Below are 72,089 nucleotides of genomic sequence, written 5' to 3' on the forward strand. Positions count from 1 at the left end.
ATCCTCTAGAATAGCACTGCTGGCCAACCCCTGCCTCTCCGACTCCTCCCAGGGGGCACAGAATAAGTGAGTGTAATGGTGACATAGGGAGAAGGACCAGTGAGTTAGGGAGAAGGACTAGGCAGGGATAGCTTAGCCCTTCTGGGCTCTACTTTCAAGACCTGCCAGCCTGCAGATCTCTTGGCCGTGAAGTTAGAGGCATGTCTTGGAGGGGTCTGCATGGGTGGGTTTGATTAACTTGGAGATAAATTATTAGCAAGCCCTCTTGGCCACAGATCTAAAACCTCATGGTCAATAACATTGGCAATATTTTGAATTCTATCTATAAGGACGCTGGTGTATCTCTCTCATTTGGTTTTAATCTCCAGGTGATGAAGAAAGAGGTGTTATTTGTTAGCTCTTTAAAACACCATCAACTCTGTTCATTTGGCTGTGTAAATTTCTGTTGCCTTTATGAGCTCCTTTTCGTTATAGTTGCGCCTGACATAGTAGAAAGTTAGGAACCGCAAGAGAGGAAGTCTTCCTTGGCCCTGTTTATTTTATTAACTTAAAAAATTTCTTCAAGGAAGATGGAAAGAGAGGGAACTGCCCATTTCCTGCTTATGGAAGGGATGGTGAGCGACTCTACTTGCTCTCTACAAAAGAGGGCAATTTTTTTCAGGATAGGTTATTTTTGGAATTGATGGAAATGAACAATTTTTGCTGCGATTCTTATTTCCTCCTAGAGTATTAGCTCCTTCAGTGCACGACTGTGCTATTCAATGTGATCACACCTTCTTTGGCTACTGGATATATTGCTATTTCTCTTTGCCTCCTCCTGAGCCTTGGGCGTGGTTGTTGGAGAACGTTAAGTGGACGTATTCTGGAGAAAGGCCAAAGGATCTTCACCCCTGAGGACCAGTGTCATAGCTGAACTCTAGAAAGATGCTCTTTTTTTCCTGGTCTCCTTAGGCCCTTCTGACCCAAGAGAAGGGAGGACTTAGCTCATCTGTCCTAGGGGGCAAGGAGAACAGGAGCCTCACCCGGGGCAGATGTAGACCTTCCCCTGCTGGGGTGTGTGTGTGTGTGTGTGTGTGTGTGTGTGTGTGTGTGTGTGGCATCCATGCACATCAGGCTCTACTAGCATCTGCAGTTCTGACTGGACACTCTGAAGCTGGGCCTCCAGGCTTTCAGCAGGCGCCACATTGGAGGAAAGTCTCACCAGTTCTCCTACAGAGTCCCTGAGGCTTCCCCCGTGTTTATCTTGGTGCCTCCAGGCTCCAGTAGCTCTTTTGCCCAGGAAATAGAGATAAGTTGGAGATGGAATTGCGGGGGTGGGGTGGGGTGGGGATGGGGACATTGTATGGTCAAACCACCATCTTTCCAGAATCCTCTTGACTCCATTCTTGTCTGTCCCCAAGAAGCAAATACCATCATGGTTTATAGCAATCATCTTGGAATTCCCAGGCACTTGAGAGCTTGTTTGTCCCCACTTGAAAAACATATACCAGGCCCTCCAGCAAGGGCTAATTTGATTGATGTGCAATATAATCTGACCCGTTCCTAGCCTGGGCCTGGTAACTTAGCCAGGCTTCCCTCTTGTCTTGGTGGTTGTGGGAATCCCTTCATACATAGTCCAATCTAATTTCCCTTTGGGATTTCTCCACCCAGTTCTGAACTTCTGGTTTCCTTGCCTCTCGTCCCTGCGGTCTCTGAACTTGGGTTTGAATCTCATCTTTTCTGGGGCTTTGTCTTGGTTGCCCCTCTAGATCTTGTCTCTAGTAGGATGTGCCCTCAGCAGAACCCAATACCAGCCCTGGACACTTGGCTGGGGACCTGGCTGGGGCTAGCTGTGGCCTCTCTGGGTGGTGGAAATGAAATAGGTTCCTGATGTCAAATGTGACAGAACTTGGGGGCTGACTTGGGGGAGTTTTGCTTTGAATAATACGTGGCCCCTTCTTATTAGCAGGCCTGGAATCGCGTGGTCACATCCTATGACATTTCCAGAAGGGGTTTGGCAATAATGGTTTTTGGATACCGCAAAGCATCTCCAGTGGTTTTATAGCTTTCATGAAGTTCACATATACTTCTCAAAACAAAGTTGCTTTAACTTTTATTTTATTGAGAACAGATAAATAACCCAGAAACCAGGATGAGTAGAAAAAGAAGTGGGATTGTCAAACAAATCAGAGACAACTTCTCTAAGATTCCTTTCTGTCCTACTGTCGTTGTAGCTGTGCATGTGAAAATTAGGCCAAAAGAGACTTAAGTAGGGAAAAAGGATTTTAATAGTAGAGATGTTTTATTTTCTCCCTCCTCAAATACCGAAACCAGACCCGTAAGTCTGGGTGTTTAATTTCTGTTTCTAGGACACAGAGGGAATCTAGAGTTTTTAGAGCTGTAAGAAACTGAGAAGTAATTTGATTCAAACCTCTTGTTCTACACATGAGGTAACTAAGGACCAAACTAGTGAACTGAGCCAGCGGAGGCTGTGCAGCCAGTTGGTGGCAGGTGTGGAACGCGACACCAGCCTCCTGACTGCCCAGCTAGTTCTCTATCTACTTATTTCCCTTCACGACCAGAGGAGGGAAAGGAGGTCAGAGACGTGGGAGAAATGGGGTCCCAGCATCCCTGCTCTCAGTGGACACCAAGGATGCTGAGTGGAAGCTGAGAGAGAGGGGCGCACGGGAATCTGTTAAAGTATGGCGTGGTGCTTTTAAATGTCAAGCTTAGGTCAGCTGGTTGAGAAAAATGCAGAACTCATACCTAGGTGTTCACTCGATTTCTCTAAATTTTGCAATAGAAGGTATGTAAGTCAGGTGTTTAAAACAGTATCCCAAAACCTCACAGAAGCAGTTATGAAATATTTTGTTTTACTGGCAATGGGACAAAAAATAATTGGGCATTAAATCAAGGAAATGGGGAAAAGAGAACTGCAAATCAAGGGAAATGGTGGAAAATTAGGTCTTAGTGGAGAGAAATGTGTACATATGAACTGCCGGATGTTTCAGGGAAAGAAAGATGATCCTGAAAATCTCCCCTTGAACCCTTTCAACTTGAGGACTGAGTTGTGCTTGCCTATCAGGGTCTGGGGAGCCACCCGCTCTTTGGGTGTGGGTGGGAATTGGCTTCTCCCTGGCCCATATTGTCAGAAATCGGGTGTGATGATTTCGACAGGGCTCTTGTCTTTAACAGGAGTTTGAGTTCCAAGCTGTGATCAAATTCCTGGGACTATCACAACCTTTGCATTTCTCTTCCCTCTGACGGGGCGGAGGGTGACCTCAGTCTGTTGGCAGCTTGGAGCCAGGGAGATGAGCTTCCAAAGGAAGTCTTTCGCTGGAGGGCACTAGGGCCCTGACGACATGCCACTTGGTTTCGTTAAATCCAGCTGAAGGCGTGCCTTGTTATCTGTCTCCTATATACATAATTTCTATAAATTATAAATTAAAAAATAAATAATAAACACCTTTTAATTGCATCTCCCCCCTTTTCTTTCTCTTGTCATTAAAGCAAACTTGCAAAGCTGCTTAACACAAAAAAAACTACACAGCCAGCAACTCTTGTTAGATGTGGTACAAGCCGTTACACTGATTTTCCCATAGCTGTGAGGATTAATCACAGACAATCATCACAAAAGGATCACACCTATATAAATAATATAAAAATAGCAAAATGCCCAAAGTGGAACCACTGACAAAAGAAGAAAATCATTTAAACATAGATAGCTCTGACTTACCACTTAGGGGACGAATGAGAGGAAATGGAGAAGAATTAATGATTGCTTTTTAAATTAATGCATTAATTGATTAATTTGGTTGTGCTGGGTATTAGTTGTGGCTTGCGGGCTCCTTAGTTGTAGCATGCATGTGGGATTAGTTCCCTGACCAGGGATCAAACCCAGGCCCCCTGCTTTGGGAGCGTGGAGTCTTAACCACTGCACCACCAGGGAAGTCCCCACACTTGCTTTGGAAAGAACCCAGATCTGCTCTGTTTGATGAGGGATGTGGGACCAGGAAAGTGGCCAAGTGACTGGCCCTGGGATGGAGGTAGCCTTAGGTTTCTGTCCTTGATGGTACTTACTTGTCAGAGAGCAGCCTTTAACGCATGTTGGCTAAATGTGAATGAGGTCATTGAATCTTAGCAGAGGCAGAAAATGTGCACAGCTGGGAGAAATGACTCAAAGCTTCAACAGAGTTCAGGTTAGAGATGAGGGAGAACTTTTTTAGAGAAGGCCAATGCTGACCTGCTGACTGAGGAAAGAATGAGGCTCTCTGACTAGAAATTGTTAAGTTCTCTCAGATGATTTAGGCTAGGTCTGGGGTGGTCGGATAGACATGATGGCATCCGGAACGGCCCCTCATCCTGGGTTCTGTTATGTCTTGTGTTGTTCCAGGGATGTGGTGGCACTTAAACCAAGACCACAACCAAGGTCATTAAAGAAATAACTGTGAAATCCTGTCCTTGACCTGTGTTCTGTGGGTGGGATGTGGCAGGTGGAAACCCACCTGACAGTTTCAGTGAGCGGAGGGTCAGCATGATGGGCTTGCAGGAGGGAGAGGAGGCAGGGTCAGGACAGAGCCTGCTTAGTGCTCACAGTAGGTGTCAACACGTGACCTGGGTAGACAGTCTCCAGGGTGACAATCTCTAACACACGTGACCAGGGGAGCCAGCAGGAAACCAGAGAGGTTGGGCCCATATCCTACCCTGCGGAAATGCTAGGGAAGGGCTTCATTTACCCACATCCTTGGGCTGCGACCCCCCTCTTGTTGCAGTTGCCTGCAAGCCTCGGACAGTGATCTCATTACATGCTCCACTTTACGGTTACCTGGCCTGGGCAGATGGAGACTCAATTTGCATCCCAGACCAGATTCTCTTTTTGGTTCCTTTTTGAGTGGATCACATGAGGAATGAGGGTGTGTGGCACAGTGTTAGGTAAGAAGAGGTATTCATCTTTTGACTATGACTTCAAGGTTTCATGAAGGGATAGCGATTTGAAGCCAATTTCAAAGCAAGAAAAGCACTTGGTCTGGGGAAAGGGCCTGGGACCAGAGGGACCCCCGTATATGGAGAATGAAGCTATTGCCATCATTGTGCCATCTTAGAACCAAGTGTTGGTAATGGGACAGGCAGGCTAAAGCTCATGGGTGCTGGTTTGAATCTCGCTCTATCAGTGTTTGAGGTTATCATTTGTACTTTCCTTGTGTGGAGTAAAATGAAATGGTGCTTGGGTGACATCTCAGCTGGTTAAATATACTGAGATCTGAAATGTGTCTCTTCAGATCATGGATGAGAATTGGGCTTCTATTCTGACTGAATTGGCTCAGCAGTTGAATTTACAGGGCTTGTCCAATCAGCATCTTTCATCGACACTTGAAAGCTAAAATTTGAAAAGGAGAAGGCTTGGCTTCCATCCTGCCTGGTTGGTCTTCCAGCACCTGGATGAAGAGCTTCACTTGCAGCCTGTGTTGGAATTCACAGCTGTGCTGATGGAGACTGAGCCCCAGGCCACATCTCAGGGTCCCCTGTGATCACCTGGTCCTCCAGGAAGCTGAGTTGGGGCATCGCGATCTGCGTGTTGCTTTCCAGCGTAGCCTTCAGGTGGTTCTTCCCTTCCTCCCTCTAATCTCCTGCTTTGCTTTGCTTTGGAATCATGTGGCTGTCAGTCCTGAAGATGGCAAGACGAGGCATCTGCGGGCTAATGAACAGCTGCGGGAAGATTATAATTAATGCTCTCTGACCTGCCTCACAGCCTTTACCACCTTGCCACAGCACAGCCTGCAACATCTGTGCTTCCCAGCAGCTGAGCTGTAAAACACCCTTCCCTGCTCTTCAGGAAACAACCGTCAGACGGGCCAGCACCCACAGTAAGGGCAAAACTTACAAAATGCTGCGAACGGTGAGCTGTGTTGTTCCCAAGACACAGATGTTGAGTCTCTCCGTGAGAGAGGAGTGGTGAGAACTTTGGGACGTATCTGGTCCTGGTGTGGATAGGGGAGGAAGGTGGAGGTGGGGACAAGAGGGCCAGTGATGGAAAGGATCCCAGTCCTTTCTTTCAGGGAAGGTTGCCGAAACCGGAGGCTTTTGAGCCTGTCCAGAACTGCTTTGTCAGTCACCAGGAGAGAGGGCAGGGTCATCTGAGACTTAGTGGTCTCCTCCAGGAGCAGAATTCAATGAGTAGAACAGTGCAGGCACCACCACGCAGAGGCGACATTTGTCGTAAGCACTTGGTACAGCTGTTCTGGTGTGTGCTTCCTGCATATCAGACCCAGTCTCCTGTTCCATGATCTCTCTTCAGTCTCAAACATGACAACATTTACTGAGTACTTATTTTATGCCAGAAATGGTTCTAGGAGCTTTTGATCATTTTGCACACGATGAAAATGCCTTAACAATAATGTCAATTTTTTTTTCCTGGCTTACGTATGCTAATTTACGTGTCTATAACTTGAGCCTTACCTGCGTTTGTAAGATCTCAGCCTCTTTGCAGTCTCGCCCACCCAAACCCCCCGTCCAGGTACCCCTGGGCTTTCCCAGGGGGTGTCTCATTAGCGATCAAGGATGGGCCTCTCATGTTCTCCTGGTCCAGGCTTCTGGTGGTGTCTTTTACCCACAAGGCACTTGAGGGAGGGTATCCTGAGGCTGGTACCTTCCTGACGCAGGTGCTACCTTTTGATGCCCTCACCTGCAAACTCTCCTGGCTTTACTAATAGTTAATGAAGTGCATTGGTGTCGTACTTTGCGCTCTGTGCCCTAGGGTGGCACTTCTGTGTCTGGAGTATCACAAATGTTCTTGTGAAAACAGCTCCTTCACTTCTGCTTGTGACCGCTGCCTGTACTAGGCAAAGCCCAACTGGAAATCTTGCACACGGGATCCCTCTGTTTCCTTCCTTCCCTTATCTCTCCGTGGATGGAGACCCAACCTTCTCTCCTGGTAGGCCACTTCCTCCCCTTGCAAATAAGTATCTGGCCTGTGTAGTGGGGGTGTCAACAGGCCCCATACAGGCCCTTTTTGGCCTTAGTCCAGCATCAAATGATTCAACTCATATCAAGTCTCAAACTGCCTGCCCAGGGTACTTTTACTGTTGTTATGTAGGACATGACGTGGCACCATGCAAATGTGGTCTGAATAATTTTGAATCAAAGCAGGAAGAGGCTTTCTACCAAACAGACTTGGAAACCACCCTTGTTCAGATGAATACGGAGCCTTCCCAGAGACTCTGCTGGTCAGAGAGACCACAGTGACAGAGCTCAAGATGGGGATTTGGTGCTGGAGGGTTAAAGAGGTATAGCTAGCATTTTGCAGAGCTGAGAAGAGCATCACCTTCCTAGAAATGAACTGAAATTTGTGCTTAAAACATTATTCTCTGGCCAAGTGCTTAAGACAAGACTCAAACTGCATTTCAGCCCCAAGCAAGTCATAAAGGCAGAACCATGTGGGGCCTGCAGGAGAGGGCCCAGGCAGGCCCAGGGCTGCTCCCTACCTACAGTTCATCACTGATTCTTCAGAGACAATGCACAGGAGAGGGACATTAAGATCCACTGCCTCTCTCTACAAATTCTCAATAAATCCTTAAAAAAATGCTTCATAAATCCCCAAGTTAAAAAACTCTTTAGATGTTGTTAAAATAGAGACACCCATCCAGAGAGGATACAAGTTGACTGATAGAGTTGAGTCTCCGGTGCCTGGACTTTGCAAAACCATCATCTATTAGAGAGGCCGAATTCTTTCTGAACCTACCAAATAGTCACTCTTCATCATCTGACTTAACTTTCTTCCTTGATCTATGGATTCCATTCAATTTGAGCTTGGCATAAGAGCTCTTCATGATAACTGCCCTGGGGGAAAACAGAATGAAAGGCAAACCCTGGTCCTCAAGCTGCTCATAGTCTAGAGGGAAAAATGGACAAATGCATGGCATAGGGTGTGAGAGCTGGTATACAGGCATGTATAGAGGCAGTCAGAACACACAGAGGAGATGCCAACCTCACATTTGGTGAGGGTGGCTGAGGGATGGGATTAAGGAAGCTTCAGAGTGGGGGTAACTCCAGAGTTGTCTTAACAAGTGAAAGGGATTCTCAGAATGAACAACTGTTACAAAAATATGAAGCCTTGGGGAGCCTGATGTGTCTGAAGAACTGTCATTAATTCACTACAGTTCAAAAATTTGATGTGAGTGTATCAGGGCTGAGTTATGAGATTTGGAGAGAAACCAGATCATAGAGGGCCTTGTAAGTGTGAAGGATGTCATACTAAGGAGACCATAGTTTGTCCAAAAAGCAATGGGAAACCACAGACTGATTTAAGCATGGGATTGACATGGTTAGAGTTGCCTTTTAGAGTGTTCACTGCCCACTGGAGCTCCAAGTTTAACAACAGCTGCACCATTCAGTGTTAGAGCTGAGCTGGAACCCAGTCTTGAAGGCAGTGATGGAGACTTGAGAGTATCTGTGATTCTCTTTTTTTTCATAGTTTTCCAAAAAACACGGAAGAGAAGCACTGTCCTCTTGGTTAGAGCCGTGAGTGGATAGTAAGAAGCCTTCAGGATTGGTATCTGAGAGGCTTTGGTGGACTGTTCTCAGTTTATGTGTTTAGAGCTGCTCCAGGCTGGAGAGCTTTGGATGTGCCCATTTGGACAAAGTGAGTGATTGGAGAAGAATGTCAAGGAGCTTTGACCCTCTGTCCTTGGGCAGCTATCTTGGTCTTTATAGAGGACAGTATGTTGACGTGGACTGCAGTCACCCCTGTGAATGAGAAGATGAGGGGGCTGCTAGTTTGGCTTAAGGCAGCTTTGCTGGCTGCTCAGTGAATACTGTTCTCAGCTTTACATATTTCAAGAGTTTTTATTATCCAGCACACCATTATTTGGACAGAAATAATACTTTTTTTTTTTTTCACATTGTGTTATTTCGGAGAATTTGATGTATTCCTCCACGGCTCTACCTGCCTGGAAGATGTTTTTCTAAAGTCAGGCAGAAGAAAACCTACACCACCGGCTGCTGAAAAGTGAATGCCCGTCTTCACACGCAGTTACCATGACAAGCATTTCTAATTGCCACTTCCCTTCCGCCAAGCCCCCCTTTTCTTCAGACATTGCGAATTTCTGGTAATCTTGGGTTATTATCACGCTGAGCTGCTAACCTGAGTCATGACACTCCTCCCGGAGACCCGTGTCAGAAATAATTACAGCTGAAGGGAGGTGATTCTTCCTTCGTTACTGGCAGTTGCTGGTGTTGGTATCTGACATTGATTAGCAATTTGGAACAACGCATTCCTTGGGCTCCGACACACGTTTTGTTTCTTCTTCCGTGCCTTGGAGGACAGTGCACGTTGTTCTTCATTCCTTTGCCTCTCTTTGCCCTTGTGTCTGTGTTTTGAGAAGGTTCCTTTCATGCTCCAGTGATTTATTTCCTTCTAATGCTATTTTCTCCCCTCTTGTTTTTCAAACCATTTGCTGGGGCTGTTGGTGAAGTAGAGACTTCACCTCTTGGAATTGGATGCTTGGATGTGGTTGTTGGGAGTTCTGGGAGCTGAGAGAGGGCCTGTTAGCACCCCGTAACCCAGGTCTTCAGCAGCACCAGTAGGAGAGGACAGGGAGAGGTGAGGCTGGTTTGAACAAGAAGGTGGGAAAGTAGGGGTTGCTGCTTGCACAGATGCCTGCTGCCAGGAAGCCTGCTTCTTTCCTTTTAGATAACCCTTCCCTTGTTCATTAGCTGGGATTGCTGTGGGGTGGGAGTGGGCAGTGAAATTTATAACCAAAGCCCTGGAAGGGGCCTGCTCTCTCTGCTTTGGATGGTGTGTGAAGGCACATACCCTGGCCAATTAAATATCATCCCCATTCTGAAGAGGCTGTCTTGTGTGTGGTTGCATCAAAATAACTTCAGGCAGGTGGCATGAACATCAGGAAATTCCTCATCAGAATTCTAATTCTTCTTCCTTCTTTCCTCCCTCCCCCTCTTTCTTTCTTTCTTTCTTGGATTAACAGAGCAGAAAGATTAAAGTTAAATACAGATATTTTATTTCCTGGTCTGTTTATTCCTCTTAAGATTTATTAAAGCCAGAATCTCAGTCCCCAAGTACAGTTGACCCTTGAACAACATGGGTTTAGGGGCGCTGATGCTTTGCAGTGGAAAACCTGCATGTAGCTTATAGTCAGCTCTTCGTATCCGTGGTTCCTCTGCATATGTGGATTCAACCAACCCTGGATAGTGTAACACTGTAGTATTTATCATTGAAAAAAATTCGAGTATAAGTGGACCTGTGAGTTCAAACTCCTGTTGTTCAAGGGTCAACTGTATATTATAGGTGTTTGTGCTATAATGTGGTTGCTGTGCCTTGTGGAGACACTTCCATACTTCTGTCCTTGGATAGACGCAGCTTCTTTGACTCTGAGTCCTAGCTGTTTGAAAAGGCAACTGCCCTAAAGTTCTCCCAGTAATTGGATTTTCTATAGCATGGGATTGGGTGGCCACTGGAAGTCCAGGATCTCAGTGTAACAGCCTCATGTGACATACAGCTTATCTGTTCATGTATTTTTCCATTCAGTAAGCATATATTAAAACACTTCATCATACTGGGTGATAATGTAAGCATTATTGATATTAATTGATAATCAATTATGCTTCAGGAACTTGCACACCTATTATTGGAGTGTTACACAGAGGTTACTAATATAGACGTTGAACTTGAAGTCCCAGTTCCATCTATTGGTGCATGTGTGACTTTAGTCATGTCCACTAACTTTTCCAAGCCTCGACATACTTATCTGTGAAATGGGGATCATATTAGTTCCTGTCTGGCAGGGTTGTTGATAGAAATGACTTAATGCATAGTAAGTGCTTATGTTACCTGGCACACCATATATTTACATGATCTGTTCTCATTTTCTCATTTAATCCTCACAAGACCCTGAAAAATAGGTATGATTATATTGCCATTCTATTTAGAGAACCCAATATTACAGACTTTGGAGAATTTATATCCCAACTTTTAGAACTTTAAGTCACTATGTTAACACTGTCTCACAGTTGAAGCAACTGAGGGGCAGAGAGGACCCCCACCCCGGGTCCCCTGACTCCCAGGCCAGGTCTCCTCTGTGACTTACCATCCGCCCTCACTTGCATTACAATCTTCATGCCGTCTAGAAGGAAACTCTTTGAACTGTCTGCAAATGTCTACCGCTTAGTAATGTTAGAATCAGCCCTCCCCTATTTGAACGTTGACTGCACAGTTCGTACTTTGCAGACCATTTTCATCTCCTCTCTCTGTGCACTGTGGGCCTTCCCGTCCTCATTAACACCCTCTACCAGAAAGGAAATGTAAAGGGAAATAAAACTTAAGCCACTCAGTTTTGCTCCTCATTAGCAGCTCTTTTTAAAAGATCTGGTGGATGGGGAAGCTGGCTTTCAGCTACAGCGGGTTTTTTTGATTATAGTCACGGATTTAAATTAGTTGGGCTACCTTTCCTGCCGTTACTGTGGATAAATGAGAGTCAATTGTCTGAGCCCAGTGGGCCTGTGGCCCCAGAGACCCCCCGTCTGCCCAGCCAGCAGCTCTGGCCCCTCTGGCTCTCTGCCGTGTCTGCTTGTGCCCCCTTTACAGACCCTTCACTGGCGCTTCTCATTCTGCATTGGAGACAGAGAGCATTCTCTTCAAAGTCACAAGTTTTTTAGGGTCACCACATTGCATAGGTGAAAGGAGGCCTGGGTTTGTGCAAGGTGGTGGCCCTGGACTGACTTGAATTGGAAAAACACAAAGCTGGAAATCAAAACATGTCAGACATTTCCTTTCATTCTTTTCATGTTTTAAAACCTAGTTGCGAAAAGATGCTCAATATCACTAATCATTAGGGAAATGCAAGTTAAAGTCACAATGAGGTATCACCTCACACCGGTCAGAATGGCCATCATATAAAAACAGATGATTGAACCTGGTGTACCCCCCCCCCAAAAAAAAAAAAAAAAAGAAAAAAAAATCTAGACACAATAAATGCTGGAGAGGGTGTGGAGAAAAAGAAATCCTCCTGCACTGTTGGTGGGAATGTAAACTGATGCAGTCACTATGGAAAACAGTATGAGGTTCCTTAAAAAAACTAAAAATAGAACTACCATATGACCCAGTAATCCCACTACTGGGCATATACCCTGAGAAAACCATAATCCAAAAAGGTACATGTACCACAATGTTCATTGCAACACCATTTACAATAGCCAGGACACGAAAGCAACCTAAATGCCCATCAACAGATGAATGGATAAAGAAGATGTGGCACATATATACAATGGAATATTACTCAGCTATAAAAAGGAATGAAATTGAGTTATTTGTAGTGAGGTGGATGGACCTAGAGTCTGTCATACAGATTGAAGTAAGCCAGAAAGAAAAAAACCAATACTGTATGCTAACCCATATACATGGAATCTAAAAAAATGGTACTGATGAACCCAGTGGCAGGGCAAGAATAAAGATGCAGATCTAGAGAACCGACTTGAGGACACAGGGTTGGGGTGGAGTGTGTGAAGGGGAAGCTGGGACAAGGTGAGAGAGTAGCATTGATATATATACACTACCAAATGTAAAATAGCTAGCTAGTGGGAAGCTGCTGTGTAACACAGGGAGATCAACTTGATGATTGGTGATAACTTAGAGGGGTGGGATAGGGAGGATGGGAGGGAGGCTCAGGAGGGAGGGGATATGGGGATATATGTATAAATACAACTGATTCACTTTGCTGTACAGCAGAAACTGGCACAACAGTATAAAGCAATTATACTCCAATAAAGAGCTAAAAAAAAAAACCCCAAAAAACAAAAAACCTCACAAAAACCCTAGTTCCCTTTCTAGCTATACCACATTCTCCTTGGAGAGTAAAACTTTCCTTGGGGCCTCCGTGCTGCTTGTTATGTGGACTGCATTCAGCCAGGGCCTGGAAGGGTGGCTTGGCAGTCAAGCCTCCATTAACCCTGTGGAGTGGACCTCCTTCTGCTGGTTTTTGATTTTGGGAGCGTCAGCAGAATCCAGTCCCCAAATCATGATGCTCTTTTGGCCTGCCCCAGTTCTTAATTCCTTCTGCCCCATTTATCATAGACCTTTGACACATCCTTTTGTCTTTTATTACCCAAAAGCTTTCTCCTGCCACCTGACTTCCAGCAACCAAGTGTGGGTTGAATTTTCATGGTGGGTCTGATGCAGCCACTTGGGAAGTGGGGATGGCAGCTTTGCTGAGCAGCCTCGGTTTTCTCATCTGCAAAAGCAAGGGGCTGTTCTAAATGACACACGTAGTCCTGGTTGGCACTAACTTTCTATGATTCTGTCAATAGTTGTTTTAGGAGGTTCCTCTTGAGAGTCATAGAACCGAACTGCTGTGTATAAGTAGGAGATCAGGCAACTTACGTATAGTCTAATATTTTTATTAATCACATGACTTCAAATTCTGTATCTCCTTTTTTCCTTCATAGAATCTTCTGTTCAAAGTCTTAGCAATATTGTGAGAAGAAATGGGATACTGTGAGTTGAAACTCTGAGAAAGCTGTTATTATAAACCTAAGGGGTTATTACTAGCATTTTAAGACTGCTCTGATGTAACAAAAAAAGCAGCTTGTTCGGTTTTAAAGACTCCAGGTGACGCTCCTTCAGAATTTAGGGACACTCTTTTCATGCTGTCTGCTTGGAGTTAGAAATAATTGTTTCGTAATTAAAGATTCTTTGATAAGATATTTGGAAATTTTTGGTAAAATTGATTTTTTTTTTTTTTTTTGTAAGTAAGGAGATCAAACTCAGGAAGTGTGATGTGCTAGAGGAGAAAATGTCAGAGGTCATGGGTTCAAGTCCCATAACTGCACTATAAGCCCTTTGAGGGCAGGGCTCTCTCTCCCCACCACCCAGAGTAGCACCAGGACTGAGTCCCTGGGGCTTGAGGTGCTTCATAAGTATAATGCATATTTAGTAATAAGTAGAATAAAGAGTAATAAATAAAATAATAAAAATGACAATAACTGAGTGGGACTTCTCTGGTGGTCCAGTGGTTAAGACTGCATGCTTCCACTGCAGGGGGCATAAGTTTGATCCCTGGTGGGGGAACTAAGATCCCACAAGCTGTGCAGTACGGCCAAAGAAAAAGAAAAACAAAAAAAAAAACAAAGGAGACAAGCCTCAAAAATTCAGAGCGGATAAAATCGGTTTGGCATGGAAATAAAGCTTCATTAAAAAACAAAACAAAACAAAAAACTGGGTGAACTTGGGAATTGAATTTAACTTTTCTGTGTCTTATTTCATAAACTCCAAAATTCTGGAGCCAGGGCTAGACTCTGGGTGAGATACAGGATCAAGTGGCCCTGCTTTTGAGAAGTGGGTAGGGTAAGAAGAGATAACATCCCCTCTTTTTTTTTTTAAAAGGATTTTATTGAGATATAATTGACGTACAATAAACTGCATGTATTTAAAGTGTACAATTTGATATTTTTTCTTATTAGTAATATATATATGGCAGTCCCAATCTCCCAATTCATACCCCACCCCAAAGCCCCTCCCCCAACATCCCCTCTTAAGGGACTATGAAGGCTGTCTAGAGGAGGAAAGGGAAAGGGGCCGTTACTATTACTGTTGGTCATTCACGGGGACGCGAAAAGCTCCGGGCACCCCCACTCCTATGCATCCCTGGGAAAATCCTTCAACGAGTGACAGAACTTCTAGCAGGGGTTTTCCCTTTTCACCTCTGTTTATTTCTACATCACCGTCCATCACTAACAGGTAGAATTCATCCTGCTGAAAAGGCCTGAGCCTTCATTTCTTTGAAAGTCCTCTGCAAACAACTCCTTGAGACTGGGGTCCAAGGCGCTGTATTATATGGAATAGTTAAGAAGCCTCTGTGAACACGTCTGGCCTTCGCGGGGATACGAAATCTGACAGGTTCGGATGGGTGTGCTTATGTTCTCCTGGCCCTCCTTTCTTCTTTTAAAGAAATTGGGTGCTTTTACTTCAGTCTGTCCCTGGCTCCCACCAAGATCTGGGACTAAGTAACATTTTCAACATTTTGCGCAAGAGAGAATTTGGGAGCAGGGAAATGAGAGAGGTGAAAGCGTTGTCAGAATCAGAGATTTTAGGGTTGAGCCTTGGGGAGAGGAAAAGAGGAAGGGTGCTGTGCTTGGGGGGGAGGAAGGGAGACGGGCTCAAGGGTGGAAGAATCAGGGGCGCAGAGCCTGCTGGGTCTCGCTGCCCCACTGTGCAGCTCCGGGGAGGGGAAGCGGAAGCCAGTATCCTACGCGTTGGGGAAAGGGCTGGAGAAGACCCTCCTGTGGGCAGAGAGGGTCTGCCTAGGTGATGCGGGGACCGTGTAGGTTTGAAATGGAATCCTCAGCTTCTCCCTTCAGAAGCATTTATGCTACTCTGCTTCTCAAGAACCGTAAATGTACTGGAAAAGCACGTTGACAAACAGGTCCCTCTCTTCAATTCTGGGAGACTGCCATGCTATATGAGCTTAACAAATATATTTTAAACTCTGCTGGGTTTCTGATTACAAAAGTCATGCTTGTTCATTGTAGAAAATACAAAAAAGCATCTAGAAGAAAGTAAATATCATCTAGACGTCCTCTTCTGAGAGATGGCCACTGGGAACAGGCTGGTGGTGGACTGTGTGGTCCACACACATGTTTCTAACAAACAGGATTATCATAGCTTTATCATTTGGTAACTTGCTTTCTGACTTCAGAATAGATTCTGAACATCTTTATATGTCTTTACGTATTTGCCCTCAACATGATTTTTAATGTACAGCACTCACTTTTGGCTGGGTCTTCCTGGTTACTGATGCTGCCGGGAGGCTTGGGGCAGATACGGAGTCATCAGCTTTTCGCTGCTCGATGGGGAAGTTATCTCTGGTCGCTGCCTCCCTCTGCTTTGCTCCGTCTGAGAGATTAAAGGGCCCTATCTCCTTGTCAAGGCTAAGAATGCTTCCACCATTCTCTTGATCACATTCCCTTTGAGAAACCTGCTTGCTCTCCTGTCACCCCACCCCTAGTTTTTCATGACAATGGTTATGTCCCTAGCTCAGGCCCTTAATTCTTCCCACTTAGTAGCCATCATAAGAGAGTTCTTACTTATCTTCTCCCCTCCAGTGTCTCTCCTCCCACCTGCTTTACGCACTGTTGGCATAGTCATCATATTAAATTACAGCCATGATCTATTCTCTGCTCAAAATCATTTAGTGTCTCCCCACTGCCAGCCATGTCAGGCTCAGACTCCCTAGGCTGGTGTCCAGGGCCTTTCGTATAGGGCCTCACGTCCCTCACAAGGGAGGAAACTTTAACCCTTCTCTTTCTGTCTTCCCACTGAATTCGATGAGTCATAATCTCCTATTGATTCTACCCTGCTCTTATCTCAGTGATTGGCCCTCCTTCTCTCCACCCCTTTGCACCTGCCTTAACTCCCACCCTCCTAATCCTCTAAACTGCAGTAGGCTTGTCCCTGGCTTTCCTGCCTCCAGTCCTCCCCCGCCCCCTGCGTTGCTCATTGCTGCACACAGAATGTTCTTTTTTCTTTTAAAGAGGTCTTTTTATGTATTTATTTATTGGCTGTGTTGTGTCTTCATTGCTGTGCAAGGCCTTTTCTCTAGTTGTGGTAAGTGGGGGCGACTCAATGCGGTGGCTTCTGTTTTTGCAGAGCGCTGGCTCTAGGCACATGGACTTCAGTATTTGTGGCCTATGGGCTCAGCAGTTGTGGCTCATGGGCTTTGTTGCTCTGCGGCATGTGGGATCTTCTTGGACAACGGATCAAACCCATGTCCCCTGCATTGGCAGGTGGATTCTTAACCACTGCGCCACCAGGGGAGTCCCCACAGAGTGTTCTACAGTGAAATATGATCATCATACACTCTCTTAAAATCTTTAATGGCTTCCCATAGCATTTGGAAGAAGTTTCTCATTTCTCAGCTTAACCTAAAGGCTCTTCCCGATATGTGCCCAATCCCACGTCCCTTTATCACTGTTTTGATGTTGCTCTTGAGTCGCACTAAGTGCCTTCAGTTCCCCACGTGCCCTGGAAGTGCAGTCTGATCCTGTACCTGCTGCCTTGCCCTCTTTCGTCTCCCCACCTCCCCTCCCTCAGCCCCTAGGCTGTGTTCATCCTCACTGCTTCCTCAGCGCCTTGTTCTCCCTGGTACCCTGGCTCCAATCATATTGCATTATAATTGCCCTTTTTACTTGTCTGTAAAGAGACTTGAGCTCCTTGAGGGCAAAGATGGTTTTTCATTTGTCTTAATATTTCCACAACAGCTGGTACAGGGGATACAGCAGGTTCATTCAATTGTTTCGGGTATGTGAATGAATGGGTAAATATCCTAACGTCATGTAGTAGTGCATCAAGCATTCAGACACGAAGAGAACGGGCAGCGGGTGCTGAAGGGCCCTCATTGGCAATGCAGGCAAAAGGGGTTTGATAAATAGTTAGTTTTATCTAACACACAATTCCCACGATTGCTCTGTCTTCATCCTTCCGTCTGTGCTTTGGGCTGTTGATATCCACTTTGTGTCTGGCTTTTTATGTTCAGAGTTTCTTTAGGTGTTTGCATGTGCATTGTGGCTGCAATACCATGTTGTCAGCTGTGATCCCAGAGGGGGAAGCCCTGCCTGAGAATCTGCATGGATTCATGACTAACCCAGGGCCACGTTGACATGTGCCTATGATTTGATAGTGATGGCAACACCAGGGATGATGATGGTGATGATGGAAAACACACAAAAAGTTTTATCTGTATCAGGTTCAGGTTGGGGATGTGAGTGATGCCTTTAATCTACACAGGTCACAAGGCACAAACCTTGTCTACAATAAACTTGACACGTCCCTGGTCCAAGTCACTAAATACTATTACAGGTGCCTTTTAAGGGTCTCTATGCTTTTATTCAAGGCTCACATCATGGAAACCTTCAGATTGGTTTGCCCTTCCTTTTAAGACCCTCTAGCATCATCCTGTTGCATTTGGATCTGAGATCTTTTTAATGACCTATAAGGTCTTACCACAATCTGAATCCTGCCTGCCATTCCTACTCTCCTTTCTTCCTTAACCACCCCATTCCAGCCACTGTAGCCTTCTCTTTTCCTCTTCAGCATCCCTTCTTGTGCCATTCCCTCTGCCTGGAATTCTCTTCCTTTGCTCTTTGCATGACTGATTGCTTCTCCTGCTTTGAGTCTCAGCTTGGTAACCCTGACCACCCTTTCTAGGGAGCCCTCCACTGTGCTCTCTCACTGTATGCTTCTTATTTTCCTCATAACATTTCTCATGAGCTGTAATTATGAATTTATCTTTTGATTTACTTGTTTATTGCAGCTCTTCAAATCTAAGCTCTGGCACTTACCGGCTGAGTGACCGTGGGCAAATTATGTAACCAACTTTCACCCTGCCATCCTCATCTGAAAATGGAGATATTTTTCTTGAGAGCTGTTACTCTACTCATCACTTAACATGGATTTATTTAGGCCTCCCAGCAGAGGGGCACAGAGAGCAACCCATTGCCCAAAGTCACACACCTCGTTAATGGTGACAGGATTTGAACCCATTTAGTCTGGTTTCAGAGTCCGTGCTTTTTACTGCTTTGCCAGGCTAAGTGCAAATGTTCATGGACCACATAAATGAGAAGCTTCCTACCGAGCCTTCCTGCTTTTTCTCTGAAAGAGTTCTGCATCATGCAGGAGCATTTACCAGCTTTCTAGATCTATCTAGAATGCCTGAATACCCCCAACCTTGCCCCACTTACCCTCTTTGGAAGAAAAATGTGGCTTTTCTGGTCTTCTGAAGGCTGGAAACCAGGCCCCAACCCCCAGGGTGGCCCTGATGAGCTGGAAGCAGAAGCTCCCGCTTTTGTTCATTGGTAGCAGCTTTCAGACAAATACGCCATGTGCGCTCCTGGTTGCATCTGCTGCCTGCAAATAGCCAGCTACAAGGAGTTCACTCTGGGTTGATTCTTCTTTTCTTTTCCTCGACAAAAGGCAAGAACTGTGCGGGGAGGAAAACCTTTACTCTGAAAAGAACTGTTAAGCGCAGAGCTGGCCTTACTTTTCCACTGATCAGTTCTGAGGACACAGAAGCCTGGCAGCAGGCACAGGGGGCTCAGCCCAAGAGGACCCAGGAGCTGAAGCCCCTCTTTCCCTAGTGGTCCTGTCATAAGCCCCTGAGCCGTGGTGTGAGAGGTGCTGCGAAGAGACAGGCTTTGCCTCCTGGCTGCCGATGATATATGTCACCACACACGGGTCCACATTTCCATCTGCAGAGCCTGCGTCTCCTTTTTTTATGAACAGAGTATGTTGAAGGCCTGTGGGGATTCCTTTGAGCATCCCTCCTAGTTGATGAGCCCCACCTTTGGGGCTTTGCATGCAGTAGCTGTACTCCTTCTCTATTCTTCATTCTATCAAATATGTCCCTGTGTACCAGGCATGCAGCAAAAATCTCTTAAATGAATATATAACCCTCAGTGTCTCTCACATGACCCCGAACAGGTCTCCTCTGCAGGGAAGGACATCGTAAAGAGATGAGGTGGTGTGAACAAAGACATGAGATCAGGGAGTCGTGTATGCGATTAGGAAATCATGAGCTCGTGCATTTGGCTGAAGGTTGGATACAAGTGAGGAGTGTATGGCTTATTCTTTTGATGTCCCCGGTACCTATTTTTTTAGTCTATTCTTTGCCTTTCTTGTCCCTGCTCTGTGCCCCAGGAGGCTGACTGCTATGGTTTGATGCCACGGGCTCCCTGGCCCTGTCGTTTGCTGTTGGAATTGACCCATAGGAGGCAGGGCAGTTCATCAGAGGGGGGGACCAAGGACAATTTGGGTGGTTTCTTTTCTTCCCTCCTTCCTCCCCCGCCCCTCCCAAATGGCTGAGGTTCTCCAGAGCTGCAGTCCCACAGTCCTCGAGCGGCACTCCTGTCACAGGCTCACCTTCCTACAGCTGCAGATCTCACAGGGATCTGGAAATGCTGTTCCTACCCCTTGCTCTATAACTTGCTAGCAGTAGTTATGGCTTCTCATTAGTTGCTAGTCCCTATGGGACTGACCTTCCCTTGCTGGTTCCCTAATCCCTGCTCACACCTATGTAAACGGTTCCCTGAGTGAATTCTCTGTAGTTGAACCCTTTAGTGTATGTGCTATCTATTTCCTGGTGGAACACTGACCAATACAGAAAGTACTGGCAGACGAGGCTAGAAAGATGGCACTTACATAGATTTTGGAGAACGTTGAGGGCTATGCTCAGGATTTTATATATTTTTTAATTAATTAATTATATTTATTTATTGGCTGCGTTGGGTCTTCGTTGCTGCACACGGGCTTTCTCTAGTTGCTGCGAGAGCAGGGGCTACTCTTCATTGTGGTGCGCAGGCTCCTCATTGTAGTGGCTTCTCTTGTTGTGGAGCACGGGCCCTAGGCAAGTGGACTTCACTAGTTGTGGCACGTGGGCTCAGTAGTTGTGGTTCACGGGCTCTAGAGCACAGGCTCAATAGTTGTGGCGCACAGGCTTAGTTGCTCCGTGACATGTGGAATCTTCCCAGGGCAGGGCTCGAACCCGTATCCCCTACATTGGCAGGTGGATTCTTTACCACTGAGCCACCTAGGAAGTCCCTGGATTTTATATATTTTTTTAATCAGGCAACTTGGCAATCATTCTGTGTTTCTGAACACAAGAGAGGCTTGAGCAGAAGTACGTGGCAACAGTCAAAATGAAGAGCTGTGAATGCAGGAGAAGGTGCAGAGGTGGCGAAGTGATGAGGGGGATGTGTGAGAAATGGAGAAGGAGCCTTCGAGGTTGGGTTCATGTCGCTGGGACCAGGCTGACAGGGAGGACAGTGGCCACAGCAGAACTGGGGCACAGGGGTCGTCGCTGTTACCTTTGGCTGAAGTTGAGAATACCTCAAACCTTTCTCTATAAACTGTGGCCATGGTTGTCTGCCTCAGAGGGACTGTAGTAGGATGAACTAGTCCATCAATCACCCCCAAGCCGGTTATAGCTCAGAGAATGTCATACAGAGAGGCTGCCCTTCCGTGGAAAAGGGCTACTTAGTAATCAGCCAGTATAATTTTGGTGCTTTTGACAGTTAATCTGCAATAGCCATCTGGGGTTTGCTAGGTGACAATGAGATCTCGAATATTTTTGTAGATGTGGTTTTTACTTAGAACTGAGGTGAGGAGGCAGAAATACATCATATGAGGACACCTTGAGGGAATAAGGGCTACTTCGTGTAGAGAAGGGAAGGCTGCTTACAGGAGGGAAGGCCGCTTAGAGAAGGGAAGGCCGAGGGTAAAAGGAGGTTCATTCTGGGTAGTGCCAGAGGGTAGCTCTGAGAGCCATGAGGGGAGGTGCCGGGGAGGTAGGTTTCTACTGATAACAGAGAAGAGCCTTCTAAGGATCGATTCACTCTGCCCATGGGTGGGATGAGCCTCTTACAGACTGGTAAGTGGCTGGTCCTGAATGGGATTAAGTTGACACTCAATGCTTGCTGGTCAGATTCTGTAAAGAGACTTTCTTATTGGGCTATAAATCAGGCTGAAGAGAATCACACCCTATTCCATTTTCCTTAGGTCCAGCCCAAATGACCCCATGATTCACCTCTCGCCTAAACACAGGTGCAGAGGTGGGTTGTTGGCTACAAGGCTACACCCAGCAGTGTCTGAGGTTGTGGCCTTCATTACAGGTATGATCTAGATGACAAAGAACAAACAGAAAACCCTTCGTGGGTCAGAAGTTGCTAATATCCTGTTTCCTGTCCATTCAGATGAACAGGGTGAGTTTGATTGGTCACCCGTGTGGGGTGGGAGATATGCAGAAGAGAGAACAAATGTGCTTTGATTCTGTAGTGGTTCCACCAGCTGGGGAGTTTCAAAGATTTCTTTTTAAATCTCAGTTGAAATGGGATAAAGGAAATGCGCTGTGATGAAAGCATGTCTGCAATGCAGAAAGGTGTTAAGTGAAGAATTTCTTGTTAGGTGGAGGCAGAGAAGAATCTCTTTGGGGCAAAGGGTGTTAAAAAGTTGATGCTTACCAGAACCATGATAGCTTGAAGGAATTCAGAGATTTTTGTACTTCAGTCTTCCATTTGATAAACCACACATATTATTTATAAATTGAGTTCAAGTTTACAAATTGTTCTATGTGCATCATCTCATTTTATCTTGTGAGGCAGGTGGGGCAAGTGATACTCTTTCCATTTACCAGATGAGTGAATGGAGAACTCAGAGAGGCCAGGTTTCCTGTTCAGGGTCATGCAGATGCTAAGCAGATGAGCTTTGAACTTTAATCCTATGGTCTTCCTACCTCATAATGGTATATTAGATTATAAATGAACACTTTGTGTATTTATTTTATGCCAGACACCGGGCTAAGCACTTTACGTGGGTTAGCCCACAACAATCTCCATTTTCCAGATGTAGAAACAGAGGATGCTCCCTCCAGCCTCTGTCTCTACAGAAGCATAGACTGCAGTTTAATTTCAAAGATGTTACAGGCTCACCTTATCTCTAACACTAGGCTGGAAATAATGTCCATAGCATTCAGCTCAGGTGAGTATGAGCATGTCTGTGCATGTATGGGGTATGTGTTTGAAGAGCTCCATATTTATCTATAATTGCCTGCGGCCACCTCCACTTTGTTATACATGCAGAAAAGGAAATATTCAGTTTCTCAGACTCAACTCATCTTCTCCCTAACACTGTTCCTCCTTTTGCCTTCTCTGTCTTGGCCAGGTGTATCACTCAGGTGCAACACGTACACTGGGTGTTAGTATTGAGGACCTCTGGACTCTACTTCAACAAAATTGCTCATGGCCTTTCCAGCCTCCCATTCCCACTGCTGTGCCTTGCATCAGACCCACATCACCCGGACTTAACAGTCGATGTCTAACGGGGCCTCTTTCCTCCTCCTCCCAGTCCTCTCCCAGTCCACTCCTCTTGAGATCGTCTCAAGTTATATTTTCCAGAAACGTGGATCTTATCCAATTGTTCTCTTTCTCCAAAATCTTCACTGGCTTCCTGTTACAATCATGCCTTCCTCAGATGCTAATTGAGCAGTTGCTAAGTGCCAAATGCTCTTTTAGGAGCTGGGTATACCAGAGTGAATGAAGCAGCTCCAGAGCCCTGTTCTTGTGCAATTGGAAAAGCACGTGCCCTTCAGCTTAGCATTCAAAGCCGCCTGCAATTTGGCTAAGCTGATCTTTCTGGCCTTTATTATTGTCTGTCCACACATCTGCATGTAATATCTGCATCTCTTGTCATCCAGTCAAACTGAGCTTCTTGGTGTCCTTTGTGCCTAGTTGGGCAATTACCTGAACCTGGTGTTCCTGCTCACCTGTCCAGATTTCCTGTGACCTAACTCAACTGCATCTCTTCCTTGAATTCTGTCCAGACCCTGATCCTCCCTTAACAACTCTGGTCAGAATTAATCTCACCTATACAGTGTATGGATTTTTTTTTTTTTTTGGCCATGCCTCAAGGCATGTGGGATCTTAGCTCCCCGACCAGGGATGGAACCTATGCCCCCTGCTGTAGAAGCGCAGAGTCTTAACCGCTGGACTGCCAGGGAAGTCCAATCTCACCTATACAGTGGACACAATGCTTTTGTACGTTGCGGTCGTGATCACGGTCTTTGTTATTTCTGTGCGTGTCTGTCTTCTCCTTAGACTGAGATCCCTGAGCAGAGGAATGTCTCATCCATGTTTGTATTCTCAGGATTTTTCTCAGTCCCTGGCACACAGTAGGTGCCTAATAAATATCAGCCACTTTGAAATGGTTACATGTGGAAGTTCTTGATAGTACTCCGCACCCTGCCATCACCTACCACCCTTTAAAAGCTCCTAAACCAGCTTGCACAAATAAATGTCTTGCATACCAGTGTACAAGTGCAGGAAGGCTCTTGTCAGCCTCTAGGTGGCAGTGTTACTGTGCTCAAAGTAATGCGGTTGAGCGTCCAGTCAGGAAATTGTATCAGCCCCTTAGGGTATCTGCCTTCCTTCTCCTCTTCCTCCTTTTCTCTCTTTCCCTCCCTTTCTTTTTTCCTCTCTTTCTCTCTCCTTCTTTCCTTCCTCTCTCCTACTCTCCCTCTCCTCCCATCTCCATTTCTGCTCATCCATTAAGACTTTTCACAGATTTATTAAAAGACCAAGATGTGCTTGTAAGAACCGAAGCAAATTTACATGACCTCCTGGAGACCCTGCCTCCTCCTTTACACACACACTTGGTGTAGAATTTTAAATTTATTTCTAATATATTGCATTTAAATTTTGGAGGTGTGGGTGGGTTCTGCTCTTCAGAGATGGGAAAATAGAAAGCAGTTGTTTTTAGAGGCAGCCAAAGAAACAATTCAAAATGGCCTCACACACATCTGGCTATCTTCATCCACAGCAGGATGTGTCACGGGTGCTGGGGACGAGGGAGCCCTCAGCTGTGCCAGGCAGATCAGAAACAGGCTTGTGGTAGGGAGGGCGCCAGGCTATGTCAATTCAACCCAGGACGGAGGTGGCCTGGTGGAGTTTGCTGGGAGCCCACCTCGGAGGAGGAACAGAGGGCAGGGGGCAAGGGTGGCCGGGCCGAGCTGGGTGGAGGTGGACAGTGGAGCTCCGGGAGGCAGGGGACGGCACAGGCGGGCTGTGCTTTCTGGGAACAGATCTAAATCTCTACCTGCCTGTTTTTCCATAGTGCCCAGTGCTCCAACAATTCAGCATTTCAAAGGGGGGGCTGGTGGAGGAGGAACTGGTAATTTAAGCATGAAAAATGTCATTTTGCCTTGGAGCAGACTGCCTGTCTATGCCCTGGCTCCTTTTGTGTGGTTTGGGTTTAGGCCTATCTGGAAGATCATTTGCCCAATACGAATAGGAAGGCTCACTGTGCTCTCTTGCTATGAGATGTAATGGGACTTCCTCTCACGGCAAGAAGAGCAGCTGCCTAGTGCCACTGGTTTCTATTTTCTATCACCGAGAAAACCTCTCTCCTCTCTCTCTCTTGCTCTCACACACACACAGACACAGACACACACACAGACACACCCCCCCCAAACCCCCTAGATTTCCACTTATAAGTTTCTCTTTGAAGCAATTAAAAGTCCATTTGCTTTCTTCCAAATCCCATTCTTAGATTCTTTTCCTGCCGTAGGTTTAAGGTTATTTGGTTTAGCAGAGAGGCCCTTTTGTGTGCGTGCAGTTAATGAATCTTTCCTCCTGCCAAATGCCTCCATATCTTTTGCTTTCTGAACATGAGCTGTGTTTTCCACTGCTTTCTTCTTCGAGGGGCGTGTGTTTAGCTGTCTGTAACTTTGGGGAGCCATGCACGGATCATTTAGTACTCGATTGCACTATTGTTGTTATTTATCATTTAAAAACATTTGAGTATAGCTTTAAAAAGGGGTTTAGCGCTTTTTCTTTCTTTTTTAACTTTGTTTTATTTAAAAAAGAGTTTTATTAAGATGTAATTGACATACAATAAATTGAATCTAAAGTGTACACTTTGATTTTGTTCTTGGGATTTGTCTATTTATACATATTTATGTATGTCTGGCAATCCCAATCTCCCATTTCATCCCCCCCGGCCCCTCTTCCCCGCCCTACCCACCCCGGCTTTCTCTTTGCTTGATTTTTCTGTCTCATTATAAAACTAGGTTCCTTTTAAGGAATCTTTGTTTTATTCTATCTCCTGTTCTCTGATCACTGCTGCGCTTTGGGTATTTGGAGGCCCACGTGGGAGGTACTGTGTTCTCCTGAAACTGGTTGGAGCCTGTAGCCCTGTTGTCTGTTGGAGAGTCAACCTCTTCCCTCTCCCCACTTTAAATATGGGGAAGAATGAACAGAAGCATCCCTCAGATGGCTCTGGAATTTGGTCAGAGTCTTTAGAGTTCTCCAAAGCTTCTTGAACCAAATAATATCTTTTTTCTTTTTCTTGTCTTCTCCAATGGTTTCTCAAATGTGGCTCAAACTGCCTTGTGCCTGGGCTGAGGCTGGCACCTCCTGTGACTCCTTGCTGAGCTTCTCTTCCTGTTGTCGGATTCCTTGCAATTTGACCAGTGAACATAAGGAAACCCACTGCCCACCCATGTGAGGTGTGTAAAGCCTGCCCGCTGTGCCTCTCTCTGCCAAAGGCATTTCTAGCAATTTTCTAAAAAAATTGGCTGTGATGGAAAATGAAGCTATTCAGGAAAAGAAGTGGTGGCCCGAAGGGCACCCAACAGCCTGAGGCGTGGCACTGGAAGAGGGATCAGATTGGCTTAGTGGTTGCGAGAGGGTTTCCAAGCCGGTTAGATTTGGGTTCCACTCCCCAGTCCACCACTTCCTCAGCCTCCCCAGGCTTCCTTTCTTTATGTGAAATAGAGACAATCATAGCATCTCAATAGGTTATCTCGAGGATCACATGACATAACATAACACAGGCAAAGTTTTTAATACAGTGCCTGGAACATGCCACATGCTCTGTGAATGTCATCTGTGATCTATGGTTAAGATGATGACTCTTAAGGCTGGAAGGTACCTTACAGATCATCTACTATCATCATCTACCATCCCTTCCAGCTGAGCGAAGGCTCTCAGGCAGCAGTCCACAGTCACTCAGCAAGTTGATGACAGCAGCTTCTGCTAGAAGGTAGGTCTCCTGACTCCTAACCTGGTATGCTCTCTCCTGCAGATGTAAGCCCTCTTTTGCTGATGGCAGTGGGTGGTGACACATTAGTTAGAGATTACACAGTCATTCATTCAATAAATATTGAGAAGATGCAATGACAAGAGTATACACATCCTATATGCAACAATCCTATTGTGTCATTGGAGGAATAGAATATGTACCAGTAACTGAAATTCAGAGCAGTATAATATGAAAAAGTACCTTGGAAGACAGAGAAAAGAGGCCACATAAAGCTGAAGGATAACATAACACTCAGTGAACACTTATCGAGCCCCTCTGACGTGCTAGGCACAATGGGGCATATAACTTTAAGAACAGGAAGTGTCTCTGATTTATCTTTGCATACTCAGCAGTGTCTAGCATTGTGCAAGCACATGGTAGATAGACAAGAAATGTTTGTGGGGGAGTGAGTATCCTGAGGGCTCTATCTTCTGTCATTTGTCTAAGGGTCATCATGAGGACTGGCTGGCAGGACCACCTTCTTTGCTTCTTCTTCCTCTTATGCTTGTTGCTCTCTTCAGCTCTGTGCCCATAGGTGCCCAGGGCAGGACAACATCCCTAGGAATTTAGCCCTGGGGTGGTCACCATAATTGCTCTGCCATACGGAGGACTCTGTTCGTAGGTGTCTGATGTCCCCTGGGGGGCATTCTCTCCTTTCCATCAAAGCCCTTCCCACGGGGTGTCCTGCACCCCATTCCACAGCACTCTGCACTGTGCTAATCGGATCCATAGTTCCATTCTGTGGTGTTATTGCGCAGCTTGGCTGCTTTGTCAGCAAGCAAGCTGAGAGGTGTGATCTGATTTCTGGTGGGTTCTGCTAACTTTAGCTGGAGGATCAAGAGCACTGGTGTAGGTAAATTTATTTCTCAAATAATCCTCCCCAGACACCGGTGTTGGCTGTCTTTGTGGAACAAATGGATGTCGTCAGTGTTGCTGATTTGACCTTTTCCCCCTCTCCTGGTGGTCAGTGTCTGTGACCTCACCACTCCACTCTCTCGGGTGCAGTGAGACAGGTTAGAGCCATTTCTAGGAAACCCATACTCTTCCCTTCAGCATTTTGGAGAAAGAAAACCATTTTTGACACGAGCACAAAATAATGGGGTTTTAATGCTCTACACAGCTCTGGTTATGTGACACGCTGGAGCCCATGGGAAACAATTTGGTGGACAAAGCTCTAATGTGGGCTTTTATTTCTGATGGAGGTTCCGTCTCTGCTGGGTTGGGCTTTTCAGTGATCTGTGGGTGGTACACAAAGGGAATGTTCTGATTTTTTCCTCATTCTGCAGTAAGGGAAGGATGTGGGCTCAGAAAATTTTCTTTTTAGTCTAATACTTACATTGCTGCTGTCGGTGGCACTGTGTGTGCCTCATGTGGGGGGTGGGGAAAGGAAATGGGCTCAGAAGTATCAGGTGTGGGTGGCATAATCAATTTTTAAAAGAATAATCTTTATATTTATGTTTTTTAATATGAAATTATACATGTTCAGTAGAGAAAAATCAGAAAATCACATAAAGAAATTCAAGAAAGAATTATTAAAACATCACAATGCTAACAGCTTACAGATATTTTTTTTCCTGATTGAGCATGGCCATGAGGTCAGAGGACAGAAATGGCATAACTCCTTCTCCACCAATGAAATAATAACCAGGGCTGCTGTATGTGAACTGAAGCTAATAATAAAAATACCTTGTATTTGTATACTTTACTGAAGTTACAAAACACACTTAAGTATATCCTCTTATTTAATCTTATAATGATCCTTTGATTTATGTTGTTATCACACTCATTTTATAATAAACCCCCCCCTGAGATTCAGAAAGTGAATTCCTCCAATGAAATAGCAGGTAAATGGCAGAGCTGGGATTTGAACTGAAGTTTTGCTTTTGTTTTTAATAAATAAATATTTATTTATTGGCTGCATTGGGTCTTTCTTGCTGCGCCCAGGCTTTTTCTAGTTGCCGTGAGTGGGGACTACTCTTCATTGCAGTACCATAGGCTTCTCAGTGCAGTGGCTTCTCTTGTTGTGGGGCATGGGCTCTAGGCTCGAGGACTTCAGTAGTTGCGGCATGCAGGCTCAATAGTGGTGGCTCGCGGGCTCTAGAGTGCAAGCTCAGTAGTTGTGGTGCACAGGCTTAGTTGCTCTGAGGCATGTGGAATCTTCCTGGACCGGGGATCGAACCCGTGTCCCCTGCATTGGCAGGCAGATTCTTAATGACTGTGCCACCAGAGAAGTCCTTGAACTGAAGTTTTTTGATTTCAGAATTCAAGTGCAATTTACTAGAATCCAGTGACTTCATCATTTTGTGGAGCCCTGAGTATCAAACAGTGATTGCTACAATAATGCTGTGTAATAAACCACTTCAAAGTTCAGTGGCTCACAACAAGTATGTATGCTATCACTTATGGGTCTGCAGATGGACTACAGTTAGCTGATTTAGACTGGCCTTGCTTGGGAGGCTCTGTTTCAGGCTCCAGATTAGCTGTATTTGGCTTAAGCCTGTGTCTTGGGTTCACATCCATTCTATGTCGTGTTTATTCTGAGGACCAGATGGAAGAAGATGCTCTTCTCATGGCAGATCAGTGGAATATAAGATCTACTATGAAGCACACAAGCACATTGTTAAAGTCTTTGTTCCTACTATACCTGGCCATTTTCCACTGGCTGAAGCAAGTCACATGGCCAAGCCCATGCAATGAAGAAGGTTATAATACCCACAGTGGGAGGGGAAGGGGAGTGAATGATACAAGCCATCACAGCCAGCCTCTTATTCATTGTTCTCCTGTATGCAAAATACACTTACCCATCCCAACACTCTTAAACTGCTCATCCTATTTACATTAGGCTTGACATCTAAGATCTTGCAATTATACCAAATCCTGATATGGCTCATATTGGCTGTTACACTTATGAAATAAAGAGGCAAGTTATTTGCTTTCCAGCCACCCAACATACGCTGTTAACAGGAGCAGAATAATTCAATACGTACTCCCATTTGAAAAAGGGAAGACTGGCAGTCGCATTGCAGTCACTGATCCACAGCAATTCTGAAATCCTGCTCTACAAGTGTAGCCAGATTTCCTTATTGTGCAGGTACAGAGTGTGCTTTTACCAGGCCAGGGGCTGACAACTGTAAAGCACCAGATAATAAACATTTTAGGCTTTGCAGGCCAGATGGTTGCAACCTCTCAACTTGGTGTTGTAGTAAAAAGCAGCATAAAAAATATTTAAGTGTGTGGGTGTGATTGTGTTTCAATAAAACTTTATTTACTAAATCAGGTAACAGGCAGGGTTTGGCCTGTGGGCCATAGTTCACTGACCCCTGGATTAGACCCTGGTTCTGTTCCCTGGAAGTGACTCACTGGTCCATTGTTCTCCAATTCTTTTGGCTGCAACTTCCAAGAGGTCTTTCTTTTTCCATCACCTACCATGCATGTCCGCTTGTGAAGAAAACTTTAGAGGATACTCCTTTCTTTTTGGATCATCAACTTTTTCAGCTTACATTCTGCTTATAGAAATTTGGGGACCAGAGAACTTTTGACATCTTAAACAGCTACAGTCTCAGGTTGATGACATTTTGCCAATATAGATGTCTTAAAAGTTTTGTGAGTCTCCTGTGTTTGATTTCAGTCAACTCCGTGTTAGTTACATCTGTAATAAATTTTGAGAGATGCCTCTCTCTTGAGACTAATTTTGGCTTTATTAAGCCTCCATGGGATCATGCTTTCTATCTTTCTAGGAGCACTTTGTTCAGCTGAAAAGAACTGATAGGCACCGATTCAGTCCTTTCAAAAGTTGTGACAAAGGATGTGACAACTGCACCCTTGATTTAGTCTTTGTGCTGGGGCTGATACCATGGTAAAGTGAAAAACAGTTTTACTTTTCAAATCTGCAAGTCCTGAAATTCCTGGGCTTTCTATATATTCTCTCAGTTTTTTTGGCCAGCTGCTCAGTTCCTTTATGAACTCAACTTTGTCTTGCAATACCTTATCCAGCTGGTGACAACCAAATTATACTACCAACGTTCTCTGCCCTGACACTTTCTTACTCAATGCTTCAAGTTCATTAGGCACATTTTCTATCTTCCAAGTTATCACAGATGAGTTTTGCCAAGGGCTTCATCACTACATAACATGGGATGGCGTGTTTCCAGCTCTCCATAACGGTTTCCTCGTCATCTGCTGCCTAGTCACCAAACTACAGTCACATATTTTAGACGTTCGTGATGGCAGAACTCCACTTCTGCTAACAATTTCTGTGTTGCCCAGCTCTTGCTACAATAATGCTGCATAATAAACTACCCCCAAATGTGTTACTTACAATAACAAGCACTTATGCTCACATCCACAGGTTTGCTAGATGATTGCCATTCAACCGGTCTAGACTGAGTTAGCAAGTGACCCTGTTTTAGGTTGCACGTTGACTGGGGTTGGCTCTAGGTTATGTTTTGGGTGCAAGTCCTTCCCACTATTTCAGCCCAGGCTGAAAAGGGGCAGCAGCAACTTGAGAATAAGCTCTTCTTATGACGTTATCACCGGAGCACTAGCCGAGTGGAACTACACATTTAAAACTTCTTCTTGCATCACACCCACTAACATTCCAATGGACAAAGCACATGCCATGGCCAAACCTAACATCAGTGGAACAGGGAAGTACGCTCTGTCTACAGTGGGAAGGGGAAGGAATGAATTTTTTTGTTGAATAATAATTAAAATGACCACACCGGGATTCACTTTCAAGATATTGGTGTCAAAAAGAGAAGGAAAAAAAAAAAAAAACGGACATTTATCAAATGCCTTTCTCAAGGCATTTGGTTTTTCAGTTTATTTCTCATAACAACTCTGGACCAGGTTCTGACCAGTGGGATGCAAGTGATGTGAGCACTTCTAGACTGTATCCTTGAAAGAAATGGGCATGCTCTTCTGTTGCTCCTTTCCATCTCCTGCTGGTTGGGTCGTGAAGGTGGAAATTGAGAAGCCTCTTTGATCTCCCAATGGAAGCCACTTGTTGGTGATGGCAGGCTGCTTTCTCAATTCCAGACTACTATGTGAAAGAGAAACTTTGCTCTTAAGTCACATTTGAAGAAAATCTTTGTTACAGCAGCTTAGACTGTATATAATACTTCTAGATTGTTACACAATAGGGGAAAAGCTATCTTGTTTAAATAACTGTATTTTGGGGTGTCTTTGTTAAAGGAACTTTGTTTCCTTTTTTTGACTTTTAATTTTTTTATTTTTATTTAATCTTATTAAGAGCACTACAAATTTTATTTTTTGTTTTTTTTTAACTTTTTATTTTATATTGGAGTACAGTTGATGAACAATGTTGTGTTAGTTTCAAGTATACAACAAAGTGATTCCGTTATACATATACATGTATCTGTTCTTTTTTTTTTCTTTTTATTAATTATTTTTGGAGTATGGTTGCTTTACAATGTTGTGTTAGCCTCCACTACATGTATCTATTCTTTTTCAAATTATTTTCCCAATTAGGTTGTTACAGAATATTAATCCCTGTGCTGTATAGTAGGTCCTTGTTGGTTATCTGTTTTAAATACAGCAGTGTGTACATGTCAGTCCCAAACTCCCTAACTATCCCTCCCCCTCCCCCTTCCCCCTGGTAACCATGAGTTCATGCTCTGTGGGTCTGTAATAATGTAACTGATATAAATATAAACATATCTAATAATGTAAACACACAATTAATATAATACTAATTATTGTAATTACTACCAACCAAGTACTAGCCATAGTCAGTGCAGATTATCAAGTTCTACCAAACTGTCTTAGTACACTGGCAAGCTCCTCTTTCTTCTGCCTCCATCCCCTTCAGTGTAGAAGTTGCCTCTGCCATCTTCAATTGTGGCCCACTTAGTTTGTCTGTAAGTAGTCCTGAGAATAGTGAAGAGTTAGAGATGTTTCTGTGAGAGAACTCAGGCCTTGAGTGAGATATGCTGAGTGTGGTTGGGATGTTTCATTAGTTTTCAAAATAAAATTGCAGAAGTGTTGTGTGCTTTGTCCCCTTGAAACCACGTAATCTAGATTTTTAAATTATAGCTCAACCCCTGCCAGATCCCTCTCAAATGCATGTAGGTGGTTCAAGGAAAATTCATCACCATTTCTGGAAAACAGCCTTACATTTAATAGCCTATGGACAGACGATCAATAATATTCTCTATGTATAAGGGGAATAGTATACTTTCATTATATATTCAGGGTTTATGGAGAGGTGTCACGAGACTGACAAAAAGAGTGGCTCTTGTGCCTCAAAGAAAATCTGTCCTTTGTTCTTGCAGTAAGCACATAGGGAGTGTTCTCATGAGCCAGGCGCTTCATTGGTGATACAAAAATGAGTGAGATGGGTTTGCTACCCACAAAGAGCTCACTGTCTCACAGTTGCAAGAAGGCAATATATGACATGCTTAATGGAACGCACTCTGGAGTTGGCCTAGTTGGGTTCAATCCCTGGCTTTGATGCTTAGTAGCCTTATGACCTTGGGCACTTTACTGACGGGATTTGTGCCTCACTTGCTTCTTCTGTCATATGGAGATAATAATGTTAATATACTTCTTAGGGTGGTTTAAGCATTAAGTAAGTTAATACAGGCAAAGCACTTAGAAAACATAGTAAGTACCTATTCTATGTTGGCCACTGTTATCCACTGGACTGTAAGCTCTGTGAGGACAGGGTATCTTGTCTGCTTTGTGCTCACTGCCATATCTTTAGCAGCTAGTCTAGGGCCTGGACTAGTAGACATTCCATAAATATTTGTTGACTAAACTCGTAGGCATGCAATAAATATTTGTTGAATGAAAAGATAACTGAATATAAAGGCATTGAAGCTTTTTGTCCCTTGCAGACCCTCCACCCTCCAAAAATGGGGTTTTATTGAGCATTTACTATGCTCTGGACTCCATGTTCATTGATTTCACTTAATTATCCACAAGTTTATGAGTTACGTATCATCAACACAATTTACAGATATGGAAGCTGAGGCTCAGAGAGAGAGAAAGTGACTGGCCTGAGGTCACACAGATGCTAATTGACAGATTTGGGATTTGAGCACAGCACCTTCCTGCTCTGGTGCTTGTGCTTTTGAACCCCTGCTGTCTCCTGCCTCCTGATATCCCATAGATGGGCAGGTTGATGGCGTCGTCAGTGCTCTCTTACACACCAAACCGTGTTTCCTCACGCAGGTGCCATCTGCAGCACACAAAGGGAAAAAGGCACATTGGGAAAGAAAACACAGAAACCTGGTGTCTTGGCCGCTGAGTGTTCTTCACGTGGTCTATCAGCGAGATGGAGGGTGAGCTTTGGCTCCAAGTGCTGAACGGCTCATTTCCTTAGCTGCTCCCGTCTTCCTTCATGTTCAGGAAACAGAAGATGCAGTTGAACTTGGAGCTAATGGGTCCGTTCCATTCATTATTTACCCAGGACAGTGCTTTATCACAGGAGCTCCTGTTTGACAAAGAAAAAGGCATCCCATTAGTGCCTGGGAGGTTATGGGCTGGGCAGATGGTGGCTGTTTTCTTCTTTTCCTGGACAGAAACACAAATGTCTCAGAGAATGTAGTGGAAGCTTAAATTCTGAGGACTACAGTAGGCAAGTCGGACAATCTCTCTCTCTGTCCCTTTCCTTATCTTTTGTTAAATGTAAAATAAAACTCTTTCTAGCCTCTTGCTGTCAAGTTGGTATTTACAGGCGGTACAATCCTAAAGGGACAAGAGAGACCAGCAGTTCCTAGATGTACCTTGTTATACATTCTTGACTTAGCAGCTGCCCCCAGCCCTGTGTGAGTAGATGGGGTGGGAGTGGGATCTGCAGGTGATCCGGCACCTTTAATCATTGGCAGTGGTGTCTGTACATAATAAGGTGTCATAGAGTGTCAGATAACTCTAGTTAATTGAATCTAGGTCTTTCATCTCCAGGAACCAATGGCTGGAAGAACTGAGACTTGATGATTTAATACTATCCTCACATTGGATGGAAAATAATAATAATCACAATAATAGTAACCATGATGGTAACTAGATAATATTTACTGAATGTTTCTGCATGCCCACGTTGAGCTAAGTGCTTGGCATGCACTGTCTAATTTAGTCATCAGAACAATCTTATGAGGGTTTCTTGTAACAAAAATTAAGCACCTGCTATCTGTTCTTCATTTTTCTAGGCTTTTGGGATAGATCAGTAAGCAAAACAGCAGGGAAGAATAAACAATAGATGGAATAATTGAGTTATATGGTATGCTAGAAGGTGATGAGTGCAATGCAAAAAGAAAGAGTAAAGCAGGGAAGAGAGTATTTCAAGCAAGAAGAAGGACAGTTTGCAATTTTAAATAGGGTGTCATGGAGGAGGTGACGTTGGATCAAAGACTTGACAGAGATGAAGGAGTGAGTGGTGCAGAGAACTGGAGGAAAGGGCACCAGTAGAGGCCAGGGGTGAGAACACGCTGGGTACTTTTGAGGACCAGCAGGGGGAGGGGGATGGCACAGTGTGGAGTGAATTGGGGGAGAGGAGCAGGAGATGACACTGGAGAGGTGATGGAGGGCGCAGGCAGTATAGGAATGTAATGAGGAGCCGCCAGAGGGTTTGTTTGTTTGTTTGTTTATTGAATTTATTGGCTGCATTGGGTCTTCATTGCTGTGCGCGGGCTTTCTCTAGTTGTGTCTACTGGGGGCTACTCTTCGTTGCGGTGTGCAGGCTTCTCAGTGCAGTGGCTTCTCTTGTTGCGGAGCATGGGCTCTAGGTGTGTGGGCTTCAGTAGTTGAGGCACATGGGCCCAATAGTTGTGGCTCATGGGCTCTAGAGTGCAGGCTCTGTAGTTGTGACACAGTTGTTCCCCGGCATGTGGGATCTTCCCAGGCTAGGGATTGAACCCGTGTCCCCTGCACTGGCAGGTGGATTCTTAACCACTGTGCCACTCAGGGAAGTCCCAAGGAGCCACCAGAGGGTTTTGAGCAAAAAAATATGATCTGATGTCCTCTGGTGGCTGTGATAGATGATTAGTTTATCATTCCTATTTTATAGCTGAGGAAACTGGGATTTAGGTGGGTCCACCTGTCCGAGCCGACAGAGCTGGTAAGTGCAAGAGTGGGATAGACTTCCAGGTCTACCTGATTGCAGCCCCCACGCCTTTACTCACCACACTCTATTATCTGCGTAATATGCACAACACTACCTTTTCCTGCAAACACGTGATTTTCATTTGCTCCTCATACGTCTTCCCTCTGCTGAACCTGCCCCTCTGCTCCCTGCCCAACCATGCTGGGATGTGGTCATTTTTGTTCAGTCTTATAAAAAGCTTTCATTTCTTGCTATCAATACATCCCCTCGTGTGGTTGTTTATTTGCAGATTCAGTTCACACTAAGACGGGATATTTTGGGGTCCCAACTTTCTCTTTTGTTACCCCACTAAAGGAGTGGTGAGTGTGTGAGGATCGTGTTTCGGTCCATGGCCACTTTGGGACTAACAGAACAAGTTCAGGCGTTGGCCACTCTTGACATCCTCTTCAGTGGCCTGGGGAGTTGATGGCAGAGGGATCATAGCCACTCAGTAGGAAATCTGGGCTTGTTTCATTCCTTTTCCTGGAACTAGCACTTCTGTCTCAGTAGGGGCCCCTTTAATGAATCAATTAAGGAGGGTATTATTATTGGAAGCTGTTTTCAGCCCAATTAAAACCTTGTGACATGTCAGTTGTGATAATAAAAGTGAGTTAAATCTCAATTTTTCTTTATTAGAGTGTTTATTAGAAGATTGAAATGTTCATTAGGGGGAATAAAGCCACACATCCATCTTCTGTTCATCAGAAGCATGATGGAACACGCATTGCACTTAGGGTTAATGTGGTGGCCTTTTCAATACATAGAGCTGAGTTCTAACTCTGCTTCTGCCGCAGGTAAAAATGAATTTGTCAGGTTCATGACTCAAGTTAGGGAATTTTCTTTTGCCTCGTGTGACTGTGGAAAAGCTGACTATGTTTGCTTGTTTACAAGTAAGATAATGGGTCAATATTTGCTATATTGATGAACAAAATATAAGGTTTGGGGAGGAGAGAAGTTCATGCCAGAATCTGCGATTAGCCCAGGGACTAAAAATCTTAGATTTTGTAACATTTATGATTTTTGGCTATAAAATTTTTCAAATATATAGAAAAGCATAAGAAGCAAATTATCAACACCCATACATCCCTCCAGTTTTATCAAATCTTAATGTTTCCCTTCTATTTACTTCCACATTTTTTTGTTAAAACATTCTGGGTTTAGTTGGAGCCTCTTGTGAAGTCTCCTCTGACCCTATTGTCTGCCTCTACTCTGTTCCCAAGAGTTAACTATCCTCTGAATTTGGGACTTGTCATCTCTTACAGGTTTTTATACCATTATTATACTTAATGAATGTGTTTATAATAATACAAATTATTGTTTTGCTTGCTTTCAAACTTTGTATAAATTTTTAGCATATAGTGTGTATCTTGTGTATATCTTGCTGTAGTTTGCTTTTATTCATGCAATATTTTATTTTTGAGATTTATTCATGTTGACATACATAAGTTTAGTTTATTTTATTTGTTGTATGTGTATTTACCTCAGTTTATCCATTCTCCTATTGATGAACTTTTACGATATTTCCAATTTTTTCAGATTACAAATAATATTGCAGTGAACTTCATAGTATGTCTTTTTGCTCACCCTTGCAAGACTTTCTCTAGGCTAGGGTTTTTCAAACCTAAAAAAAGGAAGAGATGCATTTTTCATCACAATACACATTTGCCTACTCATATGCCCACACACCACAAAGGAAAGTTTTGTGAAAAAATATATCCTTATATCCATGAAGCACTGTGATATTTACTTTGATTTCTATTCTGTTCTAGCCAGTGCTACTCCATTCTTTCCTACCCTATTCTATTTATTTCTTTCCCTATCCTTCCTACTTATTTAATTTGTTTTAATTTAATTAAAAAAATTTTTTTGGCTGCATTGGGTCTTTGTTGCTGCGTGTGGGCTTTCTTTAGTTGCAGTGAGTGGGGGCTACTCTTTGTTGTGGTGCGCAGGCTTCCCATTGCGGTGGCTTCTCTTGTTGTGGAGCACAGGCTCTAGGCATGTGGGCTTCAGTAGTTATGGCGTGTGGGCTCAGTAGTTGTGTGACACGGGCTTAGTTGCTCTATGGCTTGTGGGATCTTCCTGGATCAGGGATTGAACCTATGTCCCCTGCATTGGCAGGTGGATTCTTAATGACTGAGCCACCAGGGAAGTGCCTATCCTTTCTTTTTTTTAAATTAAAAAAATGCTGATTGTGATTCACTAAATTGATTCCATGACCCAGGGATGGGTCACAGTCTGCAGTTTGAAAAACACTGTTCTGTGATATATTACCAGGAAGTAAGAATTTTGACATCTTGGATTTTATTAAATATTGAGAAAATACTCTCCTAAGTGGTGTACCCTTTATTTTGAATTTTTTGGATGTTTGCTTCAGGTGTGTCTGTTTTCAGCAACAATAGTTGTATTAAAAACAAATTCTGGGGACTTCCCTGGTGGTGCTGTGGTTAAGAACCTACCTCCCAATGCAGGGGACGAGGATTCTAGCCCTGGTCTGGGAAGATCCCACATGCTGTGGCAACTAAGCGCGTGCGCCACAACTACTGAGCCTGTGCTCTAGAGCCTACGGGCCACAATTATTGAGCCCACGTGCCACAACTACTGAAGGCTGTGTGCCTAGAGCCTGCACTCCACAACAAGAGAAGCCACCCCAAGGAGAAGCCCTCGCACCACAATGAAAAGTAGCTCCTGCTCACTGCAACAAGAGAAAGCCCACCTACAGCAAGGAAGACCCAATGTAATCAATAAATAAATAAATTTAATAAAAAAAAGCAAATTCCAATATGATATTTTCTGATGTTTTATTGAGAACTTAAGCTGCACATCACACAGTGATAGATTTGGACTTATTTTGACATTTTTTATTTTGTGTTTTTATCCTTGTTCCCTTTGCTTCTTTTATTTTTTGCCTTTTTGCCTTCTGTGGATTGATAAATTTTCTATATTCCCATCATCAACCTCTTATTTTTCCGCTGTTGGTTTGGAAAATAAAGACTGTAGTACTATTCTTTTATTGGTAGCTTCCCCTACCCTGAAAAAAATACACACATCACTATAAACAATTATTAATAATTTCAAGTTAAGTACTTTTATCCTTCTTTTGAACATAATGTGGATCTACCATCCTTTTCAACTGAGTATAACTCTTGCATCTTATCTTGTTATTGTGGTCTAAAGTTTAGCTTTACTTTTTTTTAATATATAAAAATGTTTTCAATTTTTATGGCCAGTAAAATTTATCTACCTAAATTATTTTCTGGGTCTCATTGAATGTGGCAGAAGCTTACCAGATTGCTGTTCTCCTGTCTGGTAGAGCCGGCCTATGCTCCAGCAGCCATATCTAAGGGACCTGGAGTTGGCATTGATCTTGGCACCACCTATTCTTGTCTTCCTGCATGGAAAGGTGGAATTACCAATGATTAGGGGAACTGAACCACCCTAGGCTATGTCGCCTTTACTGATACCAAACGATTGATTGGTGATGCTGCAAAGAACCAAGTTGCAATGAATCCCACCAACACGGTTTTTGATGCCAAACGCCTCATTGGACGAAGGTTTGATGATGCTGTTGTCCAGTCTGATATGAAGCATTGGCCCTTCATGGTGGTGAATGATGCAGGCAGGCCTATGGTTCAAGTAGAATACGAGAGAGACAAAAAGTTTCTATCTAGAGGAGGTGTCATCCATGGTTTCGACAAAGATGAAGGAAACCATAGAAGCCCACCTTGGGAAGACTCTCACCAATGCTGTTGTCACAGTACCTGCTTACTTTAATGACTCTCAGCATCAGGCTACCAAAGACGCTGGAACTATTGCTGGTCTCAATGTACTTAGAATCACCAATGAGCCAATTGCTGCTGCTGTTGTCTATGGCTTAGACAAAAAGGTTGGAGCAGAAAGAAAAGTACTGATTTTTTATTTAGGTGGTGGCACTTTTGAGGATGGAATCTTTGAGGGCAAATATACAGCTGGAGATACCCATTTAGGCGGAGAAGGCATTGACAACTGAATAGTCAACCATTTTATTGCAGAGTTCAAGCGCAAGCACAAGAAGGACATCAGTGAGAACAAGAGGGCTGTTCGTAGACTCTGTAGCGCTTGTGAGTATGCTAAGTGTGCTCTCTCTTCCAGTACCCAGGCTAGTATTGAGGTTGATTCCCTCTCTGAAGGTTAGATTATTTGGGATTTTTCTTGTTTCTTGAGGTAGGATTGTATCGCTATAAACTTCCCTCTTAGAACTGCCTTTGCTGTATCCCATAGGTTTTGGATCGTTGTGTTTTCATTGTCATTTTTCTCTAGGTATTTTTTGATTTCCTCTTTGATTTCTTCAGTGATCTGTTGGTTATTTAGTAGCATATTGTTTAGCCTCCATGTGTTTGTGTTTTTTACAGTTGTTTTCCTGTAATTGATTTCTAACCTCATAGTGTGGTCAGAAAAGATGCTTGATACAATTTCAATTTTCTTGAATTTACCAAGGCTTGATTTATGGCCCAAAATGTGATCTATCCTGGAGAATGTTCCATGTGCACTTGAGAAGAATGTGTAATCTGCTGTTTTTGGATGTAATGTCCTATAGATATCTATTAAATCCAGCTGATTTATTGTGTCATTTAAAGTTTGTGTTTCCTTATGAATTTTCTGTGTGGATGATCTGTCCATTGGTGTAAGTGGGGTGTTAAAGTCCCCCACTATGATTGTGTTACTGTCGATTTCCTCTTTCATAGTTGTTAGCATCTGCCTTATGTATGGAGGTGCTCCTATACTGGGTGCATATATATTTATAATTGTTATCTCTTCTTCTTGGATGGATCCCTCAATCTTTATGTAGTGTCCTTTCTTGTCTCTTGTAACTTTTTTTATTTTAAAGTCTATTTTATCTGATATGAGTATCGCTACTCCAGCTTTCTTCTGATTTCCATTTGCATGGAATATCTTTTTCCATCCCCTCACTTTCCATCTGTATGTGTCCCTAGGTGTGAAGTGGGTCTCTTGGAGACAGCATATATATGGGTCTTGTTTTTGTATCCATTCAGTCAGTCTGTATCTTTTGGTTGGGGCATTTAGTCCATTTACATTCAAGGTGATTATCAATATTTATGTTCCTGTTACCATTTTCTTAATTGTTTTGTTTTTGTTTTTGTAGGTCCTTTTCTTCTCTTATGTTTCCCACTTAGAGAAGTTCCTTTAGCATTTGTTGTAGGGCTGGTTTGGTGGTGCTGAATTCTCTTAGCTGTTGCTTGTCTGTAAAGCTTTTGATTTCTCTGTCAAATCTGAATGAGATCCTTGCTGGATAGAGTATTCTTGGTTGTAGGTTCTTCTCTGTCATCACTTTAAATATATCATGCCACTCCCTTCTCATTTGCAGAGTTTCTACTGAGAATCAGCTGTTAACCTTATGGGAGTTCCCTTGTATATTATTTGTTGTTTTTCCCTTGTTGCTTTTAATAACATTTCTCTGTCTTTAATTTTTGTCAATTTGACTACTATGTGTCTTAGCATGTTTCTCCTTGAGTTTATCCTACCTGGGACTCTCTGCGCTTCCTGGACTTGGGTAGCTATTTCCTTTCCCATGTTAGGGAAGTTTTCAGCTATAATCTCTTCCAGTATTTTCTTGGGTCCTTTCTCTCTCTCTTCTCCTTCTGGGACCCCTATAATGCGAATGTTGGTGCGTTTAACATTGTTCCAGAGGTCTCTTAGGCTGTCTTCGGTTCTTTTCATTCTTTTTTCTTTATTCTTTTCCACATCAGTGATTATCACCATTCTGTCTTCCAGGTCACTTATTCACCCTTCTGCCTCAGTTAATCTGCTATTGGTTCCTTCTAGTGTATTTTTCATTTCAGTTATTGTGTTGCCTATCTCTGTTTGTTTGTTCTTTAATCCTTGTAGGTCTTTGGTAAACTTTTCTTGCCACTTTTTGATCTTTGCATCCAGTCTTTTTTCAGAGTCCTGGATCATCTTCACCATCATTATTCTGAATTCTTTTTCTGGAAGGGTGCATGCCTCCTCTTCATTTAGTTGCTTTTATGGTATTTTATCTTGTCCCTTCATCTGGTACAAAGTCTTTTGCCTTTTCATTTTCTGTGTCTTTCTGTGGCTGTGATTTTCAGTTCCACAAGATGAAATACTGCTGATACTGCTTGATACTGCTGTCTGTCCTCTTGTGGAGGAAGCTGTCTAGGAGGCTCCTGGGTGCTTCCTGATGGGAGGGACTGATGGTGGGTTGGGCTGGGTGGGTGGAGCTCAGTAAAACTTTAATCCAATTTGGTGGGTGGAGCTCAGTGACACTTTAATCTGCTTATCTGCCAATAGGTGGGGCTGTGTTCCCACCCTGGTGGTCATTTGGTCTGAGGCGACCCAGCACTGGAGCTTACAGGCTCTTTGGTGGAGCTAATGGTGGACTCTGGAAGGGCTCATGCCAGTGAGCACTTCTCAGAACCCCTGCTGCCAGTGCCCCTGTCTCCTCTGTGAGCCACAGTTGCCCCCCACCTCTGCAGGCAACCCTCCAACACCAGCAGGTAGGTCTGGATCAGTCTCCTATGGGGTCACTGCTCCTTTCCCCTGGGTCCTGGTGAGCACACTTTTTTGTGTGCCCTCCAAGAGTGGAGTCTCCATTTCCCCCAGTCCTGTGGAGGTCCTGCAATCAAATCCCACTGGCTTTCAAAGTCTGATTCTCTGGGGATTCCTCCTCCTGTTGCTGGACCGCCAGGTTAGGAAGCCTGACATGAGGCTCAGGACCCTCAGGACTTCTGCAGTATAACTGTTCTCCAGCTTGTGAGTCACCCACCCAGCATTTATGGGATTTGATTTTAACGTGATTGAGCCCCTCCTACCATCTCATTGAGGCTTCTCCTTTGTCTCTGGATGTGGAGTGTTTTTTTTTGGTGAGTTCCAGTGTCTTTCTGTCAATGGTTGTTCAGCAGTTAGTTGTAATTCCGGTGCTCTTGCAAGAGGGAGTGAGCACACGTCCTCCTACTCTGCCATCTTGATTCTTCTCCTCCCTCTCTGAAGGAATCAACTTCTAAACCTCTATTACCTGTGCCTGATTTGAAGAATTGAATGCTGACCTGTTCTGTCGCACCCTGGACCCTGTGGAGAAAGCCCTTCAAGGTGCCAAGCTAGACAAGTCTCAGATCCATGATATTATCCTGGTGGGTGGTTCAACCTCCATCCCCAAGATTCAGAAACTTCTCTAGGATGTCTTCAATGGAGAAGAACTGAATACGAGCATCAACCCTGATGAGGCTGTTGGTTATGGTGCAGCTGTCCAGGCAGCCATTTTATCTAGAGACAAATCTGAAAATGTTCAAGACTTGCTGCTGTTGGATGTTACTTCTCTCTTGCTTGGACCTGAAACTGCTGGTTGCTTCATGACTGTCCTCATCAAGCGCAACACCACCTTTCCTACCAAGCAGATGCAAACCTTCTCCCCCTACTCTGACAGCCAGCCCTTTGTGCTCATTCAGGTTTATGAAGGTAAGAGTGTCATGACCAAGGATAACAACCTGCTTGGCAAGTTTTTCCTAACCCCCGTGGTGCTCCCCAGATTGAAGTCACTTTTGATATTGATGCCAGTGGCATCCGCAGTATCTCTGCTGTGGATAAGAGCACAGGAAAAGAGAACAAGAATACCATCGCTAATGACAAGGGCCATTTGAGCAAGGGAGACATTGAATGCATGGTTCAGGAAGCAGAGAAGTACAAAGCTGAGGATGAGAAACAGCAGGATAAGGTGTCTCCCAAGAATTCAGTTGAATCCTGTGCTTTCAACATGAAAGCTACTGTTGGGGATGAGAAACTTCAAGGCGAGATTTCTGATGAGGACAAACAGAAGATTCTTGATAAGTGTAACGAAATAATCAACTGGCTTGAAAAGCACTGGACTGGGGAAAAGGAAGAATTTGAACATCAGCAGAAGGAGCTGGAAAAAGTCTGCAACCCCATCGTTACAAAGCTGTACCAGAGTGCAGGAGGCATGCCAGGAGGAATGGCTGGAGGAATGCTGGGGGCTTCCCTGGTGGTGGAGCTCCTCCATCTGGTGGTTCCTCCTCTGGGCCCAACATTGAAGAGGTTGATAAAGCCAACCTAGTATAGATTTAGCATTGTTCCACACAAAACACTGAAGGACCCAAATTTGTAGCAAGTTTCATGGCAGTTTTTAAAAAATTTTATTCATTCATTCATTCATTTACTGGCTGCATTGGGTCTTTGTTGCTGTGTGGGCTTAAGCTTTCTCTAGTTGTGGTGAGTGGAGGCTACTCTTTGTTGTGGTGCGAGGACTTCCCATTGTGGTGGCTTCTCTCATGGCAGAGCATGGGCTCTTGGCACGCAGGCTTCAGTAGTTGTGAGTCGTGGGCTCTAGAGCACAGGCTCAGTAGTTGTGGTGCACGGGCTTAGTTGCTCCATGGCATGTGGGATCTTCCTGGACCAGGGATTGAACCTGTGTTCCCTGCATTGGCAGGCGGATTCTTAACCACTGCACTGCCAGAGGAATCCCTCCACGGCAGTTTTAAAGTTGAGCTGCTATGGTAAACTGGGCATTCTTGATACTTCAACATGGAATGTGTGTATAGGGAAAGGAAATAACATTGCACTTTATAAGCACTGTATTGTAAATGGAAAATGCAATATCTTAAATAAAACTGTATTTAAATTTGGCATCATAGAAAATAATTTTCCTTTCGGGGTCCTCTTGACTCATCTAGGTTGCCTAAGCATGTGATCTCTGGGGTTTGACATGGGTGTGAATTTCTAGGGTAACCATTAAATGGCTATGAGATCTTGGGTAAGTTAAATGAATTCTATGCCTTAGTTTTCTCATGTGTAAAATAGAAATACTAAGTGAACTGGTCTCAAGAGTTTATGGTGAGGATTAAACGACATAATGCCTATGAAGTACTTAATTCAGTTTCTTGACAGGATAAGCAGTCACTAAAAATAAATTGGGAGATCAGGATTGACACATACACACTATTCTATATAAAATAGATAACTAATAAAGACCTACTGTATAGCACAGGGAACTCTACTCAATACTCTGTAATGAACTATATGGGAAAAATGTCTACAAAAGAGTGGATACATGTATATGTATAACTTTGCTGTACACCTGAAACTAACACAACATTCTAAATCAACTATATTCCAATAAAAATTAATTAAAAAATAAAACAAAACAACAAAAATGACTGCTATCATAGTTATTCTTACATTTACAAATAATCCTGAATATAATCCATCAGAATGGAAAAGTTGTTGGAGAATTAATCTGAATGAAAGACAGGGGACAGTAAGGGACTATTGTGAGGGCACCAATAGAGTGAGGATAATTTAGGAAAGAGACCACAAAGTAATAAAGGGATGCCCTCTGATGCATTTGTCTCTTAAATCCACTACAGTTTTTAGGAACTCTCTTAATGTGAGTGGGTCCTTCATAGTTCAAATGTGGCAGTTAACAGGAAAAAAGATGCCATTCTAGTTCTATTCAGCTCAAATCTGAAGCATAAGTCCAAAGGCAACTGAGGTACCCTGGAAAGAGCACTGTTTGGGTAAAGGAGACCTGGGTTTGATTTTTGCTCTACGTCCTTGGATTAGTCATGCCACTTCTTTAAGCTTCAGTTTCCTTATCTGTAAAATGTAAATGGTAATCCTGCTTCTTAGGGCCGTGTTAATGATGAAATGAGATAATGTGTGTGTAAATGCTTGATACCTAACAGATGCTCAGTGATTTTTTTTTTTTTAACAAAGAGAAAAATCAAAGGGATTTGGGAAAATTCAAATGCCCTGGAGAAAAATAAAATGCCCAAAACAATGGCTCCTTGGATCCCAATTTCAACTCACATTTTCATAACTCTTCCTGGAAGCTGGCTCCCCTCCACTTTTCCCTACCTTCAAGATTTCTGCAGGCATGAAGCAACAGAGGGGCCTCGTGAGTTGGTAAAGAAGCCCTTTGGCGAAGGTGATGGAGCCCTGTTTCACATCTGTATGACAGATACTGCTCTGAAGAAAAATGACTTTCTGGGATGCATCAGTTTTTGCACATTCAGAAGTGGACATTCTGAAGACTTGTAGTCAGAGTACTAAGGATTGGGACATGTGGCTTATCCTACTTCCTCTCTCTTTGATTTTTTCTCTCCCAATCTCACACTCTATTTGGATTCTCAGTACTGTCCCTTACAGGATTCTTTTCCATCCCTTCCCATATTCTCCTCTACCTTAGCCTTCCCCTGGTTTTCTCTTTCAAGGTGATCTCGGGTGGCCTTGGCCTGCAGCGGCTTAAAGTAGGATTTTGGTTCCTGGCCAGAGATTGAAGTCAGGCTGAGACCATGAGAGCACTGAATCCTAGCCACCAGACCACTTGGGACCAGTGGCCAGTTATGAGGCCTGGGCCCATCAGCTGTGTAGAAATGAATTTCCACATAGAGAAGGAAAGTAGTGAAACAAGTAAAGTGTTTATCAGGAGGAAAAGGGGTATGTGTGGATAGATACACGGGTAGACTCAGAGAGAGTCACACCCTCGTGATAGTTTGAATCACTTATATGGAGCATTTCTTCTGGGTTTCCTTTGGCCAGTCATCTCATTTTGCCTGGTTCTGAGTCTGTATTTGGTTTATCTCAGGGTCCTCCCATGTGTGCATGCTCATCTCTTAGCCAAGATGGATTCTAGTGAAGAGGACTATGGGCAGGTTGACATCACTCCCTTTTGACTTCCAAGGAGCCTCTCTGTGCATCATAGTTGGGAACATCTCCTTGACTTCGAGAATGTGGAATATGTGGTCTCTTATCTCTTATCTGGGCAGGGCTCGGCTTCTCCTCCCTCCTGCCATTTTGGAGTATCTGTCCACAGTGGACAAACTCCAGCTGCTCAGCCTGGGTTCGCCATCTATCTCCTGCCTCAAAGGCTCCTCTCTCATTCCCTTTGTGTTGAGGAGTTTACACAGTGTTGCAGAGAAAGGATAGACTCTCATTAGTATCCCATAAGGGGATCCTTTCATGGCCAATGAATAGGGAGAGTGTCAAGTCCTTATTCAGATCTTTTTTTTCCCCTTCCACTTTCTTCCTGATTCAACTGTCTTCTCACTGCCATACACCTGTCTGGTGTTATTTCCAAAGTAAGTTCTGTGATCTTAATTCAACTCTAACCCTAGTCCTAATCTTTCTTGCAGAATCTGGAACATAAATTCTAACTATAAAAAGGACATGCTATATAGCATTTTTAGAAGGGATGCTAGGAAAGTGGCATCTATACAGTTCAAAGTTTGGGCACTGTTTGAAAAGAGAATGATTGAAGAACATTACTGTAGAAATTAAGGTATTCACATCTATTCATACAAGAGAAAAATTGTCCAGATAAGTGGTTCCTCAAATTGGCTGTGCAGCAGAATATTCTGGGTATCTTGTTTTAGCCTCAGATTCCTGGTCCCAACTTCAAAATTACTGAGTCAGAATTCCTGGGGACAGGACGTGGTAATCTTGATTTCTATCATGGGGGCATTGAGCAGGGCACAGGTGATTCTGAGGCAGCCTATTGTTGTGAAATGCTGGATGAAATGACCCTAAGATCTGTCATAATGTTACATTGAGTTGGGAATCTCACAGAATCTGAGATTTCAGTTAATATTTTAAAAATATTTTTGTCAAAGGAGGGATGAGTTGGTTCAAGTAATATCCTGACATCTGGCTGAAAGATAAATATCTTAATCCTCTAGTTCATTAAAAACCAACTCCAAACCTAGTAAACAAAAACCATCCATCCGCAGCTAAGCAAATCACGAGTAGAAATGGACTCTCATGCCAGCAGAGTGGGGGAAAGTCCTGTTTTGTGGGGGTAGAGACATAGGCGAGGAATTTATTTCACACATTAGCGCAGCTGTCCTCAACCTGACTGAATGTTAGACCCAGTCTCCAGAGCAATTAGGTCCGAATCTCTGGAGGTGGGGCCCAGGTGTTGGTATTTTTAAAGAGCACCCCCAGATGATTCTAACTTGTAGCTGTGCTGAGAACCACTGTGTTAGAGAAAGAGACATGCTCTCAGGGGAAAGGATAGGAAAGCAGGCTGTTAGAACAACACAAGTGAATCTCCCTGGCTAAGAATAGCAGCTCCTTTCTCATTTAAACAAAAAAGCTGGGTGAGTTTATTCGCTGGAAACTTTGAGGAGAGTAGGCAGGGACTAAGAGGAAAAAGAAGTGAAACAACCTGATTTGCACTTTAATTTGGAAGAAAGCTAGAAATGCTGGATGAATTTTCTAATGTCCTAAAATGTATCCATGTCTCTATTTCCACCAACACCCCCCAAACTGCTAAGTGAATGACTCTTATTTAAGCCTAACCTCAAAGAAACCAAAATAGGACAATATTTATAATAACCATACTCTGGAGCTCTTTTGATGAGGTTAACCTGTGAAGTAGGCAGACTGCAGGGAATCTTATTCTTTCTTTCTTTCTTTTTTTTTTTGCTGCAAAAAACTTTGTTTCCCTTTGTTTCGCAGCTTGGGAGAGGGCTCCAGGGTGTTTAAAAAGCTGCCTGGTGGCTGCAGAGAGAGGCTCAAGGCAGAAGCCCTGACACCAGGGGGATGCAGAGGGGTCCCCCAAAGGCCACTGGGCTCTGGAGGCTCTAGTTGTGCTTAAAGGTGAGCCTTGGAAAAGATATTTGCTCAGCCCAGCCAGCGGAGGGCAGTCAGGTGGTTGCCATCTTCTTGATGAGTTTTACCTCCTCCTCTAGGAAAGTGGTTCTGTTACTGAAGGCAAGTTTGTGTGCTCTACACAAGGCACACAAAGGCTGAAGCAGAGACGTTTGGAGCAGAGAAAGGTTTATTGCAGGGTCATGCAAGGAGAAGGGTGCTTATGCCCTCCAAACCCCAAATTCCCCGAAGGATTTCAGCAAAGCAATTTTAAAGGCCAGGTGAGGGGGCGGGGCTCGTTGGTTTTGTGATCAGCTGGTGCACAATTCTCCGACTGGCTGATGGTGAGGTAACAGGGCGGAGTCAAGGAGTTAACATTATCAACCTTTCGGCCCCGGAAGGTGTGAAGGCTTCGTGCTTATAATCCTCAGCTACTAGATTCGCTGCATTTGGTGGTGGTTTTTAGCATCTGAAAAACTCTGGAAATGTGCATAAGATATTATCTGGGTACTGCAGCGAGGAGCTACAGCAGTGGATGTAGGGGAAGGGTCTGTCTGCAGATAGCCCATTGGGTCCTGCTCAGTTAACAATTCGCTAGGAAGTCAGAGAGCTGGGGGCCTGTGAAGATAGAACTCAGGGCATGCAGACCCCAAAAGGCCTGGTTCTGGTTTTCCTCCGGGGCCACCGTGGCTTCCATGGTGCTCAGGGCTTTACCCCACTCATCTCGGGATGGCGTCAGTATGTGCCAGTAGGAAAAAAAGCAGCCTCTGCACTGGTTTTTCATCTTCAAGAGATGCCAGGCATCTTCAAGCTTCTCCTCGGCCAACCCGCAGAAGAGGTGGCCCAAGCCCTCTGGAGCCCCACCGTCGTGGTTAAAATAGAAGCCCAGAAAGAGGTACGTGTAGGAGGCCCTCAGCTGCAGGTTGCCCTGGGGGCTGATGGCGGCCTGGGAGCTCATGGTCTGTTGGTGATAAGAAGCTAATAACAAAAATCGGTGTTGGCTTATCCTGGGGGCCGAGGACCGCTGAGAGCGTGGTCCTGGAGGCTGTGACTGGAAAGGAGGTTAGAGTGGTCAGAGGCTGGAAGAAGGGGAGTCCCTGGGTCTGTTCTGTCCAAACGCTGTTGAAACAAGAGAGACATCCATGGGGCTGCCGGCCTACTGCCGGATCCTTACTTTTTTGGGAAAGAAATAGGGAAGTTAAGGAAAGTGTGGGAGGCAGGGCTGAAAGTAGGGTTGGGGTCTGTTGAAATAAATTTCTAGGCCCACGATGGAGCCACTGCAGCCTGGGGTAGGATAAAGATAACTTTCTTGTCCCCAGTAAACACTCCTCCTGAGCTGAAATGCAGTGATTCTGGTCAGCTTGTCTCCCAAAGCAAAGCCCACTCCGGGCCTTCTCCACACAGGCTCTGTGACCCCAGCCAAACAGGTATTTTCCGTTCCTCTCGTTCTTGTTCTTTGTTCTTTATCCTGGAAAAGCTTCTTGCTTTCTGCCCCGTCTTGTAGTTCTCTGAAAGGAGACCTTCTACTTCAGGAAGTATTAAATAAAGTTTGTCTGCATCACCAAAATTGTTTTTTTAAATCAATTTTTAACAGTTTCTGTTGACGAGGAGTGGACTGCGAAGCTGACTGCCTGTGGCCTGATGCACTGGGGCAGTGAAACGCCGCCGAGCCCTTTTCCACTGCTCTTCTCGTCCTTACCGAGAGCGCTGGGTACGTCATGCTCGGATTTGAGCTCCACTTACTGTGTGCAGCTCTCTGATCCAAACTTTATATATAAAAAAAATATTGCTCCTAGAAAGGTTCTGGGGCCCTGGAAAGGTTTGGGATGATTATATTGGGAGTCCACAATGCGTGGCAGCTGTTCAGGAATTTGCAAAGCCTAGAGGTAAGTCCACAGCATAAACTGCTGGGGGACTTGGGAAAATACATTTAGAAAAGAAATTCAGACTGTTTTGACCCTCAATCTAAGTAGGCACAAGTCAAACTATTAAAAGCCATCAGGGCGTCTGCCACTACAAAGAAATCTTCTGTGTAAGAAATGAAAGACCTGTTGCTAATGGCAGTCTCAGAAGCCAAGGATGCAAAACCTTTTGATGTTTTGACAACTTCTCAAATCAAAGTTTTTTTTTTTTTAAATTGAGGTATAATTGACATATTAGTTTCAGGTGTACAACATAATGATTCAGTATTTGTATATATTGTGAAATGGTCACCACACTAATTCTAGTAACATCCGTTACCATACATAGTTACAAATATTTTAAGATATACTCTTAGCAACTTTCAAATATGCAATACAGTATTAACTATAGTCACCATGCTGTACATTACATGCCTGACTTATTTATTTTATAACTATTTGTAAAAGTTTGTACCTTTGATTCCCTTCAGCCATTTTTCTTTCCCCCATCCCAGCCTCTGACAACCACCAATCTGTTCTTTGTCTCGATGAGCTTGATTTTTTTGTTTTCTTGCGTTTGATTAGATTTCACACAAGTGAGACTGCACAATGTCTTTCTGTCTGACTTTATATTTCACTTAGCATAATGCACTTGAGGTCCATCCATGCTGTTGCAATTGGCAATATTTCATTCTTTTTCGTGGCTAGATGGTATTCCATTTTGCACATATATACTACATTTTATTTATCCATTCATTCATCGGTGGGCACTTAGGTTGTTTCCATATCTTGCTTTTGTAAACAATGCTGCAATGAACCTGGGGGTGCAGATATCTTTTTGAGTTAGTGTTTTCATTTTCTTTGGGGTAAACACCCAGAAGTGGAATTGCTAGATTATATGACAGTTTATTTTTAGTTTTTTTGAGAAAACTCTATACTGTTTTCTATAGTGGTTGCGCCAATTTACGTTCCCAACAACAGTGCGCAAGGGTTTCCTATTCTCCTCATTCTCACCAACACTTGTTACCTCTTGTCTTTTTGATTATAGCCCTTCTAACAGGTGTCAGGTGACCTCTCATTGTGGTTTCAATTTGCATTTCCCTGATTAGTGATGTTGAGCACCTTTTCATGTACCTGTTGGCCATCTGTCTTTTTTGAAAAAAGTATCTGTTCAGATCTGTCCCTTTTAAAAATCAGATTCTTTTGCTGTTGAGTTTTGAGTTCTTTATTTATTTTAGATATAAAGTCCTTACCAGACATGATTTGCAAGTATTTGCTCCCATTCAGTAGGTTGCCTTTTCAGTTTGAGTTAATTTTTGTGTATGGTATAAGATAGTGAGTGGTTCAGTTTCACTCGTGCGTGTGGCTGAGTTCTTTGCTTCTAAAAAATTCTCTATTGATTCCAGCTTCACTCACCCATTTAGCTGCTAATCCTGTTTCTTTATGAGGAAGCAGAAAGGGCTGTCTTCCACCCTTTCTTGGCCCAGCACAAGCCTCAACTTCCAGGGTTGTATAACCCTCAAAGAGACACCAAAGGACAGCTTGGGGTGAGGTGTGGGCAGTATCTTCATCACCATTAAAACCCTGTTTAAGCTGCAGCAAAGGAAAGCAGTGTGCTTGTCAGGCAACGCAGCCTTAAAACAAATCAGAGCTGGTTCCCCCCTCCACAGCTCTACCATATAGACATTCTGGACCTCTCTCTCCCACCCCATCGTTTGTCTCTCATGAACTCCATCCACTGTACAAAGTCTGCAGCATGCAGTTTTGTCCTTATTAAACGCTGCCTGCTCTTGTGTTATGTCTTCTCCCCAAAATAGCTACACATGGAGGGCCAAGGACTTGCTCTCGCCACTTTTATCGCCACACCAAAGCCCAGTGTGGTAGGTAAGCCATGCGTGCTTGCTGGTGGAGTGGACTTCCCACCAGCACCTTCCCCATTTTTCACTTCCACCTCTTGCTTCTGGTCCGCAACGGCAGCCTGTGGCTCAATGCTCACTTCTAGCAACGCTGTTTGAACCCAAGCTGGAGGGGAGAGATTTGACCTGAGGAACATAAAGACCTCGCTGAGGGGGAAACGTGACCAAGAAAACGTTCATGACCAGCTGAGTCACCGTCACACAGCATTGCATTGTGACAGCATGAGGGCTCCCGTTGGGGGCCCTACAGAAATAATCTTTCTTTTTGAAGGCACTGTGGGAAGGAGGGTGACTGAGCTGAGAAGGTACCCTGGGCTGGGGGCAACCTGGCCCTTTCAAGGCCACGAATGACCACGCTCAGGAGCGGGAAGGTTTGCAACCAAACCATCCCCTCCAACCTGGAGTTCCCTGAGTGTGGCTCAGAAGAAAGTCTGCATTAGCAGGTTTGGAGAGGGGGTGAAGATGCTAATGAAGCATGAACTGGCTGCTTTCCGCAGAGCCTTCTGGGCACCACGCCACCAGCTCGCTTTCTTTCCTGCCCATTTATTTATTTATATTCTTAATTAATGGAAATTTCAACTCCCATTAGATCAGGAGGAGTCAGTAATAAACAGCCGGAGCATTAGGCAGGCGGCTCTGCTGGGGAAGGGCAGAGGCTCCTCTTTCTGCTCCCAAATTCTGGTCACATGGTGGGCTTGGGCTCAGGGAGAGAAAATCCATATGCTGGTTCTACGTGTGAGAGCCAGGAGCCTGGGCCGATGGGCCACTGACCTCCACGGGATCTATGAGTTTCTTTTTCTTTAGGCATCATTTAGTCTTTCCCTAGTCAGCTGTGTTGGAATCAGGCAGCCCAGGGTTTGAATCTTACCTGGCTGTGCCACCTTGGGCACGTTTATTAACCTTTCTGTGTCTCTTTCTTCTCTGTTAAAGAAAGTAATAGTACCTGTTACAGAGGGTAGTTGTGGGTCTTAAATGAAGTCATGTGTGTGAAGTGCTTGGCACAGTGCCTAGCTTGAAGTGAGTGTTCACCAGATGTGAGCTTCTCTTCAACATCTGGAACCCACGTGTGCACATAACAACACGGCTTCTCCCTCGGGTGCCTCAAGAGGTCCAGTAGACGCCCCTGGGAGCGGGGCTGGTGAGCACCCCTTTTCAGGAATGTTTCAGACACTCCTCTGCTCTGGGTTTTGGCATCTGATTTGGGGATGGCAGTGTGAGTTGGGTTACGTGGGGTTTTTGAGCACAGTCTTATATCTCAGATCTATTGGCATCACTTATGAAGCCTGAAAACCTCGGCATGGGTATAACTTGGGGCTCCGATGTTAGTGTGGGTCTTAGGCACAGCCAAAAAGCCATTGATGGATTGGGATGTGGTAGAGTCACAGAGCTGAAAGAAGTAATGGATACCCTATACCAAGAGGAACGCTCCCCAGCTTGGCTTTTTTTTTTTTTTTTTAAGATTTATTTTATTAATATTTTTGGTTGCTTTGGGTCTTTGTTGCTGCGCACGGGCTGTCTCTAGTTGCAGTGAGTGGGGGCTAGTCACTGCGGTGTGTGGGCTTGTTGCAGAGCATGGGCTGTAGGTGTGTGGGCTCAGCAGTTGTGGCACATGGGCTTAGTTGCTCCGCGGCATGTGGGATCTTCCCGGCCCAGGAATCGAACCCGTGTCCCCTGCGTTGGCAGGTGGATTCTTAACCACTGTGCCACCAGGGAAGCCCTCCTCAGTTTGGCTTTAATGGAAGGCTTCAGTGGGCTCCCAGATCACCAGGCTGAGCCCTGTGGAGGCAGAGCCACAAAGGGAAGTGATTGAAGTTTCAATCTGACATCGTACCTTCTGGGTTTGGCTCCTGTTCCGTAACTTACAGGCTGTGGCACCTAGGACACCTCGTAACCTTTTCAAGCCTCAGTTTCCTGACATGAAAAATGAGCATGATAATAACACTGTTCTTTCATGAAGTTATTGAGAGGCTGATATGAGATAACATACAAAATGATTAATAGAGTACCTGGCAAGTTCTCAGAACTGTTAGCTGCTACGATTAGATCTGTTTTATTCACCCTTGTATTTTCAATGCCTGTCGCAGTGTCTGGTTATAGTAAGTACTCAATAGATAAATAAGTTGTTAAATGGAGAATGTGAGACTTGGGACAACCCCCTAGCCTTTTGGCTGTGCTAGTCCTAACGGAGGGGTCCTATCAGATGGCCTTGAGTGCCACTGCCGGATCAAGATGCAGGAATTCTGTGCCAGTCTGCCATTTCACCTGAAAAAAGAAACGTCTTCCCTCTTTCTTGAAAGATGACATTATGTATTGACAAAGAACAAAGTAGCCAAGGTCCTAGCTGTCACTGGAGAGAAAAATTAAACTACTGAGTTTGAGTTAAATTACTAACACATTTTTGGGTAAGAAGGCTCTACTAGTTATCTTGGCTGTGCTATTGGATTTCCTTTCTAAAGGAAAGGGACAACTCCAAAGGTGAGCAAGACGTTAGTCGGTATTAGGAAGGAACTGGAGCACAATTGGGGAAGAATTGTTATTCCATCTGGTAAACCCATGCTCTCTCCTCACCTTGACTGCCTCATTCACTTTGCAGCTCACCTAATCTCGGGTAGGACACTGCAGAAATAGAAAAGGTCCCCGGAAGGGCAGAGCAGATGGGTATGGGGGAGGGGACAACTTCCACAGCAAGAAAGATGAACTATTTCGTTCTGAAAGGAGCAGGGGAAGGGGCGAACCCTCTCTCAAGTGGCGAGCGTAATGAATGGGAAGCAGCCAGCCAATTGCAGGCTCCCCCTTGCCCTTTCCCTTGTTCAGAGGAGGAGGCACCACTTGACAAAATTAAAAGGGAGCGAATTTAGAGCTGATGAAAGGAAATGCTCTCCACACAATGTATGATTAACCTAGGAAGGAACCTAACCTGCTTGCTATTAACTGAAGCAAGCGGTTAGCTAGGCTTTCAGAGGGTGGGAAGAATAACCGCTGTTTTGGCAGTTACACTGGTTAAGGCTGCAATTCTCAAGGTAATTCATCCTCTGCTGCAAGACACGAAGTGATGGCCAGGATGAAAAAGGCACCTCCCCTGGGAAGCAAAAGAGGGGAGGTGAGATTGGGCATTTCGATGGCGGTGAGGATATTGGTACTGAGAGAGGCTGTGGGAACCAACCTTGTGGGAGCGAGGAGACTCAACTGCTGCTGGATGGCTGTTTGGTGGTAGAGCCCAAGGGTGCCCGCATCCTCCACCAGTGTCGTCCCAGTTACAGCATGTGGCCCCAGGAGAGGGTCAGGGTGCCGGCGCCAGCTCTCGTTCCTGCCTTGCCCTTCATCCCTTCCTGTGCTCATGGCCTGGTTAGTGGGAAGGGTGTGGTTGGAATCCAAGCCTGGGAAGTCATCAGGGCATGGTTGGTCTGGGGAGCTGTTCAGTGTATGTTAGTCCTGGGCAGCAATTCTGCCCCACTTTTTATCCATGTGATCTCTCGTCTCCCAGAAAGAGCAAGGCAATAGCACAGAATAGGGTAGAGCAATGCTTGTTTTCAGGGAGGAGGTTGGTTGGTATTACCCATTCAAGTGCCATCCTCACTTCTCAGGTGTCTGACCTTGGGCCCTTAATCTCTCTGAATCTGTTTCATTATCTTACTGCTATCTTCTTCACTGTGAGGGTTAACTGAGACAATACTGAAAAGCAGTTAGCATGCAATGGCACATGGTAACCATTCAAAAACTGGCAGCTGAAATGATTATTAGAACGGGAATTAGCATGAGCTGACCCATTAAGAGACAATCTCGTAGATTTATTGTGTGTTTTTTTAAAATTTTCTCATTCACTCAACAAATCCTTCTTGAGCACCTAGTAAGCACTGTGTTAGGTACAAGATGTGCAGTGGTAAGTGAAATATGGTTCCTATCCTCTTGGAACTCACAATTAATTGGAGGAGACAGTGGTGTCAAAAAACAAGTGCCATGCTGTGTGACACAGGCTGCTTCAGAGGTAGGGATCTGTCGCGTGTTGTGGAATCATAGAAGGAGCTTTCATTTGTTAAATGTATATTGAGCACCAACTATATACTAAGCTCTGGGATAGGCATTCATCAAGTTATCAGTCAAGTAAACCCCAGCCTCAGGAAAAGTGACATCTTGGAAAGGCATTCTGTACTTATTGGGAACTCCAGAGAACATTCCAAAAATCTGAGCTTGCACTGACAATGCAATCAAACATAGCTCCAAGTGAGCACTATTTATTACTGGAGAACATTCTGAATCACTCAAAAGTGGTTTAAGGCAACTTTTGTTCTCTTGGGGAAACATGTTGGTCAAGAAGCCCCAGAAAATGATCAAGAAAGTTCCTGGAAGATAGCCAGGGTTCTTCTAAGCATTTGTAGGCGCTAGGCCCTCTTACATTTCAGGGCCTTAACCTAAATCTCATCAAACACTCTAAGCACCTGATATGATGTGAAATGCCTCCATACTCCCTGGGAAATTTCTTTTTTAAAATTTTTGCCGTAAAAATTTTAAATTATTTTCTAGTTTTAATTTTAAGATTATTTATGATGGGTGATTTTTGGAAATTACATCCATATTCAAGAATTCTCCTGCGATGAGAAAATCTTAAATGGTTTTCTAATATAATGACTTTTTTTGATGAATACTAAATTGAACAATTAATGAAGTTGACATAATATTACATCTTGTAGACATTCAATTAGACACTTACTAATTTCGATGTTACACTTTTTGTATTTGGAGCCACTTCCTTTTGTTTTTTAGGTCCATTACATTTCTATATGCCTTTGAGAAGCTCTTAAGCCAGAGGCCTGGTGCATCTGGGTGGAACAGCCTTGGGGCAGCAGCAGGTGTCTCCCTCAGGCCAGCTCCCACTCCTTCCCCCAACCTTGAGGACCCCTGAGGATGATCTGTTCAGGTCTCTCTCGAGATGCTATTAATGAGCCACAGTAGAGTAGATTTAGGTCCTGGGGCAGGGTAGTAACTTGTGACACAATTGTTGGTGGGACGTTTCCCCAGCAGGCCAGTGAAGTTTGATTCTCTTTTCTCTCGGACCATCTTCCTTCCTATTTGTCTTTCCCCTGTGCTGCACCCTTTCTTTTACCTTCTCTCCTGACTATGGCTTTGTCAACCAATGGAGTAGCCAATGGCTCCTCTAGACATGCCACACTCTGCTGGTGCCATTGAAGTCACTTGTGGTCCCAGTGAAAGCCTCATGGAATGGCCATAAACCCAACCCTTGCAGAATTAAAGACAGTTATGAAGACACTTTGATTAAAATTGGAAATACAAAGTGCTCGCCACGTATTTCTGTATAAAACCAACCTCCTAATGTCTTTTCAGAGTAGCAAGTGTGAAATGAGCTGCTGCTGAAATTTTGTCCTTGGTAAACTTTATTGAACGAAGAGACTGCTGAAATTTTCTTGTTAGACTATATTAGAAGCTTCCTTTGCTGCTATTGTTCTGCACAGAGTACCCTTCCCCTGTGTGCCTGGTGGCTGCCTCCCTCACATCTCAGCTGCAAGTCACCTCCTGCTGAGCCCATCCTTGACCTCCCTGGGATTATCTGAGTACCCTTGGTGCTCCCCTTGACCTTACCAGTGTTCATACTCCCATTAAAGTGATGCCCATCTCCTGTTGTAATGATTTGTTTTATTGACACATCTGACTCCCACTGTAAACTCTTTGTGGGCAAAGGTGCTATCTGCCTCCATCTGCATATCTTCAGCTCTGAGCACAGCAATTGGCACATAGTTGGGTCTAAAGCAACGATATAACTGGTTAGAAACCTGGATCCTTCTTTATGCACTGATTTTTGAGTCCTTTTCAACTCTGTCTAGCCAAGTCAGGAAAGACTACATGCTTGGTCTGTCTTTAAGAAGACATCATGTTGGTCCCTTCCACTCACCCTGTGGTCCCTTCCCCAAATGTCCCCAAACCATGAATCATGAGACCCATGATCTACTACGACCATAGATATTTTAAAGAGCCAGATAAAGAAGTAAGGGTGCAAATAGGAATAAATACCTCTAGCCATAAAAGTGAAATAAATCAATATCACCTCTTTGTGGCCAGAGATGCTTTTTTTTTTTTAAAGAACTTTTATTGAGATACAGTTAACAGACAATAAACAGCATATATTTAGAGTGTACAATTTGGTATCCCAATCTCCCAATTCATTCCCCCCAACCCTCCCTGCTTTACCTACTTGGTGTCCATATGTTTGTTCTCTACATCCATGTCTCTTTCTGCCTTGCAAACCTGTTGATTTGAACCATTTTTCTATAGTCCACATGTATGTGTTAATATACAATATTTATTTTTCTCTTTCTGACTCATTTCACTCTGTATGACAGTCTCTGGTCCATCCATGTCTCTACAAATGTCCCAGTTTGTCTACTAACTTTGGGTTTTGTTTGCTCTTCTTTCTCTAGTTTCTTTATGTGTAAGGTTAGATTGTTTATTTGGGATTTTTCTTGTTTCTTGAGGTAGGATTGTATCGCTATAAACTTCCCTCTTAGAACTGCCTTTGCTGCATCCCGCAGGTTTTGGATCATTGTGTTTTCACTGTCGTTTGTCTCTAGGTATTTTTTGTTTTCTGCTTTGATTTCTTCAGTGATCTCTTGGTTATTTAGTGGCATATTGTTTAGCTTCCATGTATTCATGTTTTTTACAGTTTTTTTCCAGTAATTGATTTCTAATCTCATAGCGTTGTGGTCGGAAAAGATACTTGATACGATTTCAGTTTTCTTGAATTTATCAAGGCTTGATTTATGACCCAAAATGTGATCTATCCTGGAGAATGTTCCATGTGCACTTGAGAAGAATGTGTAATCTGCTGTTTTTGGATGTAATGTCCTATAGATATCTTAAATCCAGCTGATTTATTGTGTCATTTAAAGTTTGTGTTTCCTTATGAATTTTCTGTGTGGGTGATCTGTCCATTGGTGTAAGCGGGGTGTTAAAGTCCCCCACTATGATTGTGTTACTGTCAATTTCCTCTTTCATAGTTGTTAGCATTTGCCTTATGTTTGGAGGTGCTCCTATATTGGGTGCATATATAATTGTTATCTCCTCTTCTTGGATGGATCCCTCAATCTTTATGTAATGTCCTTTCTTGTCTCTTGTAACTTTTTTTATTTTAAAGTCTATTTTATCTGATATGAGTATTGTTGCTCCAGCTTTCTTTTGATTTCCATTTGCATGGAATATCTTTTCCCATCCCCTCACTTTCCATCTGTATGTGTCCCTAGGTGTGAAGTGGGTCTCTTGGAGACAGCATATATATGGGTCTTGTTTTTGTATCCATTCAGCCAGTCTGTGTCTTTTGGTTGGTGCATTTAGTCCATTTACATTCAAGGTAATTATTGATATGTATGTTCCTGTTACCATTTTCTTAATTGTTTTGTTTTTGTTTCTGTAGGTCCTTTTCTTCTCTTATGTTTCCCACTTAGAGAAGTTCCTTTAGCATTTGTTGTAGGGCTGGTTTGGTGGTGCTGAATTCTCTTAGCTGTTGCTTGTCTGTAAAGCTTTTGATTTCTCCGTTGAATCTGAATGAAATCCTTGCTGGGTAGAGTATTCTTGGTTGTAGGTTCTTCCCCTTCATCACTTGAAATATATCATGCCACTCCCTTCTGGCTTGCAGAGTTTCTGCTGAGAAATCAGCTGTTAACCTGATGGGAGTTCCCTTGTATGCTATTTATCACTTTTCCCTTGTTGCTTTTAATAGCTTTTCTCTGTCTTTAATTTTTGTCAGTTTGACTAGTATGTGTCTTGGCGTGTTTCTCCTTGGGTTTATCCTGCCTGGGACTCTCTGCGCTTCCTGGACTTGGGTAGCTATTTCCTTTCCCATGTTAGGGAAGTTTTCAACTATAATCTCTTCCAGTATTTTCTCAGGTCCTTTCTCTCTCTCTTCTCCTTCTGGGACCCCTGTTATGCGAATGTTGGAGCATTTAACATTGTCCCAGAGGTCTCTTAGGCTGTCTTCAGTTTCTTTCATTCTTTTTTCTTTTTTCTTTTCCACATCAGTGATTATCTCCATTCTGTCTTCCAGGTCACTTATTCGCCCTTCTGCCTCAGTTAATCTGCTATTGGTTCCTTCTAGTGTATTTTTCATTTCCGTTATTGTGTTGCATATCTGTTTGTTTTCTCTTTAATTCTTCTAGGTCTTTGGTAAACTTTTCGATCTTTGCATCCAGTCTTTTTTCAAAGTCCTGGATCATCTTCACCATCATTATTCTGAATTCTTTTTCTGTAAGGGTGCCTATCTCCTCTTCCTTTAGTTGTTTTTCTGGGGTTTTATCCTGTCCCTTCATCTGGTACAAAGTCCTCTGCTTTTTCATTTTCTCTATCTTTCTGTGGCTGTGGTTTTCAGTTCCACAAGATGAAATCCTGCTGATACTGCTTGATACTGCTGTCTTCCCTCTTGTGGAGGAAGCTATCTAGGAGGCTCGTGGGTGCTTCCTGATGGAAGGGACTGATGGTGGGTTGGGCTGGGTGGGCAGAGCGCAGTAAGACTTTAATCTGCTTGTCTGCCAATAGGTGGGGCTGTGTTCCCACCCTGGTGGTCGTTTGGTCTGAGGCCACCTAGTGCTGGAGCCCACAGGCTCTTTGGTGGGGGCTAATGGTGGATTCTGGGAGGGCTCACACCAGTGAGCACTTCTCAGAACCCCTGCCACCAGTGCCCCTGTCTCCTTGGTGAGCCACAGCTGCCCCCCACCTCTGCAGGCAACCCCCCAACACCAGCAGATAGGTCTGGTTCAGTCTCCTATGGGGTCACTGCTCCTTTCCCCTGGGTCCTCGTGAACACACTTTTTTGTGTGCCCTCCAAGAGTGGAGTCTCTGTTTCTCCCAGTGCTGTGGAGGCCCTGCAATCAAATCCCACTGGCTTTCGAAGTCTGATTCTCTGGGGATTCCTCCTCCTGTTGCTTTAGTCCCATGTTGGGAAGCCTGACGTGGGGCTCAGAACTCTCACTTTAGTGGGTGGACTTCTGTGGTATAAGTGTTCTCCAGTTTGTGAGTCACCCACCCAGCATTTATGGGATTTGATTTTAACATGATTGTGCCCCTCCTACCATCTCATTGTGGCTTCTCCTTTGTCTCTGGATGCGGAGTGTTTTTTTTGGTGAGTTCCAGTGTCTTTCTGTTGATGATTGTTCAGCAGTTAGTTAATTCTGGTGCTCTTGCAAGAAGGCCAGAGATGCTTAATAGGCAGAGATCAATGCCAGACTGTAAAAAAATGTGTTTAGCAGGTGTTGAGGGCAAACTTGAGCTGTAGAAATGAACAGCCCAACTGCTTTTCTCATCTTAGAGTGAAATAAGTTTTTTTTTGGCATTGGGTGATGCATATAAGTCTGCATCCATGGGATTTGATTCTGGAAGTGCTGGTCTTACTTACAGGACCTAGAAGCTGGGAGCTGTTGCTGTTGAGGGTCACTGGCCACTTTCAGCTGGGGTTGGAGATGCCAGTTCAGATTCTTCCATTGGCCTGGGATGCCCCATTACCAGCTCCTTCAGTACATCATCTTATGCAGCATCATTTGATCAAAATAGGATAAAGTGTTTGCTGACACCCCTGCCTACCTTCCCAATTTCCTTTTCAAACTCCTTTCAAGGCATTTCTCTCTCAGGTCCTCTGCTCAGGCCTCGCTAGGCTACTTGGACCTTCCCTGGATGCACCTTGTGTGTTCTTGCCCATGTGCTTCTGTGTATCTCTCTCTCAGCCTGCATTGTCCCTTTGCCCTGCCTTGTTCACAAGACTTGTTCTTCAAAGCTCAACCCAAAAGTCAATGCTCTTCTGACTGGAAACTTTTCACCTTCCTGGAGGAATGGGTTTCTCCTTAATCTTTGATCCTACATGACCTTATGTATCCCTTAATTATGGCTCTTAACAACATTCTGTCATAGTTTATTTTTACAATGATTATAATAATTAATCCATCAGCAAATCCTGTCAGCACTACCTTCAAAATATATCCCACATTCGACCACTTCCTACCACATCCGCCTCTGCCTCTCCGCTGAGAACCACTGTCATTTCTCATCGTGATTGCTGAGATGCCTTTGACCTGGCATCCTTGGCTCCAAGTGGGCCTCCTACAGTGTGCCTTCCACATAGGAGTTGGACTGATTCTTCTAGAAGGTGAATTAATGTATGTTATTCCTCTGCTCAGAACCTTCAGTGCTTCCTGTGTGTATTAGTCAGGGTTCTCCGGAGAGACAGAACCAGTAAGATGTGTCTGTATGTAGAAGGAGATTTGTTATAAGGGATTGGCTGACATGATTATGGAGGGGGGCGAGTCCAAGATCTGCAGTGTGAGCTGGCAGCCTGGAGGCCTAAGAGGACCAATAGTACAGATGAAGTCTGAAGGCAGTCTGCTGGAGAATTCCCTCTTGCTTGGAGGGGAGGCTCGCCTTTTTGTACTATTTAGGCCTTCAGCTGATGGGATGGAGGGCATGCCAGTTTACTGAAATTCACTGACTTAGATGTTAATTTCACAGCAGACCACTCTTTAAGTTGACATAAAGTTACCCATCAGGCCATGTCACTCAGTCCTGATCCCATTCCCACCTGGCCCTACGTGAGTAAACAGGCTCTGGGTATCTCTCACGTCTGTCCTTGTGCTCCAGCCACTCCAGCTTCTTTGCTGTTCTTTAAACACCAATGAAACGTTCCTGCATCAGGGCTCTTCTCTCTGCTCTCAGAGAGCTTAGAGAAATGCTCTCCTCCCAAATGCTTGCATGGCTGTCTCCTTCTCCTCCCAAATGTCTGTCTGTTCCAGTGGTGCCTCCTTAGAGAAGCCTTCCCTGACCTGTTTCTTCTCTCACATTATTCCCCTGGCTCCTGTCACCCTCTAGTGCTTTACTTGCTTTATATTCTTCCTGGTTCTTACACATTGTATTATGCACTTATTCATTTTCTGTCTGCTGCATCTGGAATGCAAGCTCTGTGGGGGCAGGGACTTCATCTATTTTGGTCACTGTTACACCCTCAGCACCTAAACCAGTGCCTGGCACACTAGAGGCACTCAACAAACATTTATTGAATGAATGAATACATTGAAAATATGTTAACAACTAATGTATCTTAAATGCTTACTATTCCCTTCTATGTTTATTAAAACTTGTGGGGTAGACTCTGATCTTATACTAGACTGCAAGATCTGTGAAAGCTGGGACTCTGTCAGTCTTGTTCAGGGCTGTATCCCTAGCACCTAGAACATAACATGTATTCAGAAATGTTCTGCGAAATGAATGCATGAACAAGGCCACATTTTACAGACCAGGATGTTGAAGCAGAGAGAGGGGAAGTGACTTTCCTAAGCCACTCTGTAAATAAGTGCAAGAGCCAGGATTTCAACTGGATGATCTAACGCCACAAACTCAACATTTAATGATGTCTGTTTCCTGATTTGACTATGATCTCTGTAAGATTGGCAGCTGTGCCTTGTCTATCTTTACTTCTCCAGGTCCTGGCACAACGCTGGCATTAAATAAATGTTTACAAATAGGATGCATCCTAATTCTTTCATCTTCCAAGCTCTTCCACGACAGAGGTAGACCCTGAGGGTTCAGAGGTCAAAACTCCTAGTTGGGTGACATTGCACTTAGCCTTTCAATGCAGCCTTAGGGTAAAGAACTCAGACTTTGCCTTGAAACAGACCCAGAGCCTTTACCTCTAGTGGTGTGAACTTGGGCCTCAATTTTTCTATTTGCACGGTGGGGGTAACACTAGTGTCTACGTCCAAGAATTATTTTTAGGGTTAACTAAAATTATGTATGTAAATCACGTAGCTCTGAGCCTGGCACACACTAATTGCTTGACAAATGCTAGTCATTTGCTGACCTTCTTCCTCTGAACTTCTACAGCACATCTCTTGTTATTTGCACTGGGTGTAACACTTCTCAGATATCACAGTACATCCTTTACCTCGTGGGGAGCCTCTGGGACATGGGGGTGGATAGAGTTCATGCCTTGCACTTTTGTGTTTTTGCGTAGGGTGAGAGTGGTGCTTTGTGCCGGTTGGTTGCTCAGTACTTAAATGAGTCGATTTATTCCTGCAGCTCCCACAAGAGAGGTCTGTGTCACCAGATCTCCATAATGATTCCATGAAAGTCTGAGGCAGGTTTCAGCTGATAGACTTGGGGATTTTTGTCTACACCAATACTCTAGGGAATCTTGGGTTGGGCAACAGTCGTTTAGGTGACCTGAAAACAGAATACAAATGTATGCCCTAGCGCATTCCTTCAAACTCCTGTCAGCCATTTCTTTTTACCCAGGAGAAGAATCATAGTAATGCAAATGTCAAACAAAAATACTGAAAAATTCTGCTTTGACCTTGATTCCCAAACATTTGAAATACAAGCCAGAGCACCTAAAATTCCAAAGGAATCTAGGCAATAATGCAAGCTGAGTGATGTGGGTAAGGGAATAAGGAAAAATGGGGGAGAAATATTGGATAATATGGTCACAGAAGGAGATATTTGAGCAGAGATCTGAATGACAGGAGAAACCACACCATGCAAATCTAGGGGGAGGAAGAGCAACCAGGCAGAAGGAAGAGCAAATGCAAAAGACCTGAGGCATCAAGTATTAAGCGTGTTTGAGGAGCAGCAAAGAGGCCAGTGTGATAGGAGGCTAGTGAGCAAAGGGAAGTGGTTGGAGATTCAGAAGCTGAGGAATTAGGGGGCTAGATCGCCCAGAGCTTCATAGGCTGTGGCAGGGAATTTGGATTACACGGTAAGTGAGATTGGCGGCCACCAGGGAGTTCTGAGCAGAGCAAAGACATCATATGATTTACATGATTTACTTTTCTAAAAGATCTCTCTGGCTGCTTGGCTGCTTGCAGGAGGACAAGAGCAAAGTAGGCAGACCGGTTGGGAAGCTATTAAGTTTGATTGAGAGAGTATGGTGGCCTGATAGAGGTAGAGGTAATGAGAAGTGGTTTATTTTGAAAGAGATTTCGAAGGTAGATCCCATAGAATTTTTGGATGGATTTGAAGTGTTTGAAATGATATACACGATAAAAAGAGGAGATTTTTTTGTTTTTGTTTTTTCCAGGAGCAACTGATCGAACAATTTGACTTGATGAAATGGAGAGAACATAGAGAGGAAATAGCTTTGGGGGGAAAATTGTGGAAATCAGTCAGTTTTGGATATGTTAAATTGGGGTATCCCAGAGGAGATGTTGAATAGAAAGTTGGATAGAGAGGGCTGAAGTTCAACGGGGAGGACAAAGCTAACGGTGCACATTTTGGAATCAACAAAAAACGGGATTTATTTTTGTCTCCCCCCCTTTTTAATTGAAATATAGCTGATTTACAATATTATATTTCAGGTTTATAGCATAGTGATTCAGTGTTTTTATAGATTATACTGCCTTTAAAGTTATTACAAAATAATGTCTGGATTTCCCTGTACTATACAAGATATCCCTATTGCTTATCTATTTTATATGTAGTAGTTTGTGTCTCTTAATCTCATACCTCTGTCTTGCCCGTCCCCCTTGCTCTCCCTATTGGTAGCCATTAGTTTGTTTTCTATATCTGTGAGTCTGTTTTATTATATATATATACATTTCTTTTATTTTTTAGATTCCACACGTAAGTGATAACATACAGTATTGTCTTTCCCTACATGACTTATTTCACTAAGCATAATATTCTCTTGGTCCTTTCAGGTTGTTGTAAATGCCAGAATTTTATTTTTTTATGGCTGAGTAATATTCCAGTGTGTGTGTGTGTGTGTGTGTGTGTGTATGTATAGCATATCTTCTTTATCCATTCGTCCATTGATGAACATGGATGCTTCCATATCTTAGCTATTGTGAATAACACTGCTGTGCACACCGGGGTACATGTATCTTTTTGAATTAGTGTTTTCATTTTCTTTGGATACATACCTAGCAGTGGAATCGCTGGGTCATATAGTACTTCTATTTTTAGTTAAAAAATGAGATTTAAAGCCATAGGAATCAATGAGATTATCTGGGAGTGAAGGTAGGGAAGGGAGGAGTGATAAAGTCTCAGTCCTGGACGGCTCAATATTTAAAGTTTGGGAAGAGGAGCTAGCAGAGGAGACCAAGATGTAGCAGTGATGTTGGGGAAAAAAACAAAAACAACAACAAAAAAACAAGAAGAATGTGGCATCTCTAAAAAGTTAAAAGTCCATTTTAAGGAGCGTGTGATTGCCCATGTCAAACGTCTCCAGGAGGTAAAGTCAGATGAGCATTGAGAATTGACCATTGGGGTCAATACAAGATACATACAAGAATATTCACAGAAGCACTGTTTATTTTTAGCAAAAATATTGGAAGCGTTCTCAACTGTCTATCAACAGGAGGATGGGTAAATATATTGTGCTGTGTTTGCACAGTGAAATTCTATTCACCTGAAAGAAATGAACGAGAGTCATATGGATGAATCCCACACATATGGTAGTGAGGGCAAAATTAAAGAATATGTGCAGTTGAATACTATTTGTAAAGTTAAAGCATGCAAAACAAACATATTGCTTAAAGAACCCTTCATAGTAAAAGTATCAAGAAACATGTGGAAATAAAAAATACTAAATTCAGGACACTAGTTACTTGGGGAGTGGGGGAAGAGGAAGCCACCCAGAAGGGATACACAGGAGACATCCGACAATGTTGGTAATGCTTTGCTTTTTAAGCTTGATGGTGGGTACACAGATAATCACTGAATTATTTATACTTTTTGTACAATCTAAAAATTGCCTAAGAAATTCTAAATGAAAAGGAAAACAACAATTTAACCACTGAACTTGTCAGTGTGAAAGTCATTTGTGACCTGGATAAAAGCAGTTTCGATGAGTGTTTATAAGGCAAGCTGATTAAAGTGGGTTTGAGAGGAAAAGGGAGGGAGAAAGTGAAAACGGTTCAGGCAGACAACTGTTTAGAGAAGTCCTGGCTATAAAAGGGGCACAGAATGGAGTGGGAGCTGGAGGGGGCGTTGGATAAAGGAGGATTTGATTGACAGAGTGACTCCAAAGGTAAAGTTTTCCAAGGCCAAGGAATGTATGAAATTAAAATATAGTTTATGTTTAATTATTTATCCTTAGCAGGTAATCCAAACCCCTTGGTTTGTTTCTCTTTGGTGCTGAGGCATTTGACTATCCGTGCTCACTAGCATCTTCACCAGAGAAGGAAGCACTCAAATCAGTCCCTTTGGATACTGGTGAAAATAATTTAGTAAAAGCCTCAGTTGGGGAGGCGTTGGAAACAACTCATTTAAATGAGGTTTGGGATTACTTGTGGGTTAATATAGACAGAGCATTGAATAAAAACATAACACAGAATGAGCAAGTTATTTCAGGTGTTTTAGGGTATGTGGTTTCTGGAATTAGGAAGGTTGTTCAAACTGGTGCGCAAAGACCATTTGTAACCATAACTTTCAAGAAAATTTCTTGAAGGTGGAGTATTTTCAAATAATTGTTATTCTGCATGTAAGATCTGTTGCCATTAAGGAATGGGCCCTGAGTGGCTGTGGAGGTTATTGTTGTTTTTCTAGTAGCTGGTGTGGATCTGTGAAGATCCTGTCACCATCTCTTGAAGCTCATTGAGACCAAGGATAACTATGAGCAAGATAGAATAGTAATAAAAAACAGATTATATTGAATATCATGTACAGAGAATCTATTGGGTGTCATGCACTTTCCTAGACATTAAACTAGGAAATTTCATTAAACTCTTACAACCTCCAGGCAAAGTAGGTTTTTTTTTTTAAAGTTTTTTTTTTTTTTAAAGCAACTTGACTTTATTTTTTTAAGATTATTTATTTATGTATTTATTTAGGCTACATTGAGTCTTCATTGCTGCACGTGGGCTTTCTCTAGTTGCTGCGAGCAAGGGCTACTCTTCATTGCAGTGCATGGGCTTCTCATCACGGTGGCTTCTCTTGTTGTGGAGCACGGGCTCTAGGCACGCGGGCTTCAGTAGTTGTGGCCCACGGGCTTAGCTGCTCCCAGGCATGTGGGATCTTCCTGGACCAGGAATCGAACCGGTGTCCCCTGCATTGGCAGGCAGATTCTCAACCGCTGCACCACCAGGGAAGTCCCCACAGTAGGATTTATTATTTCCATTTCAGGTGAGGAAACTGAGGCAGTACACAGTTCCACAGATATTAAGTTCTAAGACTGGGATTGGAACCCGGGATGTCTAATTCCAGAGCCTGGGCCTGCTCTACTTTTCTATGTAACCCCTGAGGGTGGCTGTGATCAGTCCTGTGATACAGATTCAGTTTCATCCCCTCTATGGGACTGCAATTTCTGACCAAGAAGGCCAGGCTTCTTGTTTCATGGTGTTTGTGTTACTACTGAACATGAGACAATAGGGGTTGGAGTGGTCATTGTGGGAAACAGAGCAACACATCAGTCGGAAGTTTTGAAGATATGCAATGAATTGGGAATAAAACTGTGAGGGCACGTTTTGAGGCCTTTTACTTTGTAGAACATCCTGTGTTTCTAAAGCATCCACAGTGACTGTTGTTGTTCTATATTATTTAAATGAGGAAGTGTCCTAGTTTCAGGAGTAAGAGTTTTTCTTTTTTTTTTCCATCAAATTTACCACACATCTGTTTTAAAAGATGTGGCAACAGTATGCGTAAATCTCCAATCAAAATATCACAGAACAAGCCAATTTTATGATATTAAAAATGTATGGCCAGACACAATGTGCTGAAAATGTGAAATTACCACATGATGCCTCTTCTGCTCTGCTTGTATTGGACTGTTTATCCCCAAATTAAATCTTGTGTAAAAATATACCACCCTAAGAAGCAGTTCAACAATTAAACTGATGTTATAAAAGTGTGTTGGTATAATATGCCAACATTGCAGATATAAGTTTATAGCAATAGAAATTTTTGTAGTATCTTAAATAGATTTTGAAACATTCAAATTATATATGCCATTACATATAATGATGTTTTATGGATATTGGATAATATCATACTATAGAAGAATTTTAAAACTCCTTCAGTAGAAAATCTTCAAATGTTTTATAAGTAAGGAGGCAACTCCTTTTGGAGGATTTCCTGTGGAGGACTTCTAGTGCTAATTGGTACTCTGTTTCTTTTGGGTTAAGATCCAGCTGGACTTTTATATAAGCTGGTTAGTACCTTCAGGTTTCAAAATAGAGACATCACCTTCTTTCATGGGATACTCCGCTACCATCACCATCACACCAATGCTGAGATTTACGATTGCCTTCTGGTTAGGAGTACAGTATTAGTCCATGCAACATTTAATTCTGAGTGGCCTGAGAGAGGATCCTTATTAGTTCATTTTATAGACTGAGAAACTGAGGTTTAGAAGGTTAATTAACTTGCTCCAGGTCACATACCAAGATCTCTGCCCCTGAGAAGCTGAATGTACGTAACATTTGACAATTTATAGCATGGTTTTAGCAGTATCACCTTGGATGTTTCTCAAAACCACTCTGCTGTAGATGAGGCAGATGAGGCACTCAGAACAGCCAAGTGGCTCTCAAAGTCACCAGTGGTGAAGCCTGGCTTTTGGATTACTGACTAGTGTTTTCTAGCAAACTTCACAGAAAGCTTTTCCATGAAAAGAAAGCCCTTGATTGATGGGGCCCGTGATGCAGCTGCAGGGAAGATATGGATGACAGATGGGGAGTGGGGGAATGGAGAGGCATTCATAGCAAAACACTCCTTTTCTCACAGTGGTTTTCTCTGCCAGTCTCTGTGGCCTTGCATCTGATTCTTTGGTGGAGAGAGATTGCAAGCAGGAATCCAGAACGTGGATTTCACACAAACCCTTTGTGGCACATTGGGAATACCCCAAAGCGCTCTTTTAGGATAGAGAATTTGGAGCATGGTCCCCTGGGGTGTGTGGGATGAAGGAAGTCTCCCCTCTTCAGTGGCTGGACTGCAGTTGAGAGTGATGCTGGCACAGGGAGACCTGGGGTGAGGCCATGCCCGGGAAATGGCTCCATCACTGGGGAGAGGGTCAGCACGTGGGGTGTGGTGGCCAACGTGGCTGACAGGACACGCAGTGCTGGCTGCAACAGGTGGTGAAGGCACTTGTGGTATCATGGGTTCTTCCAGAAAAAGCTGGTAAGATGTTGGGGAAGCATGGTTTTACAACAATAATTCCAGATACATTTGTACACACACACACACACACACATACACACATACATTCACACACAGTTACCTTTGGAGGAAGAGAAAAGTGGGTATTGGAGACATAGGTGGGAAGTGAGATCAGGGTGATAGAGGATATTAGAAATGGACAGGCACACAATAAGATAAGGTCAGAGAGGTGGGTTGGGTAGGTTCTGGAATATAAATCTCAGATGGGTAAAGTTACTTTAATAGGCCACAGGCATCACTTGAAGGTTTGTGAGCACGGTTGAAGGGTGGTCCCAGTGCAGCTTTGGAAAAATGAATTAGGAGGTGATGTACTAGATGTTTTAGAGTGGAAAGAGTCCTAGAATATGAAGAGCCTGGTTAGGAGTCTTTGGCTAATAAAAGGCTACCCCATTTAGCACAGGGCATAGGTTTCTGAAAATGGGATTGCTAATTGAATTATTTCTGTAAAGACTTAATATAGCATATCAGCAAAAGAGTGATTCAAGCAGTGGATCATGGAGGAGGAAGGAGCAGAGGAAAGATTAGAGAGCTCAGAGGTCCTGGTGAGGGGGAATTGCTGTGTGATGGGAGGAACGGAGTGAGGAACCCGGATGGAGGGAATGTGTATAATTACAGAGCATGCTCTTTGGAGGTAAGAGTTGCAGGTGAAGATAAGAAACTGGATAGAGAAGTATTTTGGAGGCTAGAAAGTCAAAGAACTCGGGAATCGGGGTGTTTGGGACCAGTCATGATGGTGGTGGGACCAGGTAGAGATCCTGAAGGTTTCAGGGAATGAAGAACACCATCTGTGACGGCAGCAGAGGACAGACCTGAAGGAGGCTCAGCGTGCCGTAGGGAAAGGGAGCTGGGTTCTTAATGTAAGAGGGTGGAATGACGTGTGAGAGTTACAGGTAGGAGGATTCTGGACCTGACTCGCAATTCTGAGCGACAAGGGGTGTTGGGTGAATGAGAAGTTTCCACTTGTGATGCTACAGAGGAAGTAGGGTTCCCAGAGGACAACCTCATCAAGATAAGGGAGTAAAGGGACATTCAGTGGGGGAAGTTAAGGGTGTAGGGGGATTTGTTAATAAGGGAATGGAGATTCCAGACAACACAGGGCAAGGATTGAGGAGAAATGTGACTGCTGGAAGTTGGATCAGGGAGAAGAAACACTGAGCTATTTGGGAATAAGGGAATAGAAGAGGATAAACCACTAGAAGGGTCTTGGGTTAGGAAGGTAGAGTCATGTGGCTGCATGTTTGCCAAGGCAGGAGGTCCTGACAGTCTGCTGGGGGTGAGGTGCTGGTGGCCCCTAGGCCTCATCTGCTGCTTGAAAGGGAGGCCTGGTCTCTGGGTGGCAATAGCGTGGAGAAGCATCCTACAGGCTGGCATGCTCTGAATGTGGAGACAAAGCGGGGTGGGCAACGTGCTGTGAGCATTCGCGGCTGGATACCCAGCTCTGACAGGATGAATTTGCTAAAAAAAACTGTCAGCTCCACGCTTAAATCCCCTCACGTGGCTCCACCTCCGCTTCATCCTAGAGTAAAAGTGCTGAACGTAGTTTATGAGATTCCCAAACATCTGCCTCCTGGTTCTCTCTTGAGACTTCTGCTTTGCTACTTCCTTTACAAACCATGTTCCAGCCATCCTGAGATGCTTATAATTTCCTCAACATTTTTTTTTTTTTGCAGCTTCTGACTAGAATTCTTTCTGCACACCTTTCTCTGACCTCTACACACCAGTGGCCTCACTATGGCTCCAGCTCAGGAATCAGCTCCTCCAGGAGGCCTTTCCTGACCCCCTTATGTTGGATTAAATGCCTTATCTCTCATAGA

The 72,089-nt window shown here is 43.9% G+C and overlaps 1 pseudogene; it reads left to right on the top strand.

The window, feature by feature from the left end:
- Window positions 1-39,053: 39,053 nt before the first annotated feature.
- LOC130848850 (heat shock cognate 71 kDa protein-like) lies at window positions 39,054-43,802 on the top strand (annotated as a pseudogene).
- Window positions 43,803-72,089: the final 28,287 nt, after the last annotated feature.

The sequence above is a fragment of the Hippopotamus amphibius genome, chromosome 3 (genome assembly GCF_030028045.1).
Source record: "Hippopotamus amphibius kiboko isolate mHipAmp2 chromosome 3, mHipAmp2.hap2, whole genome shotgun sequence".
Taxonomy (NCBI): Eukaryota; Metazoa; Chordata; class Mammalia; order Artiodactyla; family Hippopotamidae; genus Hippopotamus; species Hippopotamus amphibius.